General features: G+C 38.4%; 2 protein-coding genes across 4 annotated transcripts; both read left to right on the top strand.

Moving 5' to 3' along the window:
* The first annotated feature begins 17,224 nt into the window (after nucleotides 1–17,224).
* Nucleotides 17,225–36,881, top strand: LOC128221173 (uncharacterized). The gene is made up of 3 exons (XM_052929648.1): nucleotides 17,225–17,332; nucleotides 34,457–34,587; nucleotides 34,920–36,881. The coding sequence occupies exons 2-3, from the start codon at nucleotides 34,471–34,473 to the stop codon at nucleotides 36,051–36,053; spliced, it is 1,251 nt and encodes a 416-aa protein (XP_052785608.1). The 5' UTR covers nucleotides 17,225–17,332; nucleotides 34,457–34,470; the 3' UTR covers nucleotides 36,054–36,881.
* A 2,719-nt stretch (nucleotides 36,882–39,600) lies between these two features.
* On the top strand, nucleotides 39,601–47,167 carry LOC128221217 (uncharacterized). 3 transcript variants are annotated; one of them, XM_052929723.1, is made up of 4 exons: nucleotides 39,617–39,632; nucleotides 39,827–39,874; nucleotides 44,142–44,272; nucleotides 44,616–47,167. In XM_052929723.1, the coding sequence occupies exons 3-4, from the start codon at nucleotides 44,156–44,158 to the stop codon at nucleotides 45,741–45,743; spliced, it is 1,245 nt and encodes a 414-aa protein (XP_052785683.1). In that variant the 5' UTR covers nucleotides 39,617–39,632; nucleotides 39,827–39,874; nucleotides 44,142–44,155; the 3' UTR covers nucleotides 45,744–47,167. The 3 variants fall into 3 exon arrangements, with proteins under 3 accessions (XP_052785682.1, XP_052785683.1, XP_052785681.1); XM_052929722.1 differs by lacking the exon at nucleotides 39,827–39,874 and having other exon boundaries at nucleotides 39,601–39,632; XM_052929721.1 differs by lacking the exon at nucleotides 39,617–39,632 and having other exon boundaries at nucleotides 39,681–39,874.
* The last annotated feature ends 18,426 nt before the right edge of the window (nucleotides 47,168–65,593 follow it).

Genomic DNA, 65,593 nt, shown 5'->3' with positions numbered 1-65,593 from the left:
CATCAAAAAAACACGACCATCCCAACTAGCACCGCCTTGAGTGATATTCTCTCTAACGGACAATCACCCCTAGCACCGGCTTGAGTGATATTCGATCTAACGGACAATCAACCCTAGCAACGGTTTGATGATCTTCTATCTAACGCGACATCACCCCACAAATCACCTCCGTTTATGTTCGTTATTTAAGTTAAATTTCTATCTACGGATATCACCCCTTAGGCACGGCCTCTTGTTCTTGAGCGATCTTCTATCTAAACACGACCATCACCCCTTCCCTAAGAGACACCGGCTCTGGAGTCTTTTTGAGCGAATATTCCCCTATCTAACCACGACCATCACCCCTAGCACCGGGTTGGCTTTCTCTCTTCTGGTCTTTTTCTCTTCCCTTTCTTTCCTTCTTGAGCGATATTATAACTATCATCTAACAACGACCATTTCAACACTAGCCACCGGCTTCTTGAGCGAATTATAGCCTTAACACCCGACCATCACCCCTAAGCACCGGCCTTCTCTTTTGTAGGCTTCTCTTGAGCGATTTATAATACTAAACACGACCATCACCCCTAAGCACCGGCTTTTCTCTTCTTTTTTTGAGAGTATTATACTAATTCACGACAACCCATCACCAAACTATCACCGGCTTTTCTTTGAGCAGCAATATTCTATCTAACACAGCCCATACCAAGCCCCCCATTCACCCCTAGCACCGGCTCGTTCTTTTTTCTTGAGCGATTTGATATATATTCTAACACGACCATCACCACCCTAGGACCGCTTGAGTTGATATTTATCTAAACACCGCCATCACCACTAGCATCGGAAATTGAGTGATTTTCTATCCAACGCGACAATCATTCTAGCAACTCCGGCTTTCTCTTGAATAATATTTATCCAACGCGACACAAATCACCCCTACCTAGCACCGGCTTTTGATGGAGTGTATATTTTATTAACACGACAATCACCCCCCTAGGCATCGGCTTGAGTTTAGTTATATTTTATCTCAACACGGCCATCACCCCTAGCATTCGGCTTTGAGGCATATTCTATCTAACGCGACCATCACACCTAGCACAGGTTTGAGGTGATATTCTATCTTTTTAAAAAAAACAACGCGACCATCACCACCTAGCACAGGTTTAAGGGTTCTCTATTAAATGCACGGCCATCACCCCTAGCACCGGCCTTAGTGATATTTATCTAACACGACCATCACCCTAGCACGGCTTGATTGATATTCTATCTAACACGATCCATCAACCCTAGCACGGCCCTTCGTAATATACTATCTAACACGACATCACCACCTAGCACCGCCTTGAAATGATGATTCTATCTTAACACGACCATCACAACCTAGCACCGCCTTGAATGGATATTCTATCTTAACAGACAATCAACCCTTAGCAACGACTTGAGTGAATTCTATCTAACGCGGGACCATCACCCCAAACACCGGTTTTAAAGTGATATTATATCTAACGGACAATTACCTAGCACATGATGAGTGATATTCTTATCGAACGGGACCATCACCCAAAACCACCGCGTTTTAAGTGATCATTCTATGTAACGGACAATTACCCCTAGCACCGCCATGAGGATATTCTATCTAACGTGACAATTCAACCCCTCCCACACCGGCCTTGAGCATATTTCCCCCCCCATCTAACACGACAATCACCCCTAGCACGGCGTGAGCGTATTATATCTAACACAGCCATCACCCCTAACATCGGCTTGAGTGATATTCTATCTAACGGACAATCACCCCTAGCACCGCCTTGAATGATATTCTATCTAACGCGACCATCACCACCTAGCACAGGTTTGAGTGATATTATATCTAACGCGACCATAACCACCTAGCACCGCCTTGAATGATATTATATCTAACGCGACCATCACCACCTAGCACAGGTTTGAGTGATATTTCTATCTAAGCGACCATCACCACCTAGCACAGGTGTTGAACGATATATCTATCTAATCGCGACCATCACCACCTCAGCACCGCCTGAATGCATATTCTATCTAACGCGACCATCACCACCTTTTTTTTTTTAGCACCGCCTGAATATATTCTATCTAACGCGACCATAACCCACCTAGCACAGGTTGCATGATATTCTTATCTAACATGACCATCCCACCTAGCACAGGTTTGAGTGATATCTATCTAACGCGGACCATAACCACCTAGCACCGCCTTGAATGATAGTTCTAGCTAACGCGACCATCACCACCTAGCACAGGTTGTGAGTGATTATTCTATTAACGCGACATTCACCACCTAGCACCGCCTTGAATGCATTCTATCTAAACACGACCATCACACCTAGCACAGGTGTTGGAGTGATATTCTATCTAACGCGACCATCACCACCTAGCACCGCCTGAATGATATTCTATCTAAACGCGACCATCAACCACCTAGCACAGGTTTGAGTGATATTTCTATCTACGCGACCATAACACCTAGCACCGCTTGAATATTTCAATTCTAACGCTGACAATCACCACCTAGCACAGGTGTTGAATGATATCTATCTACGCGACATCACCACCTAGCACAGGTTTGAACGATATTCTATCTAACGCGAACCATCACCACCTTAGCACAGGTTTTGAATGATCTTCTATCTAACGCGACCATTCACCACCTAGCACAGGTTGAGTGATATTCTATCTAACATGGACCATCACCACCTAACACAGGTTTGAATATATTCTATCTAACGCGCCATCACCACCTAGCACAGGTTTGAATGATATTTATCTACGCGACCACACACCTAGCACAGGTTTTGAACGCTATTCTATCTAACGCGACATCACCAAATAACACTAGGTCTTGAGTGATATTCTAGCTAACGCGACCATCACCACCTAACAAGGTTGAATGCTACTACTTAACGCGACCATCACCACTAGCACAGGTTTGAATGAATTCTATCTAACGCGACCATCACCACTAGCACCGCCTTTGACTGGATATTCTATCTAACACGACCATCACCACCTAGCACAGGCTTGAGTGATATTATATCTAAACGCGACCATATCAAAACCACCTAAGCACCGCCTTGAATGATATTCTATCTAACGCGACCATCACCACCTAGCACAGGTTTGAGTGATATTCTATCCAACGCGACCATCACCACCTAGCACAGGTTTGAATGATATTCTATCTAACACGGCCATCACCCCTAGCACCGCCTTGAATGATATTCTATCTAACGCGACCATCACCACCTAGCACAGGTTTGAATGATATTCTATCTAACGCGACCATCACCACCTAGCACAGGTTTGAGTGATATTATATCATAACGCGACCAAACACCTAGCACCGCCTTGAATGATATTCATATCTAAAAGACCATCACCAACCTAAGCACCGCTGGAATTGATATTTATCAACGCGACCATCACCACCTAGCACAGGTTGAGTGATATTCTAATCTAACGCGGACCATCACACTAGCACCGCCTTGAATGTATTCTATCTAACGCGACATCACCACCTAGCACATGTTCTGAGTGATATTCTATCTAACGCGACCATCACCACCTAGCAAGGTTTGATGTGATCTTCTATCTAACGCGACATCACCACCTAGGCACAGGTTTGAGTGATAGTCTATCTAACGCGACCATCACACCTAGCACCGCCTTGAATGATATTCTATCTAACGCGACCCATCACCACATAGCACCGCCTTGAATGATTTATATCTAACGCGACCATCACCACCTAGCACAGGTTTTTGAATGAATCTATCTAACGCGACCATACCACCTAGCACCGCCTGAATGATAGTCTATCTAACGCGACCATCACCACCTACCAACAGGTGTTTGTTTGAAGTGATTATTCTATCTAACGCGACCATCACCACCTAGCCACAGGTTTGAGTGATATTCTATCTAACACGACTCATCACCACCTAGCAAAGGTTTGAGTCGATATTCTATCTAACGCGACCATCACCACCTGAGACCGCCTTGAATGATATCTATCTAACGCGACCATCACCACCTAGCACAGTTTGAGGATAATTCTATCTAACGCGACCATCACCACCTAGCACAGGTGTTTGAGTGATATTCTATCTAACACGACCATCACCACCTAGCACCGCCTTGAATGAATCTATCTTTAACGCGACATCACCACCCTAGCACAAGTGTGAGTGCATATTCTATCTAACAACGACCATCACACCTAGCACAGGTTTGATTGATATTCTATCTAACGCGACCATCACCCCCCCCCACCTAGGCACCGCCTTGAATGTATTCTATCTAACGCGACCACACCACTAGCACAGGTTGGAGTGATATTCTATCTAACGCGACCATCACCACCTAGCAACGACTTGAATGATATTCATCTAACGCGACCATCCACCACCCTAGCACCGCATGAATGATATTCTATCTAACGCGACCATCACCACCTAGCACAGGTTGAGTGATAGTCTATCTGAACATGACATCACCACCTAGCAACCGACTTGCATGATATTCTATCAACGCGGACCATCAACACCTAGCACAGTTTGAGTGATATTCTATCAAACGCGACAATCACCACCTTAACACAGGTTTGAATGTATATTCATCTAACGCGACCATCACCACTAGCACAGTTGAAATGATATTCTATCTAACGCGACAATCAACCACCTAGCACAGGTTTGAATGATATTCTATCTAACGCGACCCCACCACCTAGCACGGTTTGAATGATATTCTATCTAACGCGGACCATCACCACCTAGCACAGGTTTTGAATGATATTCTATCTAAACGCGACCATCACCACCTAGCACAGGTTTTTGGAGTGATAGTCTATTTAACGCGACCATCACACCTAGCACCAGGTTTGAGTGATATTTATATAACGCGACAATACACCACCTAGCACAGGTTTGAGTGATCTTCTATCTAAACGCGACATCACCACCCTCAGCACCGCCTTGAATGATATTCTACTAACGCGACCATCACCACCTTAGCCACAGGTTGACGTGATATTCTATTAACGCGACTCATCACCACTAGCACCGCCTGAATGATATTCTATCAACGCGAACCATCACACCTAGCACAGTTTGAGTGATATTCTATCTAACGGACCATCACCACCTAGCCACCGCCTTGAATGATATTCTATCTAACGCGACCATCACCACCTAGCACAGGTTTGAATGATATTCTATCTAACGCGACCATCACCACCTAGCACCGCCTTGAATGATATTCTATCTAACGCGACCATCACCACCTAGCACAGGTTTGAGTGATATTCTATCTAACGCGACCATCACCACCTAACACAGGTTTGAATGATATTCTTCTAACGCGAACCAGTACACCTAGCAAAGGTTGAATGATATTCTATCTAACGCGACCATCACCACCAACACAGGTTGGAGTGATAATTCTATCTAAACGCGACCATCACCACCTAGCACCGCCCTGAAGATATTCTATCTAACGCGACCATCACACTAGCACCGCCTTGAATGATATTCTATCTAACGCGACAATCACCACCTAGCACCGCCTTGAATGATATTCTACTAACCACGACCATCACCCTAGCACCGCCTTGAAGTGCTATTCTATCTAACACGACAAATCACTCCTAGCACCGGCTTCAGTAATATCTATCTAACACGACACTCCACCCCCTAGCACCGGCTTGATTGATATTCTATCTACACGAACCATCACCCCTAGCACCGGCTTAGTAAATATTCTATCAAAACACGACCATCCCACTAGCACCGCCTTGAGTGATAGTCTATTCAACGGACAATCACTCCTAGCACGGGCACGGGCTTGAGGGATATTCTATCTAACGGACAATCACCCCTAGCACCGCATTGAGTGATATTCTATCTAACGGACAATCAACCCTAGCAACGGCTGGAGTGATATTCTATCTAACGCGACCATCACCCCAAACACCGGTTTAAGTAAAAATTCTACTAACGGAATATCACCCTAGCACCGGTTTAAGTGATATTCTATCCAACGGACAATCACCCCAGGCACCGGCTTGAGCGATATTATATCTAACCGACCATCACCCACTAGCACCGGCTTGAGCGATATTCTATCTAACACAGCCATCACCCCTAGCACCGGCTTGAGCGATATATATCTAACACGACCATCATCACCTACGACCGGCTTGAGTGATAATCCATCTAAAACAGCCATCACCCCTTGCATCGGATTGAGTGATTTTCTATCTAACGCGACAATCATTTCTAGCACCGGCTTGAGTGATATTCTATCTAACACGACAATCACCACCTAGCACCGGCTTATGTGATATTCTATCTAACACGACCATCTTCCATAGCACCGGCTTCAGTAATATTCTATCTAATGCGACCATCACCACCTAGCACCGGCTTAAGTGATATTCTATCTAACACGACAATCACTCCTAGCACCGGCTTCAGTAATATTCTATCTAACACGACACTCACCACCTAGCACCGGCTTGATTGATATTCTATCTTACACGACAATCACCACCTAGCACCGGCTTATGTGATATTCTATCGAACACGACCATCATACCTAGCACCGGTTTCAGTAATATTCTATCTAACGCGACCATCACCACCTAGCACCGGCTTGATTGATATTCTATTCTAACATGACCATCACCCCTAGCACCGGCTTCAGTAATGTTCTATTAAACACGACCATCACCAACTAGCACCGCCTTGAGTGATATTCTATCTAACGGACAATCACCCCTAGCACCGGCTTGAGTGATATTCTATCTAACGGACAATCAACCCTAGCAACGGCTTGAGTGATATTCTATCTAACGCGACCATCACCCCAAACACCGGTTTAAGTAAAATTCTATCTAACGGAATATCACCCCTAGCACCGGTTTAAGTGATATTCTATCCGACGGACAATCACCCCTGGCACCGGCTTGAGCGATATTATATCTAACACGACCATCACCCACTAGCACCGGCTTGAGCGATATTCTATCTAACACAGCCATCACCCCTAGCACCGGCTTGAGCGATATTATATCTAACACGACCATCATCACCTACGACCGGCTTGAGTGATAATCCATCTAAAACAGCCATCACCCCTTGCATCGGATTGAGTGATTTTCTATCTAACGCGACAATCATTTCTAGCACCGGCTTGAATAATATTCTATCCAACGCGACAATCACCCCTAGCACCGGCTTGAGTGATATTCTATCTAACACGACAATCACCACCTAGCACAGGCTTGAGTGATATTCTATCTAACACGACCATCACCCCTAGCACCGGCTTCAGTAATATTCTATCTAACGCGACCATCACCACCTAGCACAGGCTTTAGTGATATTCTATCTAACACGACCATCACCCCTAGCACCGGCTTCAGTAATATTCTATCTAACACGACCATCACCACCTAGCACCGGCTTGAGTGATATTCTATCTAACACGACCATCACCCCTAGCACCGGCTTCAGTAATATTCTATCTAACGCGACCATCACCCCTAGCACCGGCTTGAGTGATATTCTATCTAACGCGACAATCACCCCTAGCACCTGCATGAGTGATATTCTATCTTACACGACCATCACCACCTAGCACCGGCTTGAGTGATATTCTATCGAACACGACCATCATACCTAGCACCGGCTTCAGTAATATTCTATCTAATGCGACCATCACCACTTAGCACCGGCTTGATTGATATTCTATTCTAACATGACCATCACCCCTAGCACCGGCTTCAGTAATGTTCTATCAAACACGACCATCACCAACTAGCACCGCCTTGAGTGATATTCTCTCTAACGGACAATCACCCCTAGCACCGGCTTGAGTGATATTCTATCTAACGGACAATCAACCCTAGCAACGGCTTGAGTGATATTCTATCTAACGCGACCATCACCCCAAACACCGTATTTAAGTTAAATTCTATCTAACGGAATATCACCCCTAGCACTGGCTTGAGTGATATTCTATCTAACACGACCATCACCCCTAGCACCGGCTTGAGTGATATTCTATCTAACACGACCATCACCCCTAGCACCGGCTTGAGTGATATTCTATCTAACACGACCATCACCCCTAGCACCGGCTTGAGCGATATTATATCTAACACGACCATCACCCCTAGCACCGGCTTGAGCGATATAATATCTAACACGACCATCACCCCTAGCACCGGCTTGAGCGATATTATATCTAACACGACCATCACCAACTATCACCGGCTTGAGCAATATTCTATCTAACACAGCCATCACCCCTAGCACCGGCTTGAGCGATATTATATCTAACACGACCATCACCACCTAGGACCGGCTTGAGTGATATTCTATCTAACACAGCCATCACCCCTAGCATCGGATTGAGTGATTTTCTATCCAACGCGACAATCATTTCTAGCACCGGCTTGAATAATATTCTATCCAACGCGACAATCACCCCTAGCACCGGCTTGAGTGATATTTTATCTAACACGGCAATCACCCCTAGCATCGGCTTGAGTGATATTCTATCTAACACGACCATCACCCCTAGCACCGGCTTGAGCGATATTCTATCTAACGCGACCATCACCACCTAGCACAGGTTTGAGTGATATTCTATCTAACGCGACCATCACCACCTAGCACAGGTTTAAGTGTTCTTATATCTAACACGGCCATCACCCCTAGCACCGGCCTTAGTGATATTCTATCTAACACGACCATCACCCCTAGCACCGGCTTGATTGATATTCTATCTAACACGACCATCACCCCTAGCACCGGCTTCAGTAATATTCTATCTAACACGACCATCACCACCTAGCACCGCCTTGAATGATATTCTATCTAACACGACCATCACCACCTAGCACCGCCTTGAATGATATTCTATCTAACAGACAATCAACCCTAGCAACGACTTGAGTGATATTCTATCTAACGCGACCATCACCCCAAACACCGGTTTAAGTGATATTCTATCTAACGGACAATTACCCAAAGCACCTGTTTGAGTGATATTCTATCTAACGGGACCATCACCCCAAACACCGGTTTAAGTGATATTCTATGTAACGGACAATTACCCCTAGCACCGCCATGAGTGATATTCTATCTAACGGACAATCACCCCTAGCACCGGCTTGAGCGATATTCTATCTAACACGACAATCACCCCTAGCATCGGCTTGAGCGATATTATATCTAACACAGCCATCACCCCTAACATCGGCTTGAGTGATATTCTATCTAACGGACAATCACCCCTAGCACCGGCTTGAGCGATATTCTATCTAACACGACCATCATCCCCTAGCATCGGCTTGAGCGATATTATATCTAACACAGCCATCACCCCTAGCACCGGCTTGAGCGATATTATATCTAACACAGCCATCACCCATTAGTACCGGCTTGAGCGGTATTTTATCTAACACAGCCATCACCCCTAGCACCGGCTTGAGCGATATTATATCTAATACGACCATCACCCCTAGCACCGGCTTGAGCGATATTATATCTAACACAGCCATCACCCCTAGCACCGGCTTGAGCGATATTCTACCTAACGCAGCCATCACCTCCTAGCACCGGCTTGAGCGATATTCTATCTAACACGACCATCACCCCTAGTATCGGTTTAAGTGATATTATATCTAACACAGCCATCACCCCTAGCACCGGCTTGAGCGATATTCTACCTAACGCAGCCATCACCTCCTAGCACCGGCTTGAGTGATATTCTATCTAACATTGCAATCACCTCATAGCACGGGCTTGAGTGCTATTCTACCTAACACTGCCATCACCTTCTAACACCGGCTTGAGCGATATTCTACCTAACGCTGACATCACCTGATAGCACGGGCTTGAGTGATATTCTATCTAACGCTGCAATCACCTCCTAGCGCCGGCTTAAGTGATATTCCGCCTAACACGGCCATCACCCCCTAGCACGGCCTTGAGTGATATTTTATCTAACACGACCATCAGCCCTAGCACCGGCTTGAGCGATATTTTACCTAACGCTGCAATCACCTCCTAGCGCCGGCTTAAGTGATATTCCGCCTAACACGGCCATCACCCCCTAGCACGGCCTTGAGTGATATTTTATCTAACACGACCATCAGCCCTAGCACCGGCTTGAGCGATATTTTACCTAACGCTGCAATCACCTCCTAGCGCCGGCTTAAGTGATATTCCGCCTAACACGGCCATCACCCCCTAGCACGGCCTTGAGTGATATTTTATCTAACACGACCATCAGCCCTAGCACCGGCTTGAGCGATATTCTATCTAACGCTGCAATCACTTCCTAGCGCCGGCTTAAGTGATATTCCGCCTAACACGGCCATCACCCCCTAGCACGGCCTTGAGTGATATTTTATCTAACACGACCATCAGCCCTAGCACCGGTTTGAGCGATATTTTACCTAACGCTGCAATCACCTCCTAGCGCCGGCTTAAGTGATATTCTATCTAACACAGCCATCACTCCTAGCACCGACTTGAGCGATATTCTATCTAACACGACCATCACCCCTAGCACCGGCTGCAGGATATTTCATCTAACACAGCCATCACCCCCTAGCACCGGCTGCACGATATTCCATCTAACACAGCCATCAACCCTTGCACCGCCTTGAGCGATATTATATCTAACGCGACCATCACCACCTAGCACAGGTTTGAGTGATATTCTATCTAACGCGACCATCACCACCTAACACAGGTTTGAATGATATTCTATCTAACGCGACCATCACCACCTAGCACCGGCTGCACGATATTTCATCTAACACAGCCATCACCCCCTAGCACCGGCTGCACGATATTCCATCTAACACAGCCATCAACCCTTGCACCGCCTTGAGCGATATTATATCTAACGCGACCATCACCACCTAGCACAGGTTTGAGTGATATTCTATCTAACGCGACCATCACCACCTAGCAACGGCTTGAATGATATTCTATCTAACGCGACCATCACCACCTAGCACAGGTTTGAATGATATTCTAACTAACGCGACCATCACCACCTAACACAGGTTTGAGTGATATTCTATCTAACGCGACCATCACCACCTAGCACCGCCTTGAATGATATTCTATCTAACGCGACCATCACCACCTAGCACCGCCTTGAATGATATTCTATCTAACGCGACCATCACCACCTAGCACCGCCTTGAATGATATTCTATCTAACACGACCATCACCCCTAGCACCGGCTTCAGTAATATTCTATCTAACACGACAATCACCCCTAGCACCGGCTTCAGTAATATTCTATCTAACACGACACTCACCCCCTAGCACCGGCTTGATTGATATTCTATCTAACACGACCATCACCCCTAGCACCGGCTTTAGTAATATTCTATCAAACACGACCATCACCACCTAGCACCGCCTTGAGTGATATTCTATCCAACGGACAATCACTCCTAGCACGGGCTTGAGGGATATTCTATCTAACGGACAATCACCCCTAGCACCGCATTGAGTGATATTCTATCTAACGGACAATCAACCCTAGCAACGGCTGGAGTGATATTCTATCTAACGCGACCATCACCCCAAACACCGGTTTAAGTAAAATTCTATCTAACGGAATATCACCCCTAGCACCGGTTTAAGTGATATTCTATCCAACGGACAATCACCCCAGGCACCGGCTTGAGCGATATTATATCTAACACGACCATCACCCACTAGCACCGGCTTGAGCGATATTCTATCTAACACAGCCATCACCCCTAGCACCGGCTTGAGCGATATTATATCTAACACGACCATCATCACCTACGACCGGCTTGAGTGATAATCCATCTAAAACAGCCATCACCCCTTGCATCGGATTGAGTGATTTTCTATCTAACGCGACAATCATTTCTAGCACCGGCTTGAATAATATTCTATCCAACGCGACAATCACCCCTAGCACCGGCTTGAGTGATATTCTATCTAACACGACAATCACCACCTAGCACCGGCTTATGTGATATTCTATCTAACACGACCATCTTCCATAGCACCGGCTTCAGTAATATTCTATCTAACGCGACCACCACCACCTAGCACCGGCTTAAGTGATATTCTATCTAACACGACAATCACTCCTAGCACCGGCTTCAGTAATATTCTATCTAACACGACACTCACCACCTAGCACCGGCTTGATTGATATTCTATCTAACACGACCATCACCCCTAGCACCGGCTTGAGTGATATTCTATCTAACGCGACAATCACCCCTAGCACCGGCTTGAGTGATATTCTATCCAACGCGACAATCACCCCTAGCACCTGCATGATTGATATTCTATCTTACACGACAATCACCACCTAGCACCGGCTTATGTGATATTCTATCGAACACGACCATCATACCTAGCACCGGTTTCAGTAATATTCTATCTAACGCGACCATCACCACCTAGCACCGGCTTGATTGATATTCTATTCTAACACGACCATCACCCCTAGCACCGGCTTCAGTAATATTCTATCTAACGCGACCATCACCACCTAGCACAGGCTTGAGTGATATTCTATCTAACGGACAATCACCCCTAGCACCGGCTTGAGTGATATTCTATCTAACGGACAATCACCCCTAGCACCGGCTTGAGTGATATTCTATCTAACGCGACCATCACCCCAAACACCGGTTTAAGTAAAATTCTATCTAACGGAATATCACCCCTAGCACCGGTTTAAGTGATATTCTATCCAACGGACAATCACCCCTGGCACCGGCTTGAGCGATATTATATCTAACACGACCATCACCCACTAGCACCGGCTTGAGCGATATTCTATCTAACACAGCCATCACCCCTAGCACCGGCTTGAGCGATATTATATCTAACACGACCATCATCACCTACGACCGGCTTGAGTGATAATCCATCTAAAACAGCCATCACCCCTTGCATCGGATTGAGTGATTTTCTATCTAACGCGACAATCATTTCTAGCACCGGCTTAAATAATATTCTATCCAACGCGACAATCACCCCTAGCACCGGCTTGAGTGATATTCTATCTAACACGACAATCACCACCTAGCACCGGCTTATGTGATATTCTATCTAACACGACCATCACCACCTAGCACCGGCTTCAGTAATATTCTATCTAACGCGACCATCACCACCTTGCACCGGCTTTAGTGATATTCTATCTAACACGACCATCACCCCTAGCACCGGCTTCAGTAATATTCTATCTAACGCGACCATCACCACCTAGCACCGGCTTGAGTGATATTCTATCTAACGCGACCATCACCCCTAGCACCGGCTTCAGTAATATTCTATCTAACGCGACAATCACCCCTAGCACCGGCTTGAGTGATATTCTATTCAACGCGACAATCACCCCTAGCACCTGCATGAGTGATATTCTATCTTACACGACCATCACCACCTAGCACCGGCTTATGTGATATTCTATCGAACACGACCATCATACCTAGCACCGGCTTCAGTAATATTCTATCTAATGCGACCATCACCACTTAGCACCGGCTTGATTGATATTCTATTCTAACATGACCATCACCCCTAGCACCGGCTTCAGTAATGTTCTATCAAACACGACCATCACCAACTAGCACCGCCTTGAGTGATATTCTCTCTAACGGAAAATCACCCCTAGCACCGGCTTGAGTGATATTCTATCTAACGGACAATCAACCCTAGCAACGGCTTGAGTGATATTCTATCTAACGCGACCATCACCCCAAACACCGTATTTAAGTTAAATTCTATCTAACGGAATATCACCCCTAGCACTGGCTTGAGCGATATTCTATCTAACACGACCATCACCCCTAGCACCGGCTTGAGTGATATTCTATCTAACACGACCATCACCCCTAGCACCGGCTTGAGTGATATTCTATCTAACGCGACCATCACCCCTAGCACCGGCTTGAGCGATATTATATCTAACACGACCATCACCCCTAGCACCGGCTTGAGCGATATAATATCTAACACGACCATCACCCCTAGCACCGGCTTGAGCGATATTACATCTAACACGACCATCACCAACTAGCACCGGCTTGAGCGATATTCTATCTAACACAGCCATCACCCCTAGCACCGGCTTGAGCGATATTATATCTAACACGACCATCACCACCTAGGACCGGCTTGAGTGATATTCTATCTAACACAGCCATCACCCCTAGCATCGGATTGAGTGATTTTCTATCCAACGCGACAATCATTTCTAGCACCGGCTTGAATAATATTCTATCCAACGCGACAATCACCCCTAGCACCGGCTTGAGTGATATTTTATCTAACACGACAATTACCCCTAGCATCGGCTTGAGTGATATTTTATCTAACACGGCCATCACCCCTAGCATCGGCTTGAGCGATATTCTATCTTACGCGACCATCACCACCTAGCACCGGCTTGAGCGATATTCTATCTAACGCGACCATCACCACCTAGCACAGGTTTGAGTGATATTCTATCTAACGCGACCATCACCACCTAGCACAGGTTTGAATGATATTCTATCTAACGCGACCATCACCACCTAGCACAGGTTTGAGTGATATTCTATCTAACGCGACCATCACCCCTAGCACCGGCTTCAGTAATATTCTATCTAACACGACCATCACCCCTAGCACCGGCTTGAGTGATATTCTATCTAACACGACCATCACCCCTAGCACCGGCTTCAGTAATATTCTATCTAACACGACCATCACCACCTAGCACCGCCTTGAATGATATTCTATCTAACACGACCATCACCACCTAGCACCGCCTTGAATGATATTCTATCTAACGGACAATCAACCCTAGCAACGACTTGAGTGATATTCTATCTAACGCGACCATCACCCCAAACACCGGTTTAAGTGATATTCTATCTAACGGACAATTACCCCTAGCACCTGCTTGAGTGATATTCTATCTAACGGGACCATCACCCCAAACACCGGTTTAAGTGATATTCTATGTAACGGACAATTACCCCTAGCACCGCCATAAGTGATATTCTATCTAACGGACAATCACCCCTAGCACCGGCTTGAGCGATATTCTATCTAACACGACAATCACCCCTAGCATCGGCTTGAGCGATATTATATCTAACACAGCCATCACCCCTAACATCGGCTTGAGTGATATTCTATCTAACGGACAATCACCCCTAGCACCGGCTTGAGCGATATTCTATCTAACACGACCATCATCCCCTAGCATCGGCTTGAGCGATATTATATCTAACACAGCCATCACCCCTAGCACCGGCTTGAGCGATATTATATCTTACACAGCCATCACCCGTTAGTACCGGCTTGAGCGGTATTTTATCTAACACAGCCATCACCCCTAGCACCGGCTTGAGCGATATTATATCTAATACGACCATCACCCCTAGCACCGGCTTGAGCGATATTATATCTAACACAGCCATCACCCCTAGCACCGGCTTGAGCGATATTCTACCTAACGCAGCCATCACCTCCTAGCACCGGCTTGAGTGATATTCTATCTAACATTGCAATCACCTCATAGCACGGGCTTGAGTGCTATTCTACCTAACACTGCCATCACCTTCTAACACCGGCTTGAGCGATATTCTATCTAACGCTGACATCACCTCATAGCACGGGCTTGAGTGATATTCTACCTAACATTGCCATCACCTCCTAGCACGGGCTTGAGTGATATTCTACCTAACATTGCCATCACCTCCTAGCACGGGCTTGAGTGATATTCTATCTAACGCTGCAATCACCTCCTAGCGCCGGCTTAAGTGATATTCCGCCTAACACGGCCATCACCCCCTAGCACGGCCTTGAGTGATATTTTATCTAACACGACCATCAGCCCTAGCACCGGCTTGAGCGATATTTTACCTAACGCTGCAATCACCTCCTAGCGCCGGCTTAAGTGATATTCCGCCTAACACGGCCATCACCCCCTAGCACGGCCTTGAGTGATATTTTATCTAACACGACCATCAGCCCTAGCACCGGCTTGAGCGATATTCTATCTAACGCTGCAATCACTTCCTAGCGCCGGCTTAAGTGATATTCCGCCTAACACGGCCATCACCCCCTAGCACGGCCTTGAGTGATATTTTATCTAACACGACCATCAGCCCTAGCACCGGTTTGAGCGATATTTTACCTAACGCTGCAATCACCTCCTAGCGCCGGCTTAAGTGATATTCTATCTAACACGACCATCACCCCTAACACCGGCTGCACGATATTTCATCTAACACAGCCATCACCCCCTAGCACCGGCTGCACGATATTCCATCTAACACAGCCATCAACCCTTGCACCGCCTTGAGCGATATTATATCTAACACGACCATCATCCATAGCATCGGTTGCACGATATTCCATCTAACACAGCCATCTCCCCCTAGCACCGGCTGCACGATATTCCATCTAACACAGCCATCACCCCTTGCACCGCCTTGAGTAATATTCTATCTAACGCTGCCATCAACCCCTAGCACTGGCTTAAGCGATATTCTATCTAACGCTGCCATCACCCCCTAGCACCGGTTTGAGTGATATTCTATCTAAAAAGACCATCACCACCTAACACCGGCTTGGATAATGTTCTATCTAACAAGGCCATCCTCCCTAGCAAGGAATATTTTATCGAAAACTGATGTCACTCTTAGCACCGACTTGAACGATATTCTAACTCGGCCATCACCCGCTAGCACCTGCTTGAACGTTATTCTATCTAATGCAGGCTTCACCACTTAACAACGGCTTAAACAATATTATATCGAACACTGCCGTCACTCCTTACATCGGCTTGATCAAAAATGTGTACCTACAATGTCATAAATTGTATGCATATAACAAGATTTATCGTGTGTGTTCATTTTATATTGACCGTTTGTTTCGCATACTTTAGCTGTTGTTGCTGATCAATTGCGTTTCAAATAGTATTATACATTTATCTCCAACGATCCGGACATTTAAATACATTGTGGCCCAGCATTATGGTATGACCAAGATTGTCTTAGGACGAGTTTTGTTCCGCTCTCCTTTTGCGTATTTCATGACTAACAATGGCCTTGAACAAATTCTACATATGCATGACTGTTAAGCTGGGTTATAAGAGGCCTTGACTGAGTTCTCTTGTTTACCTGGAAGCAGGTCGGTTGTTTACCAGGATGCAGGAATTTAAGTGGCAGCGTTGCTGCAGGATCGTGCACTATTGAAGAAAGTGTTTGTAAAGGATATTGCTGCTAATGTAAGATTGTTTTTCAATGCATTGAATAATCTTATATATTAAATATTTGAATCTGATTCGCTACTGTAGTTATGCGAATGCTTGAATATGTACAGCAGGCAAGAATATAGTACAAGATAAAAATGCTTGAATATGTACAGTAGGCAAGAATGCTTAAATATGAACAGTTGGCACTTATAATCACGTGTTTCTAATGTTCATTGTAATTGGCATCCAACAAGAAGACATGTTATTTACATATAAGCTATATGTAACAGGGCAAATGACGTCACCAGGGCATGCACAAGCTTTGGGCAACGTCAGGGTGAAAACAAAAAGCTGAGCAATATTCTATTAAAATCATAACAGTCTTCGTTTGTGTGTGTGTGTGTGTTTGTATTTTATACTTGTTTTGCTTTATAATTAAAAAATAATTATTTTAATTAAAATACTATTTTTAATATGGCAGGTATTAATGTACTCTGGATAGCAAGAAGCGCTTGATTCACCTGGTTACTTATTTCATATGTAATAATATATATATAAAATAGAATTGCCCTTACAAAATTTCGAGTTTCCTCACATGACCCATTACTCGAAACGGGAAGACATCATAACAAGAACAGATAGGATATGTACCTTTTGTAATATGAATGCCATCGAAAATGAATATCATTTTCTTTTAGTATGTCCAAAATATCATAATCTACGAAAACAATTATTTAAACCATACTTTTGTCATTGGCAAACAAAACAAAAATGTATTACCCTTTTGTCCTCAGACAGCTGAAAAACTATGCACAGTGTTAGTAAATATTTATATCATGCATCTTTGTGGGGATCGAGAACCTAATTATGTTGAGAATTTGATAATATGATATTTCAAGTTATTCCTTTAAGGATAACTTTCGTTATTGGTATCTTTGTAATGCATTTAATTAATGGTGCTCTATAACCATATTGCGAGCAATTGCATGACGTAACATATTATACTGATCTGATTGGCCGCAGTGCGCGCCCTCTACAAAGCACATGGTTATACAGGCCTCTTTGCTCCGACCATCGTATGAAAGGTCAGCCTTTTGCAGCTCTATTATTTTTTGTTTTATTTTTATTTGTTTTGAATTTCATCTTTAACAATCTGGCAAAAACATAATTTAGTTTTATAGTGGCACTTTTATCTTATAGTCAGCGATAATAAATACTTTTTTACGAGTCATCATGCAATTGAATTTTAGTACAGAAAGTGTATTTTTTTCGCGTACTGGTAGTAGCTCTTTTGCTTCAAATTTTAGACTTTAACAAAATGAACTTATTTATTCCTTCATTGTTTTAAGTGTATTAAATGTTTATCTTTGTTTCTGTTTTAATGTGCCAATTATGCTACGTAGCGTTTAATGAAAACAAAATAATGTCCGTCAATCATTAAAATATCCCCTCAAGGGTCATCGACTGACGCTTTCTTTAATTACGCGGCTATCATTTTAGTTACCCATCCAGATATAACGCAAGATATACTTGAAATGGCAGAGACATTCGGCTTGGGGCTTCTCAAAAATCGATTATGAATCAGTCATCAGCAAATTTAGCGAGAACCTTGCCCAAAAATGCAATTAGTTTAATTTTAGACAGTGCACACGATATCATTGCAACTACGTGCTTGATTTGTAACTCAGTTTAACAGCTAGTGTCGAGTGACTCTTATGTAGAAACACCAATGACTGTGTTATATTAGTCCAGCATATTCACTCGTTAATACAAGAATAAAATATGTAATTATGATACGATGAAACCATATTGTTATGTCAGTGATCTGCGTACTAAAGCATATAGTGTTAACTCGTATTTTACAATAATAATGAAAAATTACCTTTTAATATATAGTTCAGTTTGTTAATATATATCCGTCATTTAATGTTATCCAAGAAAGAGTTTATTTGCAATATAGCACAACACTTTAAACTCTTCTTTGGTTAAGTAATAACATACCACACTATAAATAATATTGAATATCTAGTATCATTCTTGTTGTAAACAATTATGTAAACAACCCGGCACCGTTTCAATATCAACGTACATACGCAAAGTACAGTTATTTATTATTATTCATGTATATATATGTCTGTATTGAACTTAAAGTTATAATCGATATGCACATTCCAGTTTAATCCAGCTTGACATCTGATACGCTTTCTCATTGTTTTTGTCAAAACACGAACTACCTAATAAAACTTGTAAAAAGCGATTTGCACGATCTTTTTAAATTTCAAAATCAGAACAGTTGGGGTAAACTGAGGGTGTTAACAGGTGGTTCATTAAAAAAGGATTCAACATTTTTCAAAGGTTTAGACAAACCCACACATGTTAATGTTCCTAAAACTTTAAAAGTTGGTATTGACATGATTTTTCTTTTTTTTTAGAGAATAGCACTGTTGTACTTTTCATATTAATCACAAATGTAAGCTGTTTGAAAATTGTCGATATGATAAATGTTCTGCTCCTAAAATACTTGTCATGGTATCTAAATAATTATGTAGATGGACTAATAATGTCTTCATCAAATTACGAGTGTCTTTAAATCGTTATTCATCTATGATAATGCAACACTACATATCTGATACTTAGTTTATTTATGACTAGTTTATTACTTGTTTTCTACCTATTCATTCCTTTATTAATTTATCTATCTTAAATCGTTGTCAAAAAGCTGTGCGTATTGTTGACCAAATTGTCTTGTTTCAACAGTTTTTTCTAATTATTTCTTTTATACAAATCTCGAGTGACTTCAAAGAAACGTATTTTAGTAGAAGAACTTATTGGGTAGACAGTACTTTGTCGATATTATGTATCCATAAGTATATGTTCGTTACTATATTATTTATCGTTTTAACGAGTTGTACAGGATCCTTGGCCGATATCTGAAGAAGGAAGTGGTTCAAAATATTCGCAGTATACGAAATAAACTAAAATACATTAATGCATTAATGAACAAAAAGGAGATTAATATACATGTATCATGTTTTACTGAAACCCAGCTTTCAAATGAAGTTTTAGACTAAACTGAAAAACACCTTCTCTGGTGGGATAACATTTCGGGACATATTTGAAACTAGCCTATAAAGAGCCCTTGAAATTTCCTCACGATTAGTAATAGTCGGTACTTTGAATGAAATGTCTTAACTAGATATAATAAAATCACTTTGACAATTACGACAAAATATCTCAAATTATTTATTATTTACCGATAAAGATAAGCCCCTAATGAATATTTGGCATAATTTAACAATTGACAAAATTAAATGAAGTGGGGTTACCTCCGTTCGAATTATGGTCTGCTGAAACTGTTAGCAATTCCAAAATAACAGAACCAGATATAACCGATAAACTCAGTAATCTAGATGTAAAAAAGCAGCTGAACGAGATTGAAATAAGCCACTTTATACTAAGAAATACTCCGAATTCAAGACAAATCAACGGCATCCAACTACAGATCAAGATCATTAATATGCTGTTTTAGAACGGACAGTACTCAAGTATATTTGTAACCATTTAGTAAGAAACAAACCTATTTTTAAAATCAATCGGAATTTCTTCCTGGGCATTTTACCATGTACCAACTTATAGACATATATCATCAACTACGTAGAACATTATATTGCGTGTTGCAAATTACTTACTGTGACGCCAGCTTCATATATTTATACTATAGCCATGATTGAATTATTTTACTTTAAAGTGCCTTGTATTGAAACACTTTTGTGCAAGAAACAAACACAATAATAATCATGCAAAAAAACAGATTTGAAATCAATAAAATACTAGTTGTTTTAACTACATATATACAATGGTAATTATTAAGGCCGAAACGCTTCAAGACTTGTATTGTCACTATATACGCTATGCAAGGTTTGTCATGCTATGCTATGTCAACAACCAATGTACGCTATATTTGTATAAGTAATAAATCATATTGCTGCAAATCTATCGCGTCGCCATGAAAACGCCAACCAAATTAAAACTTATAACTTTTCTGACGCTACATTAGCAGTGCCTTAGCTCTTTGCAATATATGATGAAGTTGGGTATAAAGCAGAAATGCTAAATTCAGTATGCAATGCTATGTTTGCATGCCGGAAAGCTTCAAGACTTGAATTGTCATTATATACGCTATGCTAGGTTTGTCATGCTATGCTATGCAACAACAACCACTATTCGCTATATTTGTATATGTAATAAATCATATTGCTGCAAATCTATCGCGTCGCCATGAAAACGCCAACCAAATTATTGGCAGGTGACACATTTACTAAATAAATTCTAAAGCTACTTTGGCCCGGCTTTAGCTCTTTGCAATATATGATGAAGATGGGTGTAAAACAGAAATGCGAAATTCAGTACGCTATGCTATGTTTGCTGTGCTATGCTATGCAACAACAACCACTATTCGCTATATTTGTATATGTAATAAATCATATTGCTGCAAATCTATCGCGTCGCCATGAAAACGCCAACCAAATTATTGGCAGGTGACACATTTACTAAATAAATTCTAAAGCTACTTTGGCCCGGCTTTAGCTCTTTGCAATATATGATGAAGATGGGTGTAAAACAGAAATGCGAAATTCAGTACGCTATGCTATGTTTGCTATGCTATGCTATGCAACAACAACCACTATTCGCTATATTTGTATATGTAATAAATCATATTGCTGCAAATCTATCGCGTCGCCATGAAAACGCCAACCAAATTATTGGCAGGTGACACATTTACTAAATAAATTCTAAAGCTACTTTGGCCCGGCTTTAGCTCTTTGCAATATATGATGAAGATGGGTGTAAAACAGAAATGCGATATTCAGTACGCTATGCTATGTTTGCTATGCTATGCTATGCAACAACAACCACTATTCGCTATATTTGTATATGTAATAAATCATATTGCTGCAAATCTATCGCGTCGCCATGAAAACGCCAACCAAATTATTGGCAGGTGACACATTTACTAAAAAATTCTAAGGCTACTTTGGCCCGGCATTAGCTCTTTGCAATATGTGATGAAGATGGGTGTAAAACAGAAATGCGAAATTCAGTACGCTATGCTATGTTTGCCATGCTATGTATTGCAACAACACCCATTGAACGCTATATTTGTATATGTTATAAAATAATATTACTGCGTATATATCGCTTTACCATGAAAACACCAACCACATTATTGGCAGGTGAAACATTTAGTAAAACTTTCCTGAGGCTACATTGGTCCGGCCCTTGCTCACGAATTGCAATGTATGATAACGATTGGCACATAATAGAAATGCGAAATTCAGCCTTAAATCTTACAAAATGCTTCATAACGTAAATTAGATTCATATATGCTATCATATATTCATATATGTTTGCCAATTGCTATGCTCGTCTTGGAAAAGCCGTCATATAGTCATTTTATTATGTGCATAACACATTGATTGGCGCATTTGATAACAAAAGTTCTTTTTTTGTAACATTTCGTGTTGCCAAGCCAAAAAAAAAAAAAATAAAAAAAAAAAAATAAAAAAATAAAAAAAAAAAAATCCAAAATATTTGACCATCTCATTTAGGTTTATTATTTTCTGCGTGTTTTTTTGGGGGGGCAGATCGGCTTCCGCTACCTAAGCCTCTCATTGGCGATTGGCATTTCTCAAATGACATTTAATGGACAATTTGTGGTATTTATATAGATTGGTCGGATCTGATCATAGATATACCGTGACAGAACCGTTGATATGTTACCGACATTTCGTCCGAGCCTTGCCCATTATTTCCCAAACATAAGATAAAGATAATAAAAATGAAATAAATATTGAAAGGGCTATGCTTTTCTTGAATGTAATGATGGGTAATAGAATATCCACTACGTGCTCCCCCTTGTTGCTGCCTGCCTCTGATCTTAAGTATACCAATAAATATAGTATACTTCTCTATTGACTAAGTCTTTGCTCTTCACGATGATTTGTTTCATATGATTTATTTCATATGTTTTGCATTTTGGCTATAGATGAAATGTCATTTAATGCTGAATAAATGTTATGTTATGTATTTGAAGTTATTTCAAACGAAATAGAAAAAAAAAATATATTTTGTACCTAGATATGTGCGAGATAACGAAGGTTGTTCATGGTAATTGTTCATGAAATCGGTAATGAATTAGAAATAAGTTATAGAAAAATACCTTAAAGGAATTCTACCAGTATTTCCTATATAACATAACACAAAGCAGCTTAACATGAGAAATGTAGGTTCAAATAGACGACTTCTTTGTATGTATAATCGGTTTAATTTGTAAAATATCTTTCTACAATTTATTGTAAGAACGTATTTTATGATCATTTTTACTCAAACGGTTTTCACTGATTTTACGATAGTCTTTTTAGTATATAAATACATTGTTGTATCTTTTTGAAATTGATTCATTGACATACACCGTCGTGAATAGTTCAAGAACTTTTCACCAAAAGAACAGAACAGAACAGACAGTTTATCGAGCTATACAAGTGTACATCGTCGTAATACATAAACATGTTAGTAATATATAAGATAATATTATATGATAGAATTCAATGAAGGATTAAACATTAGTAATGTAAATTGAATACAATATGATTGTTATGTTGGCATTGAGGGAAATTATCATTACTACTTTTCTTAGTTGTATTAGTATTAAATGAGTTGCGTTTAACAAATGCTTCTTAAGTATATTTACAAAACATTCATGACCTCCTTTTTATCACATGATGTCAATAATTCATAGAATTTGAATACAGATTGATTAACATCGTAAAATCGTGTTTTTTAAGTTATCATAACTGACGATATCATCGACAAAAACATATGAGGTGATATTCATCCTCTATGTCCCTACTATAATAACATAAACAATAACGTTCGTTACCAGGTACAACAGTACGTGCATATCGTCCTGTTTGTATTCTTAATGGGTGTGCAGAAACTCTCAATTTAACAAAGTATGAACGTAAATTCTTAGGAACTAAATCCTAGATATGTTTCCAAATCAAAGGAAGTTTTAAAAATTATACATATCAAAAACAGAAGTATAACTAATATTTCCATGCCATTCTTGTTTAAAAGTATCTATAATTGTTCTACATTTGAATTCGTTAATAAATTCATTACCATATTAAAACAATATTTGGGTTATTAAATATATATGCAAAACCATAATCATTCAACAGTTTTTTAACCATAGAAACACAGTTAATACATTTATTACAGTAATCAATGGATTGTTTATTCACAGTCTTCATTATACTGTTTTTACTCTTGTAAATTTGAATCCAATATTTTATAATTTTAACGAATCTATTAATATATAAAGGATATCTACCTAGTTCTCCATATACTGTAGCATTATATTTGTTTATTTCAACCTGAAACAATCGCTTACAAACATTTTAATGCATACCTTCTATTTTTTTTACTTAATTAACCCCCAAATTTCACAGGCATAATTCACTATTGAGTCAACAAAACAATCAAATAATTGACTTTTTTATGTTTAAGGTCATATTTCTTGCATTTAATAATACAGTATTCAAAGCCTTAAGGGTTTTTCCAAATGCTCTTGATTGCATGTAAAACATGCAGTGTTATTTATCACAGTACCTAAGGTAAAGTTAAAATTATCTACAACATCGATATTATGGAAATTGTATGTCCAATGCTCGCTATGACGATCTACTCCGAAAACGAAAAACCATTATTTTTGTCTCTGATGTATTAACTTTTAACCCCATGCATTGTAATATAAGTCAAAATTGTTTAAATGGTTTTGGTATTCTTCAGATTATTTCCCTAAAATGGCCATATCATACAAACAGCAACATAATCAATACCATACCATTAATACTTTAATCGGAATTGATGTTCTCTAGAATATATAGTTCTAAGTCCTCTACAAACAAGGGAAAAGGAATCGGGTACATAACCTCTCCTTGGCGCAACGGCATAACAAAAGTATTCAGAGTAAGATGTACATGTACGATTTAACACAATATTTAACATTTTCATACATATCCCTCACTTTTCAAAGTAATTTACCTTATATACTAGATTTATACAGTTTAAGCCACAATGCCATGATAAATATTACCAAAGAACTTAAGAATGTCGGCATAAATAACATATAATATTTTATTTTCGTTTATATAGTTTACACAATAGACATTAAACTATTAATTGCGCCATTTTTGAGCAACGTTTATAGCTATTCGAAATCCGAATTGTTCATCCGATGTAGTAGCATTAGATTCACAAAATGACTCGATGCGCTTATTTAAAATTGTTGTTTTTGTTTCACTTTTTGTTCCACTTTTACTTTTGTATGTGTCCATGTACTCAACATTACGTCGGCGAGAATAACTCTAGTTCTAGTTTTGTATTTGTTTCACTTCTAGTTCTAGTTTTGTAATTGTCCATTTACTCAACATGACGTCGGCGAGAATAACTTTACCTTTCTAGTTCTTGTTTTGTAATTGTCCATGTACTCAACATGACGTCGGCGAGAATAACTTTACCTTTCTAGTTCTTGTTTTGTAATTGTCCATGTACTCAACATGACGTCGGCGAGAATAACTTTTTATCACATGCTTACCCTTGTTTTCCGTGTAATATACCTATTACGAATATTTTTATCTTACACATGTGTAAGATAACCTATCAGACATTTCTATTGGCTAGACTAATCACACGCAACCTAGATATCCCTCCGCATTGTTTGTAAACAAAATGGTTTAAATGCCAACAAATACTTACCGTAATATAATGAAGCTGTAAGACTTTCGGGAGAGAAATGGCTAACGAATCATAGTGCCAGAAAGCATCTTGTACACAAACTTTCTGATAACAATGTTCCGCCAACCAGATAATGCAGATTACTAGTCACAGAAATATCCAGTCAGTCAACAAATACAGCCACAATAGTGACAAACACCACAAGAACATTTCAAACATCTCCATCTTGACCAACACAAGCAATATGCAATCAATGCCATTTGCTTGCCAATTTAATCAGCTGTCGGTTACCGAAAACACAAATACGAATTCCGCAGCACAGACATCTCCTTACACATCCCATGGCGGCTAGAACATCATGTTCTTTGGAAACATTCCTGGTGGAAATTAACTTTTTCAACAGCAACATCCTTGCAGTACAGAGTAAGGCTTCGCCGTTATCATCTGCATGTTGTGAAACACCATGTACACCAAGAAAACGCTGCAAAATCATCGTAGAAAGCGACAGCGAATAACTTTTAAATTCGTGCACACAGAAAACTTGACATACCGATGTAGGTCACATAAACCGCGTAAATGCATGTACTCTGAGTGTGACGTCATCAAATTGTGTACTTATTGGGTTTTTTGATTAAATTCGTTCGTTATTCATGTTGTTGGATATTTTACTACACACTTTTGTATGTGTGACTTGTTAAGCGCTTTATCAGCTTTTAAAACTTGATAACTGCTAGTTACTTTTGTCATTTTAATTTGGAACTATTTATATGGCGCATCGTTGACATTCTACTCTGAGTACTTTGGCTGTCAAACAATCGCTTCAGAAAGTGGAACTAAATTGGTAATAAAAACACCGTTTTAAGCATGTGATAAAAAAGATCTGACACTCGTTGTCATTTAATTCAAGAATTTTATTAAACTCGTCCATGAAAGTTGTTAGTAAGCTCGCCAGAGGCTCGCTTACTAACAAATTTCATGAACTCGTTTAATAAAATCTTGTATTAAATGACAACTCGTGTCAGATCCTATATACCTTTCTAGTTCTTGTTTTGTAATTGTCCATGTACTCAACATGACGTCGGCGAGAATAACTTTACCTTTCTAGTTCTAGTTTTGTAATTGTCCATTTACTCAACATGACGTCGGCGAGAATAACTTTACCTTTCTAGTTCTTGTTTTGTAATTGTCTATGTATTCAACTTCACGCCGGCGACAGTAGCTCAAGAACTATTGACTCTCAGTTCAGAGTCCATTAATTGTCCACATATTAAACATTTGCCTGCGTGAGGGATTTTCTCAAAAATTATTAACTTCTAGTTCTAGTTTTGTACTTCTGAAATTATCCATTCATTTAACATTACGCCGGCGTGAATAACTCAAGACCTATTTACTTCGATTTCTAGTTTGTTCTGTCATTGCAACGTAATGTTTAATACATGGGCCATGGAAAAAAAAGATTCAGTAAGTATTTCTTCCAAATGAATAAAAAAAAAGTTTACGTAAAGAACTGACAACAATTTTGCAATACGTGCCACATATTTAACTGCCTACAACGTTGCAATACGTGTCATGTATAGAACTAAATACAACGTTACAATACGTGTCATGTATAGAACTAATAACAACGTTACAATACGTGTCATGTATAGAACTAACAACAGCGTTACAATACGTGTCATGTATAGAACTTACAACTACGTTACAATACGTGTCATGTACAGAACTAACAACAGCGTTACAATACTTGTCATGTATAGAACTAAATACAACGTTACAATACGTGTCATGTATAGAACTAACAACAACGATACAATATATGTCATGTACAGAACTAACAACAGCGTTACAATACGTGTCATGTATAGAACTTACAACTACGTTACAATACGTGTCATGTACAGAACTAACAACAGCGTTACAATACTTGTCATGTATAGAACTTACAACTACGTTACAATACTTGTCATGTATAGAACTTACAACTACGTTACAATACGTGTCATGTACAGAACTAACAACAACGTTACAATACTTGTCATGTATAGAACTTACAACTACGTTACAGTACGTGTCATGTACAGAACTAACAACAACGTTACAATACATGTCATGTACAGAACTAACAACAGCGTTACAATACTTGTCATGTATAGAACTAACAACAACGATACAATATATGTCATGTACAGAACTAACAACAGCGTTACAATACGTGTCATGTATAGAACTTACAACTACGTTACAATACGTGTCATGTACAGAACTAACAACAGCGTTACAATACTTGTCATGTATAGAACTAAATACAACGTTACAATACGTGTCATGTATAGAACTAACAACAACGATACAATATATGTCATGTACAGAACTAACAACAGCGTTACAATACGTGTCATGTATAGAACTTACAACTACGTTACAATACGTGTCATGTACAGAACTAACAACAGCGTTACAATACGTGTCATGTATAGAACTTACAACTACGTTACAATACTTGTCATGTATAGAACTTACAACTACGTTACAATACGTGTCATGTACAGAACTAACAACAACGTTACAAGACTTGTCATGTATAGAACTTACAACTACGTTACAATACGTGTCATGTACATAACTAACAACAACGTTACAATACGTGTCATGTATAGAATTTACAACTACAATACAATACGTGTCATGTACATAACTAACAACATCGTTACAATACTTGTCATGTATAGAACTTACAACAACGTTACAATACTTGTCATGTACAGAACTAACAACAACGTTACAATACTTGTCATGTATAGAACTAGCAACAACGTTACAATACGTGTCATGTACAGAACTAACAACAGTGTTACAATACTTGTCATGTACAGAACTAACAACAGCGTTACAATACTTGTCATACATACAACTAACAACATCGTTACAATACGTGTCATGTGTAGAACTAACAACAACGTTAAAATACGTATCATGTACAGAACAAACAACAGCGTTACAATACGTGTCATGTATAGAACTAACAACAACGTTACAATACGTGTCATGTGTAGAACTTACAACTACGTTACAATACTTGTCATGTACAGAACTAACAACAGCGTTCCAATACGTGTCATGTATAGAACTTACAACTACGTTACAATACGTGTCATGTACAGAACTAGCAACAACGTTACAATACGTGTCATGTATAGAACATACAACTACGTAAGAATACGTGTCATGTACAGAACTAACAACTACGTTACAATGCGTGTCATGTATAGAAGTAACAACAACGTTACAATACGTGTCATGTTTAGAACTAACAACAATGTTACAATACTTGTCATGTATAGAACTAACAACAACGTTACAATACGTGTCATGTACAGAACTAACAACAACGTTACAATACGTGTCATGTACAGAACTAACAACAACGTTACAATACGTGTCATGTATAGAACTAACAACAACGTTACAATACGTGTCATGCATACAACTAACAACATCGTTACAATACGTGTCATGTATTGAACTAACAACAACATTACAATACGTGTCATGTACAGAACTAACAACAGCGTTACAATACGTGTCATGTATTGAACTAACAACAACGTTACAATACGTGTCATGTATTGAACAAGCAACAACGTTACAATACGTGTTATGTATTGAACTAACAACAACGTTACAATACGTGTCATGTATTGAACAAACAACAACGTTACAATACGTCTCATGTATTGAACAAACAACAACGTTACAATACGTGTTCAATACAACAACGTTACAATACGTGTCATGTATTGAACAAACAACAACGTTACAATACGTGTCATGTATTGAACTAACAACAACGTTGCAATACGTGTCATGTATAAAACTAACAACAACGTTACAATACGTGTCGTGTACAGAACTAAATACCACGCTACAATACGTGTCATGTATAAAACTAACAACAACTTTACAATACGTGTCGTGTACGGAACTAACTACAACGATACAATACGTGTCATGTATAGAACTAGCAACAACGTTACAATACGTGTCGTGTATAAAACTAACAACAACGTTACAATACGTGCCGTGTATAAAACTAACAACAACGTTACAATACGTGTCGTGTGCAGAACTAGCTACAACGATACAATATGTGTCATGTATAGAACTAACAACAACGTTACAATACTTGTCATGCATACAACTAACAACATCGTTACAATACGTGTCATGTATAGAACTAACAACAACGTTACAATACGTGTCATGTACAGAACTAGCAACAACGTTACAATACGTGTCATGTACAGAACTAGCAACAACGTTACAATACTTGTCATGTACAGAACTAGCAACAACGTTACAATACTTGTCATGTACAGAACTAGCAACAACGTTACAATACGTGTCATGTACAGAACTAACAACAACGTTACAATACTTGTCATGTACAGAACTAACAACAACGTTACAATACGTGTCATGTACAGAACTAACAACAACGTTACAATACTTGTCATGTACAGAACTAGCAACAACGTTACAATACGTGTCATGTACAGAACTAACAACAACGTTACAATATGTGTCATGTATAGAACTAACAACAACGTTACAATACGTGTCATGTATAAAACTGAATACAACGTTACAATACTTGTCATGTATAGAACTAACAACAACGTTACAATACGTGTCATGTATAGAACTAACAACAACGTTACAATACGTGTCATGTATAGAACTAACAACAACGTTACAATACGTGTCATGTATAGAACTAACAACAACAAGCAGATCACCAATACACGCTTCATAATTTTACGCTATGTTACGCTATGAAATGAAGTAAAGACACGATATGATTTTAATGAGATTGCTGGATTCTTAGACTTAAATTATAGATATTGTACCTTTCAAATAAATATAATATTATATTAAACATCTACCTGATATCAAAGATGTTTAAACAAGATCTTTATCCAGCTGATTTTACTCTAATAGGATTTTAAAATTAATGTCAGGAACTCACTGTCAATCAAAGCGCTGATAGCGCTGCATGAACAGGGTTTTATACGGGTTTTCACCATTATGATTCACGATCATGTGTGTATTAATAAGGTGCTGATATGTAGCACAGTGAATCTAAGAGTCGTGTAAAACAACCACAGGGGCCGCCCCTGGTTTATTGAAGCATGATGGTAAATGAAAAATAAATATTTTAATGACCATTAAAATTAATCTCGCTGTGTAAGAAGGCAAACAAGGATGGAAAATGTAACCAATCCAAGCAGAACTTCATCATATGGTGTTACATATGAGTTTATATATATATATACTAATCAAACTTTACTTAATTAAAATGATGAAAATTTAAATAATTGATTTCAAACAATTGTAGATGAAACACCTAAAAAAGTTATTAAATCCTCGATATTTTCTCATATTTACATCAAACCAGCAAAAATAGAAATCGATTCATTTCAATAAAATTCCGTTTTCAAAAATAAATACACAAACATCCGTCTAAAAAGTGTTAATATATATATATACGTATATAATAAAGTTAGCATAAAATTTCAAAACTTTTTTCCTCCATTGTCTATATGGTCAGCAACTCTCTTCTATTTCTATATCGTCAGGTAACTCGTCAGCACTTAAGTACGTGCCTGTCATGCGTGCGTTTGTTATTCCCACGTGGGCTATCGCGTGATGTTTATAGCAGGGAAACTGTGCGATCATTGAGATCAATGAGACCATTGTTGCTTTCTAGGTCAGTCCAGGTTTTAAGATGAGAATACACTTGAAATTCCTAAGCGAGGGTGGGTCTATATGTCCAGGTTACCATATGTAGCAGTTTGATAGTTCAAACAACAAACACAGTGTTCTTCAATATCTCTATAGTCAACATTATCGAATGAAGATATAATATCGGAGCGTCCTGAAAATATAAATATAAACAATCATAAGATAATAAATTATAACATGTTTATAAGTTAACATCGTAAACAGTCTAATATCTTTTATGATTTAATCGTGTGCAGTGGCAGATTAAATTAAATGGCTCAAACATATAAAATACACATATAATACAAGCCATAACAACAAGAACAACACAGTACATCATAAAACAAAACATTGACATGGAACTTACTGATTTATGGAATCAAACACTCCTACTCCCTCATACTCCCATCCCATGTTGACTTCTGTTATCCATGCATTTTATCATCTGTAACCAAACCCACATATATTAGTATATGGAAAGAGACTAAAAGAATATCACGGACCTGCCATTCTCGTTTTAAATACAAAATCTGCTGAAGTCGTGAAAATACATGACAAAACTAAATAAATGGAGCTGGATGAAATAATGATCATTCCAATCCCCAAGACAAACACAAAAGAATACAAATGCAAATCAATACTAACCATCAGAACATCAGATTCCAAGTAAAACAATCAAGGTTTCTAAAACGAAGTAAAACAAACATCTCTGTAGACTTCAACTGTGCACGACAATCAATCAAGCTTGAGATTTTCCGCTTCTTCTTTACTAAGGCAAGGGAGAAAAATCTGATTAACTTACTGCATTATCTTATTACAGGATTATCTCTCTTCGACTGTAAATTCACTTGGCTTCATCATTGTGTCACGTGATTGAATGATGCGCTTTGAGTGGATAGTAATTATTTGTTTGTTGCTCCTTCTTATTTGAGGTCTTTGTTAAACTGTGTTCAGGGAAAATACAGGCTAAGATCTTCTGATGACATTCAATTTATTGTTCCAAGAACCAGAACCAGAATTGCTGACAGATCACTTGTTGTGGTTGGGCCAAAATGGTGGAATGCTCTTCCTAGAGACATAAAACACATTAAAAGTGAACCTACTTTTAGAAAGGAACTGAAAACTTATTTGTTTGGACTTTTTTATAATTAGGAGCCGACCAGATATTATGTGTAAATGACTGTATATAGCCTTGTGTGAAATAGCGCATGAACTGTGTGAAGCGCAATCGAATATTGAACAATACTTTTTGCGCTATACAAATGTATTTGTATTTGTATTTGTTTACGTTTCGATGTTCATTCATTTTTGGGCGCAGGGATACTACTTTAATGTTATCTTTATCTAAGTTCAACAGATTAAATTATTTAAATAGATATTGCGTTATGATTGCTTCTTGCTTTGTCAAATCTACCTCGGTTATTGGAAACATAGCTTGCAATTTATAAAGTCTGCACTTTCTCAAACTATATTTTTGGTGGTAAATCGGCAGGCGACATTTGTTACTATTAATAGGAATTTTATGTTGTGAGTGTCGAGTTTGTGGCTACCCTGAACAGGGTTGAAAACAACCCTGTTCAAAAACAGGGTCATTAATAGGAGGGCGATATCTGAGGCTACATCGTTATTAATTCAAAATAAAGGCTTATATGTGTTTTATTTATACACACATCGAATGTCTGTTTTTGTTTTGAAAATGAATTAAACATGATAATGCAATTATTTGTGTTAAGTATATATATTCATCTAGATTAATATTACAGATCACGTGCTTATGGTGGGGACTCGGAACATCGATCGAAATGAAATGGCATCCTTAAAAATACATTTTGAGGTCAAAATCAGTGCTTATTTCGATACAAACCTATCAATCTAATTTCAGCTTGAGTCCTTAGTGGGTTGTTTCATTGTGTTAAGGATCTCTGTTTTAGCTTTAATAATCTTAAATCTCAATAGACATAACACAATGCAACTAGTAGATTCATTTCATTGCCTCCTTTTTGTGTTCAATATACACTGACATGTCGTAATATAACGAAATGACGACACTAAGATTGACTGAGAGCAAATGATAAACCTTATCGCCCGAGAAAGGGTGATTTAGGTTGGATACCAATTTAAAGCTGGACTCTCACAGATAAACCACTTTTACAACTTTTTTTTTGTCTTGGAAAGAGCAAATTTTTGCGTAAATATCTGAAAACCAATGATAAAAGATTGCTTACAAAAGATCAGGTCGCAATTTCATATTTCCGTTCGAAAATTAATGTTTTATTGCTTAAACCGTTACTAACGGTTTAAGAAAAATGCATGAAACATTAAAATTTGAATTTAAATATATAAATCTGCGATCTGATTTTTGTCAGCCGTCTTATTTAACTGGTTTCCATGGATTTTCGCAAAAATTGGCTCGTTCCAAGACAAAAAATAAAAAAGTTCAATCTGTGAGAGTGCAGCTTTAAATGTCTTAAACACGTGGACAATAAAACTTCTTCCTGATTAATTTTCTGCATAAAGATTACATTTTCGACACATTTGCCATAAGCTGAAAAGTATGTCTTCCAATAAATATTCCAGTTCAGTCCAACGCGATGAGGCCCTATCTGCTCAGCCTCCTAGTGGTTATGGTCGCCATGAGGCCCGTCCAAGGTTCCCGACTGAAAAAGCTGGAGGAGGAAATGAAATTCGTAAAAGGCATCCTCTTCAAGGTATCACAGCCGTGAAAATGTTATGGACCATTGTATCTTCTTGGACCAAGTAGTGACATTTAAATTGCAGTAAGCTGACTATCAGATCATGCAAAATTTGTCGCATTTATGATTTTCTATATATTCATATAATATGAATTGAAAAAAGTCATATTTTCGACAATTTTTGTTTTGTTTCTATAGCGCTTACGTGAATTTCAAAGCTTATTCATTTCAGGATTTCAATTTATGGTTTATGCATTTTTGTTTGTGCTGTAATGTGTTGTATAGAACGTTACATTTCATGCGACATAAAGTCGTTGGTCGTTCAAGTACCTTTATTATTGTTACAGGAGCTGGGATCCATTCGAGATGAGGTGAAAGAACTCACCGCGAGGGTGGAACTTCTGGAAAACTCCACGACCGCACAGGGATTGGACAGCTCAAGTCAAGATATAGGGCCTTCTGTCGACACGTTTGATGGTAAAGGCAAAGCACAAACTTTAACTACCGAGAATAACGACGCACGCGTTGACGCAGAGATAAAATATATCCGCAAGGCTTACTCTCAGGACAAAGAGGCTTTACAAATCCTGAAGGTAAGTGTCCAAGGTAGCATAATGGACCTTGAACACAGAGTAAACGCTCAAATTGAACAACTGACGTCACAATCTCAGCAACATATTGAATTTATTCAAGGAAATATATCGCTGGCTAAATCCACATTGTCAGATCTCATCAACACTACAGCTGTAAGCGTCCGTACTGTGTATAATGACATGAACATGACAGTGACTGAATTCATCGCGAATGCAAGTGGACTGATTTCTTTAAAACTTAGTGATACAGTTCAAGATTTGGAACAAAATCTCACTACCATGTATCGGCATAATGACAACGTACTTCAAAGGTTCATGTTTACCGCTGATCAAAACGTGACGGAAGTTCTACTTTTAGCAGAACGCATTGGCAATATGATCGTGACTAACTATACATACATGCCGAGACATATAGGAAGTTTACAATCAGAAGTTGAGGAAATTCAGAATTATATAGCTGATCTTGAAAGGAAGCTTTCTTGTAATGATATTAAGTTGATTGATATATTTAACGGTAGCTTCTATCTATGCGAACGTGGCATCCGTCTAGCAGACGCGTCCCCATATCTCTCCAATGGCGTACAGGGGCGGCTTGAGGTCCGTCATAATGGAGAGTGGGGGACGGTTTGTAATGACGCTTTTCAAGGTTATAGATCTTCTGGTGTAGGTGAAACTTACATAACAAACAACGTTAACGTGGTGTGTAGAATGTTCGGGTTCCGGGAATGTCACTATGTGGACGATGTGGGTGGAGGCAGTGGTACTATCTGGATGGACGATGTGAAGTGTGGTGGCGGGGAGCCTAGCTTCCTGGAATGCCCTCACCGTGGGTGGGGGAGTCATAACTGTGGTCATGGCGAGGATATAGGGTTCCGTATGTGGAACTGAGGAAATAATTACGCAAGAACATTGTTCTTTAAATGTAACCTAAACAACAAACTTTGATACAAGTATTATTTCCTTTCATATTCATTCATACGTTATTTTATTGAGCTTTGAATTGTACATTACTGTTAAATGTTAAATTCTTAGGATGGACGTCGAAAATATGTTTTACATTACCTATTGTGATTCACATTTTGCTACATATATACACATATTGATACATTTCGCCGATTGTTCACAACTTTTTGGAGTTAAGAACGTGATTAACGATACTGTTAAAGGTGAAATACCTCATAATGTGCTCATATATTTAAAAATAACAAGTACAGCTGAACAACTTGTCTCAAATCTTGTTAGAAATACTGCATACCACAAGTGTATGCATTACACTTCAAGAGGAGTAAAGATTTGGAAGTTAACAATACTGACGTTAACAACGTTCTTGACTCTAACAGATTGTTCCATGGTAACATTTTCGCCCGATTGCGTTAACACGGTTTTGGTTTATGTGTACTTTTCTGCCGGATAGCCCTGATGCCGTCATAAACACCATATGTGATATTGAATGTCAAAATGCGAACGAAAGAGCTTCTTTACCGAGGTGGGTGAAACTATATAAAAATAACGAGGAGTAAGGAGTGAAATAAAGGAGAATGAAAACTATATTGAAAGGCAATGTAACAGTTTACCGTTATTTCATAGTTGCTTAGATAACAGTATATAAAACTATTTCGAAATTCCAATGACGTCATGTTGTAAAACAGCATAAAATTACATATTTTATTTTATAAAAGAATCAGAAAATAAAAAAAATATATTAACGACTATATGTGACCTTTTCGATTTTGTTTTTGTTTTTTGTTGTTGTTGTTTTTTCGAGTGTCAGATCTCACATTTTTTATAGTTCTTACTGTTTTTAAATACACTCGGCAAAGCTGAAAGGCGACAACGCGTTTAAATATCGATATTTCAAAACAAATATGTATCAATCACATGTTCAACATTTTAGAAAAGTAACTCTTACCTACGCTAGCAAATGTAGGTGAAATACTTTTTTAAATCATATACAGCGTCAAAAACAAGTTTGATATGGTTAGAGGTCTGGGCCTTAAATGCACACACTATACGTTATTTCAATTCAAAAACAGCAAGCCGAATTTGAAGATTTAACCATGGTTAGGTTGTTATTTGGGGATGACATTTTATTTAACATAAATCTTATCATGTATATATTTAACCAAACAGCCAAACCTGAAATATGACGTCAGTCATTGCGTGACGTTCGTTTGATGAGTGCAATTCATGTTCAGTGGTAGTACTTCAACAGTAACATAATAAAACTGCTGATTCGGGCCCTATTGGTAGTTAAATTAAATGAAACTTCGTTAGGAATGGGCTATTGTGTGGTTCAAGAACTTGAATAATGCAGCTCCCTATTGGTCAGTGCAGCTAAAATATGGAATCCCGTGAAAACCCGCCATTTCAGTATGTACTACGACCAACCATTGTCAGACAAGGTGCTGCTCTACGGCGTTTCATTCTGGATTCAATCTGAAAGTCAAATGATCTAGCGAAGAAACCATTTAATAGTACCAAGAAAGCATTTTGTATGAACATGGCTATTAAAATGCAAAAGTATGAAGCCCTGTTACTGTGTTATTGTTGTTGTCAAATCTTTACACCATGACCTTAATTTCGTCACTAGTTCGATTAACGTGCCTTTTGAAATGGTCTTCGTTTGAACATTTACACAGAGAGGGCTAGTTTCTGCTTTTTCTGTGTAACTCATGTGCTTTATGCACATTATAATTAACGATACACTGACGTCAATGTGCAGGTGCGAAAAGAATAAGTTACAGTTGACCGGTAAGCTCACTTGCAAATGTCCTCTTTACCGTTAAATTAAAGGACCAAACTAGCATATTATCTGCCATATCTGTGACCTATCAGTAGTGCCTCAACTATCACATAAAACGCTCCATCTGTGACCTATCAGTAGTGCCTCAACTATCACATAAAACGCTCCATCTGTGACCTATCAGTAGTGCCTCAACTATCACATAAAACGCTCCATCTGTGACATACCAGTAGTCCCCCAACTTTTACATAAACCCTCCATCTGATATCAGCCGGAAGTTTCCCAACTTTCACATAACGCTTCATCTGTGACCTACTGGTATGCCCAAAAGGGCCCAGACATTCACATAAAACGCTCCATTTGTGACCTACCCGTAGTCCCCCAACGTTCACATAAACGTTCCATCTGCGATCTGCCGGAAGTCTCCCAACTTTCACATAAACGCTCTATCTGCGATCTGCCGGTAGTCCCCCAACTTTCACATAAACGCTCCATCGGTGACCTACTGGTATGTCCTAGAGGGCACAGACTTTCACATAAACGCTCCATCTGTGACCTACCAGTAGTCCCCTAACTATCACAAAAAAACGCTCCATATGTGACCTACCAGCAGGCCCCCATCTAGCACATAAACCCTCCATCTGTGACCTACCAGTAGTCCCCCCGACTATCACATAAAACGCTCCATATGTGACCTACCAGTAGTCCCCCAACTATCACATAAAACGATCCATCTGTGACCTACCAGTAGTCCCCCAACTATCACATAAAACGCTCCATCTGTGACCTACCAGTAGTCCCCCAACTATCACATAAAACGATCCATCTGTGACCTACCAGTAGTTCCCTCAACTATCACAAAAAACGCTCTATCTGTGATCTGCCAGTAGTCCCCCAACTATCACAAAAACCCTCCATCTGTAGCCTACCAGTAGTCCGCCAACTATCACATAAAACGCTCTATCTGTGACCTACCAGAAGTCCCGCAACTATCAAATAAAACATTCCATCTGTGACCTACCAGTACTCCCCATCTTTTACATAAACCCTCCATCTAAGGCCTACCAGTAGTCCCCTAACTAGCACATAAACCATCAATCTCTGACCTAACGGTAGTCCCCTAAATATCACATAAAACGCTCCATCTGTGATCTACCAGTAGTCCCCCAACTATCGTACAAAACGCTTCATCTGTTATCTACCGGTAGCCCTCAACTATCACATAAACCCTCCATCTGTGACCCACCCCAACTAGCATACAAAGCGGTCCATCTTTGACCTTCCAGTAGTCTGTACGATGATGTCGCAACAGTATGATTACGAAAACGATATAAAACGACAGTACGATGATGATAATTCGATATACTATCGTGCTTTCAACATCGAATTGTCGGCGTTTTCTTATCGTAGTTTTGTAATTTCGCGTTTATCATCCTACTATCGAGTTTCAGATCAACACATTCACAGGCGATGACCCTAACGGCATTCCGTATTTTTCCGCTCAGCTTGGCGGTTTCATGTCAACAGTTGGCTCAACCTTAGTGCTCTTGAACGAGTTCTACTTCTTCAGAAGTTTAGCTGGGTTTTAAGAGGCCTTGACTGAGTTCGCTTGTTTACCAGGAAGCAGGTCGGTTGTTTACCAGGATGCAAGTATTTAACTGGCAGAGCTGCTGCATGATCATGCACTTATGAGAAAAGTGGTTATAAAGGATATTGCTGCTAAAGTAAGATTGTTTTACAATGTATTTATTACATGTCGTATACGCTTTATTTTAGAATCTTCTGGTTCACTACTATAGATATAAGAATTTTTGAATATGTACAGTAGACATGAATTCGCTTGTTAGTTTAAGGTTATTTTTAGTTGCTTTCCAACAAGAACAGGACGCGTTGTCTACCTATAAGTTTTGTATATCAGGGCAAATGACGTCATCATGACATGCACAAACTTTGGGCCACGTCAGGGGTAAGATTAAATAAAAATGTTGAGCAATATTCTATTTACATCAGACGAGTCTTTTACGTGTTATTTTTTTGTATTAAATTCTTGTTTTGCTTTTTAATAAGAATACAATAATGATAATTAAAATGCTATTTTCAATATGGCCGGTATTGATGTACTCTGGATAGCAAGAAGCGCTTGATTCACCTGGTTACTTATTTCATATGTAATTAAAAAATAAAATGTTTTCTTTTGTACCCAGATATGTGCGAGATACCAAGGGCTGTTCATTCTTATTGTTCATGAAATCGGCAATGAAACAAAAAAAATAGTAAAAGAAAACATCAAGAAGTGGCCGGATAAAGGAAGTCGACCAGTATTTCCCATAAAACGAAATAAAAAAGCAGTTTAACATTCAAATAGTCGTCGGCATCTTCTTTTGTATCATTGGTTCAATTTTGTAAAATATCTTTCTACAATTTATTGTAAGAATGCATGTTATGATCATTTTACTCAAAGTTACTCACTGATTTAACGATAGTCATTTTAGTATTTAAATACATTGTTGTAACGTTTTGAAATTGGTTCATTGACATGCACCGGCGTGAATAGCTCAAGAACTTTTCGCCAACAAATCAGAACAGAACAGGCAGTTAATTCGACTTATACACGTGTACATCGTCGTAATACACATAGTTATATGTATACAAACATGTCACGTATCTAGACTTAAATAGATAATATTATATTACAGAAATTAATGAAGAAAAAAGTAGTAAATTGAATACAAGATGATTGTTATGTTTACATTGGCAGTGAAGGAAATTAGCATAGCTACTATACTAAGTGGTATTATTATCCAATGAGTTGCGTTTAACAAATGCTTCATTAATACATTTACAAGCATTCATAACTTCCTGTTTATCACATGATGTCAATAATTAATGGAATTTGAATACAGATGGATTAACATACATAGTAAAATCGTTTTATATAAGTTACCATAACTGACGATAACGACAACAAATACATTTGAGGTGATATTCATCCTCTATGTCCCTTCTTTATTTATTTTGGTATTACATCATATTAATTACTTATACATATTTCCACCTCAACTTTGATTCCTTAAATGAACTGCCTTTCGGCAATTGCGGTTATCATCCGATGAACGCAACATCTTCGGATATGTTCGGATCGCAATTCATCGCATAACAATACACATGAAAAATTTTCATCTTGTTATTGCTGGTATTGTTTCAGCAAGTCCTGTAAAATAAAAATAAACCTTTTAAAAGTGTTATTATATGATATGTTAAATGTATTGTTGTCATACGTGTTTCAATTTTACATTTAAAAATGATTTCAAGAGGGGTTTTTTTATCCGCGTTATTGTGACGTCATTTGATAAAATGTTTCCGGTTACAGTTGGGTTGTTCCATTTACAGAAAGTGTAATAAAAGATTACTGAAAGGTTTCCTAAAATGAAATGAAGTATTGTTTTAACAATTCTTGAATAAAATAATGAACTATTGGTGTATAAGTAATGAACTCCACACACTTTGACCAGCATAATTGCGTTCATACCCCGATAATGACATCAACTCCGCAATTCATTCCTTAAATAAACAATAACGTTCGTTACAAGGTACAACATTACGTGCATATCGTCCTGTTTGTATTCTTAATAGGTGTGCAAAAACTCTCAATTTAACAAAGTATAAACGTAAATTCCTTGGAATTAAAATCTAAATATGTTTCGTAATCAAAGGAAGTTTTTAAAAATTCTGTACATATCCAAAACAAAATTATAACTATTATTTCCATGACATTCTTGTTTCTATTATTCTACATTTAAATTCGTTTATAAATTTATTAACATGTACAATTTTTGGGTTAGTAAATACAACCCTTGTTTCACTCATCAATGATGTTGTTACTCTTCTAAATTTTAAACCAATATTTAATAATTTTAACACATTAATAGAGAGTATCTTCCTAGTTCTCCATACACTTTTATATTTTGTTATTTCAACCTGTAACAATCGCTTACAAAATTTTAAAATACTTACTTTCTATTTCTTTTCACTTACTAAAACCTCAAATTTCACAATCATAATTCAATATTGAGCCAACAATATAATCAATTAATTGACATTTTTTTTAGGTTTTAGGTCATATTTCTTGCATTTATATAATAAAGTATTCATAGCTTTAAGGAAATGCTCTTGATTCAATGTCAAACTTCTCGTGTAATTTCTCACAGTACCTTATTAGTTAAAAGTATCAACAACATCGATATTATGACCATTGTATATCCAATGCTCGTTTTCTATCCCGTTTACGGAAAACTACTATTGTTTTCTTTGATATATTTACTTTTAAACCCCCATGCATTGCAATATAAGTAAAAATTGTTTCGGACTTCTTCGGGCAATTTCCCTAAAATGACCATATTATCTGCAATTAGCAACACAAACAATACAATATCATCAATTATAATTAAACCGGAATTGATGCCATTTTGCATATATATGTCTAAGTCATCTACAAACAGTGAAAAAGAATCGGGGACATAACTTCCCCTTAGCACAGGACAACTGCATAACTAAAGTATTTAGGGTTAGATGTACATGATTTCACACAAGATTTAACATATATATCTTTCATTATTCTAGGTAATTCACCTTTTATACCAGATTTATACAGTTTAAGCCTCAAAGCATTAACATCAATACTATCAAAGCACTTAAGCATGGCGACATAAATAACATATAGTTTTTTATTTTCATTAATATATTTTTGCACAATAGACATTACACTATAAATGGCGTCAAATGTTCAGTAACCTTTTCGAAATCCGAATTGTTCATCGGAAATAGTAGCATATTAACAAAATGACTCAATGGGCTCACAAAGTTGTTGTTATTGTTTCACTTCTAGTTATTGTATTGTATTTGTCCATGTACTCAACATTACGTCGGCGAGAATAACTCAAGAACTTTACACTTCTAGTTCTTGTTTTGTAATTGTCATGTATTTAACTTCACGCCGGCGAGAGAAGCTCAAGAACTATTCATTTTCAGTTTAAATTTGTTCTGTAATTGTTCATGTATTGAATATTTGCCGGTGTTATTGATTTACTCAAGAACTATTCACCTTCAAGTTTATTGTAATGTAGTGTAATTGTCCATGCATTCAACATTACGCCGGCGTGAATAACTCAAGAACTATTTACTTCGAGTTCTAGTTTGTGCTGTCATTGTAACGTTACAAAACGTGTCACGTATAGATCTAACAACAATGTTACAATACGTGTCACGTATAGAACTAACACCAACGTTACAATACGTGTCATGTATAGAGCTAGCAACAACGTTACAATACGTGTCATGTATAGAACTAACAGCGACGGTACAATACGTGTCACGTATAGATCTAACAACAGTGTTACAATACGTGTCACGTATAGATCTAACACCTACGACACAATACGTGTCATGTATAGATCTAACAGCAACTGTACAATACGTGACTCGTATAGATCTAACAACAATGTTACAATACTTGTCATGTATAGATCTAACAGCATCAACGTTACAAAACGTGACATGTATAGAACTAGCATCAACGTTACAATACGTGTCATGTATAGAACTAACAACAACGTTACAATACATGTCATGTATAGAACTAACAACAACGTTACAATACTTGTCATGTATAGAACTAACAACATCGTTACAATACCTGTCATGTATAGAACTAACAACATCGTTACAATACGTGTCATGTATAGATCTAACAACATCGTTACAATACGTGTCATGTATAGAACTAACAACATCGTTTCAATACGTGTCATGTATAGAACTAACAACAACGTTACAATACGTGTCATGTATAGAACTAACAACAGCGTTACAATACGTGTCATGTATAGAACTAACAACAGCGTTACAATACGTGTCATGTATAGGACTAACAACAGCGTTACAATACGTGTCATGTATAGAACTAACAACTACGTTACAATACGTGTCATGTATAGAACTAACAACAATGTAACTAGTTGATTCATTTTATGACCTCCTATTTGTGTTCAATATACACTTACATTTCGGAATATAACGAAATGACGACACTAATATCGATTCAGAGTAATGTGTACTCCCCCCCCCCCCCACGCGTGGACAATACATATTTTTCGTAATTAATTTTCTGCATAAGAATTACGTTTTCGACACAGTTGCCATAAGATGAAAAGTATGTCTTCAAATATGTATTCCAGTTCAGTCCAACGCGATGAGGCCCTATCTGCTCAGCCTCCTAGTGATTATGGTCGTCATGAGGCCCGTCCAAGGTTCCCGACTGAAAAGGCTGGAGGAGGAAATGAAATTCGTAAAAGGCATCCTCTTCAAGGTATCAGAGCCTTGAAAATATTATGGACCATTGTATCTTCTTGGACCAAGTAGTGGCATTTAAATTGCCGTTAGCTTACTATCATATCACACAAGAATTGTTGCGTTTATGACTTTCTATATATTTATATAATACAAATTGAAGAAAGTCATAAATGCGACAATTTTTGTTTTGTTTTTATAGCGCTTACGTAAATTTCAAGCTTATTCATTTCAGGATTTTAATTTATGGTTTATGCTTTTTTGTTTGTGCTGTAATGTGTTGTTTTCGATGTTACATTCCATGCGCTTTAAAGTGATTGATCGTTCAAGCTGTAGATGAAGTACCTTTATTATTGTTACAGGAGCTGGGATCCATTCGAGATGAAGTGAAAGAACTCACCACGAGGGTGGAACTTCTGGAAAATACCACGAGCGCTATGGGATTGGAAAGTTCCAGCCAAGATATGGAGATTTCTGCTGACACGTTTGATGGTAAAGGCAACACACAAACTATAACTGCCGAGAATTACGACGCAAGTGTTGACGCAGAGATAAAATATATCCGCAAGGCTTACTCTCAGGACAAAGAGGCTTTACAAAACCTGAAGGAAAGTGTCAAGGACAGCATACTGGACCTTGAACACAGGGTGAACGCTCATGTTGAACACCTCAACACACAATCTCAGCAACATATTGAATTAATTCAAGGAAATATATCGCTGGCTAAAACAACATTGTCCGATTTCATCAACACTACAGCTGTTAGCGTCAGTACTGTGTATGATAAGATGAACATGACAGTGACTGAATTCATCGCAAATGCAAGTGCACTGATTTCTTTGAAACTGAGTGATACAGTTCAAGATTTAGAACACAATCTCACTACCATATATCGGCATAATGACAACGTACTTCAAACGTTCATGTTTACCGCTGATCAAAACGTGACAGAAGTTCTTCATGCAGCAGAACACATTGGCAATATGATCGTGACTAACTATACGGACTTGCCGAGAAATTTACAATTAGAAAATCAAGATATTCGGAATAAGATTGCTGATGTTGAAAGGATGTTCTTTTGTAATGAAATTAATTTGATTGGAACGAACGGTTACGACAACTTCTATCCATGCGAACGTGTCATCCGTCTAGCCAACGCGTCCCCATATCTCTCCAATGGCGTACAGGGGCGGCTTGAGGTCCGCCATAATGGAAAGTGGGGGACGGTTTGTAATGACGCTTTTCAAGGTTATGGATCTGCTGGTGTAGGTGAACCTTACATAACAAACAACGTTAACGTGGTGTGTAGAATGTTCAGGTTCCGGGAATGTGAATATGTGAAATATGTGGGTGGAGGCAGTGGTACTATCTGGATGGACGACGTGGAGTGTGGGGGCGGGGAGAGTAGTATTCTGGAATGTCCTCACCGTGGGTGGGGGAGTCATAACTGTGATCATGACGAGGGTATAGGGTTCCGTATGTGGAACTGAGGAAACAAACACGAATGAACATGTTTTATGAAAATAAACTCAACAATATGCTTCTTTCATGTATTATTTTGTTTAAAGCTTGATAACACTTTAATTCAAACGTTATTTCATATAACTTACTATTCATTGATAATTGCTATCGTCGAAAATATGCTTTACATTACTTATTCTGATTTTCATTTTGCTACATATATACCATATAGAAACATTGGGCCGAATTTTCAGACTTTGTAAAAGTTAACAACTAGTGCCCGCTACCCCGACCCCCTCTTGATTCTCACGTCCTATTTTTAAATTTCTTACAGATTTAAGTTCGCAACCGCACTAACTTTCAATTTCTTACAGATTTAAGTTCACAACCGCACTACGTTCAAATTTCTTACAGATTTAAGTTCACAACCGCACAAAGTTCCAGTTTCCAACAGATTTATGTTCACAACCGCACTAAGTTCCTTTTTCTTACAGATTTAAGTTCACAACCGCACTAAGTTCCAATTTCTTACAGATTTAAGTTCACAACCGCACTACGTTCAAATTTCTGACAGATTTAAGTTCACAACCGTACGCCATTTATCTATTGCTACCAGGTTTCAGATCTCAAGAAAGGTAACTCTCCAGCGTGCTTCATTTCAATAATCTTTGCCAGATATCGTGTTGCTGTAAGGTAACATATTTTGCCAGATATCGTCTTGCTTCAAGGTAATATATTTTGCGAGATATCGTGTTGCTTCATGGTAACATATTTTGCCAGATATCGTCTTGCTTCAAGGTAATATATTTTGCCAGATATCGTCTTGCTTCAAGGTAATATATTTTTCCAGATATCGTGTTGCTTCAAGGTAACATATTTTGCGAGATATCGTCTTGCTTCAAGAAAACATATTTTGCGATATATCGTGTTGCTTCATGGTAACATTTTTTGCCAGATATCGTCTTGCTTCAAGGTAACATATTTTGCCAGATATCAAGAATGCTTGAATATGTACAGTAAGCAAGAATGCTTGAATATGTATGTTACAAGGCCAGAATGCTTGAATATGTACAGCAGGCAAGAATGCTTGAATATGTACAGCAGACAAGAATGTTTGAATATGTACAGTAAGCAAGAATGCTTGATTATGTATGGTACAAGGCCAGAATGCTTGAATATGTACAGTAGGCAAGAATGCTTGAATATGTATAGTACAATGCAAGAATGCTTGAATATGAATAGTAGGCAAGAATGCTTAAATATGTACAGTTGGCACATAAAATCACGTGTTTCTAATGTTCTTTGTAATTGCCATCCAACAAAAACGACAGGTTATTTAGATATAAGCTATATGAAACAGGGCAAATGACGTCACCAGGGCATGTACAAACCTTGGGCAACGTTAAGGGGAAAACAAAAAACTGTGCAATTTTCTAATAAAATCTTAACAGTCTTTGTTGTGAATGTTTGTATTTTGTACTTGTTTTGTTTTATAATTAAAAAATAATGATTTTAATCAAATACTATTTTCAATGTGGCCGGTATTGATGTACTCTGGATAGCAAGAAGCGATTGATTCACCTGGTTACTTATTTGAAGTTATTTCAAACGAAATTAAAAAATAAAATGTTTTCTTTCGTACCTAGATATGTGCGAGATACCGAAGGTTGTTCGTGCTCATTATTCATGAAATCGGTAATGAATTAGAAATAAGTTATAGAAAAATACCATAAAGTGGTCGGATAAAGGAAATCGACCAGTATTTCCTATAAAACGAAATACTTAACATGAGAAAAAAAAGTTCAAATAGACGACTTCTTTGTATGTATAATAGGCTTAATTTTGTAAAATATATTTCTACAATTTATTGTAAATGGAATACAATATGATTGTTATATTGACATTGAGGAAATTTATCATTGCTACTATTCTTAGTTGTACGAGCGTCTTCCGTAAATTTCGTGGACTGCCATGATTAATATTAATAAAAAGATGATAATGAAGAAAGGTCTGCAAATACGCAGGATATAATGTTATTTATATATTTCAATAATAAAATATTCATATTATCGACATGTATTTAAATACATGCCACCTAGGCAACAGGTGTCAGGAGTTACGGAGCACTTTGAATAATTTGCAAAGTTTTGTTACATTCATCGCCGTAAACCCGCAATATCTCTTTTGAAAATAAGGGTATTGCCTTAAAATTTGACATGACATCAATTCAAACTATCATGACGATTACCGCCAAATTTCAATGTCATATCCGGTATATTGATATTGAAGTGTAGCAAACACGTAGCGCTGTAGTCTCTACGCTTAGCATTACGAATGACGAGATCAATTCATACAGAGCAATTTGCGGCTATTAAGCGCTGCGTTAATGTTATCTACACGCCTACACAGACGCTTGCAATTTTAAAAAAGACAGAAAAATCATTCAATGTGTCCAGATCACTCGTTTTCAAATGGCACAGGCGTTTTCATTGAAATGGAACAGATAATTCACACTCCATATAGTCCAGATTTTGCTCCAATGGACATTGCTGTCTTTCCTCGCTTGAAAAGTGAGCTAAAGGGAAAACAATATGAAGACATCAATGACATTCAGACTCTGGTTCGGTCATGTATTAAAAAATGTTCCAGTGACTAGAACAGAGATATTTATGACACTTGGATAAAGCGACATCGGAAATGTATAGCACATAACGGTGAGTATTTTGAATGATATCGTACAAAGTGCTCCGTACAGTTTGCTTATATGCTATGTTCCATGTACTATACATACGGATGACCCTCGTATTAGTATTTAATGAGTTGCGTTTAACAAATGCTTCTTTAATATATTTACAAACATTCATGACTTCCTTTTTTATCACATATTGTCAAAAAATCATGGAATTTGAATACAGATTGATTAACATCGTTAAATCGTGTTATTTAAGTTATCATAACTGACGATAACATCGAAAAATACATACGAGGTTTAAATCATCCTCTATGTCCCTACTATAATAACATAAACAATAACGTTCGTTTGCAACATAAGACTTAAAAGAATAAAAAAGTGTGACAAAAATCCAGTTGTACTGACATTACATATTAGATTAGACATATCACTAGTGCTGTAGATAATTTGACAAATTAAAACCTTTCTCATTTGAATATTGAATTTAAATCACATTGATAACGAAAGTGTGAATTTTACATACATTTTTACATACTACATACACCATTTTCGACAATAGTAATATTTAAAGAAATTATTTAACAAATTTGATTTGATTATGCACGGGAGATAATTGCTATGGTCTTATCACTCGACCTGTATATCGAGTTATGTAACATCCGCCGCACTATACCTTTAACAATGTATTGACATAGTTACAATATAATTTCTTAACATAATTGACTGCAGTTATCTAATAAAGTGGAACAAATTTGTATATAAATGTGTATTGTCCAAACAATTTTGGTTACTGATAGCGAACATTACGTATTGTGCGATTTTTTGGGGAGATAATCAATATGGTCATATCGCCTGACCTATATATCGTGTTGTTGAACGTTTAATCTATGGTATAGAACTAGGCACCGCTATACCAATATGATGGAATATAATATATTTCTTTAATTGATTAACTGTGATATCCTAATGAAATAGATTAAACTGCTATATTTATGTGCATTATCCAAACAAATGTATATAGCGTTACTGAACTATTTCATATGAAGAATAAATTGAAAACTTAAGGGACATAATCTTGTCAAAAAGCGAAATACAAGATTAGCCACCCGGTAAATCTAAAGATGTATGTTTACTTATGTATTTCCTCTATCCCAGATCTTGCCATCAATGACAAGATATGAGGAGGAACAATTAGATAACAGCAGTTTCGCTTGTAAAATAAACATCTAGATATACATATATTTGAGCTGTAAAAATTATATTATATAGGATGTATCACACATTTACATGGCTGAAATTGAAGAAATATCACATATTCATATGACTTACATATATTGATCAACATGTCAATTGGAACAATGATATAATAAGAGAAAACATACACTGTAGTTCTATAAGTCTAGCTTTAACATAAGTTTAGACACACATGAAAATCAATAACATACTAATCAGCTCCATATAAAATATCTGAGCGCATCACGAATGCTTTTGAAATTATATATACTCAGTTTTCTAATTAACAATTGATTTTCAGTATTCATTAATTCTATAAATTTACAGATATTTGGAGATCTCCAGTAACAAATTGGGATATATTGTGTTCTTAATTGAGAGTACATTCTACATTGTAATACAAAATGGAATTCATCTTCTAACACATTGCAGAATGTGCATTTGCGTTCATTTATAGGTACACTGGCAGGTCTTGCCCATCTTCCTGTTTCAATACATAATCTATGCGAGGAGCATCGCAGTTTTGTCATACTACTACATAATTTTCTAAAAAAAAAAGCTCTGGATGAATCATTTAGTCTACCAGTCCAATTTTGAATAAATTGATCTTTAATTCTTTGTTTAACTAAACTAAGAAATGCATTTGCATTTCCGACATTTTGAAAAAAAAACATGCATCGTTAAGGCCAAGGTTACATAATAAATCTCTTACCAACGAACACCAGTTTTTCTTATTAGGGAATTGATCTAAATCATTTTTCAACATTAGATATACCTTTGCTACATATTTGTTTTCATTTGTACATACAGTTTTTGTCCAATATTTTACAATGTTGTAAAAACGTAATGACTGAAGTGAAAGTCTGCCCAGTTCACCGTATATGAAATCATTTTGTGTTGATTTTTTAACTCCAAGTAGCTGTTTACAAAATGACAAATGAGTTCTTTCTATAGCATTACCGTGTATAAAACCACATACTTCGCTGCTATAATTCAAGATTGGTAATACTAATTTATCAAATAGTTCTAATCTATGTTGCACAGAGATATTTGTAAATTTATATAAGTACTTGTTCATTTTAAATATAGCCTTTTGCGCTTGACCCGAAAGTGTGTTTTGTGCTTCAGAAAAAGAACCTCCAGTAGTGAATACAATACCTAGGTATGTAAATTTGTTTACAACTTCAACAGGACAGTTATTATAATAAAACATAGTATCAACATTCAAACGGCCACCTTTGCAAAAAATCATAATTTTAGTTTTATCAGTGTTAACAACTAATTTCCACTTATTACAATATTCACATAACATATCTAGACTATTCTGTAATTCATTTTCAGTGTTTGCAAATAAAACAATATCATCCGCGTATAAAATAAGAAATATTGACATCTATACCTTGCATACCACTATGTATATACATGTCTTAAATATCATTTAGAAACATAGCAAATAAAAATGGTGATAAGCATTCACCCTGACGTACCCCTAAAATATAATATAAACATATAAATGCATATGCGAAACCATAATCATTTAACAGTTTTTTTTTTAAATCTTAGAAACCCAGTAAATACAACCCTTGTTTCAGTGGTCAATGGTTGTTTATACACAGGTTTTATTATAATGTTGTTACTCTTGTGAATTGTAAACGAATATTTAATAATTTTAACAGATCTTTTAATATTTAAAGGGTATCTACTTAGTTCTCCATATACTATACCATTATATTTGCTTATTTCACTCACTAAAACTTTAAATCCCATGCATTGCAATATAAGTAAAGATAGTTTAAATGGTTTTGGTTATCACTTCAGATTATTTCCTTAAAATGGCCATATCATCTGCAAATAGCAACATAATCAATACAATATCATCAATTTTACACCGAAATCAAACAAGATGCTCTCTTTTATATATAATTCTAAGTCCTCTACAAACATGGAATAAAGAATCGGGGACATAACCTCCGCTTGACGCAGGCAACGGCATAACTAAAGTATTCAGAGTAAGATGGAGATGATTTAACACAAGACCTAACATTTTATACATATCTTTCACTATTCTAAGTAATTTAACTTATATACCAGATGATTACAGTTAAAGCCACAAAGCATTACGACAAATACTATCAAGACACTTCAGCATGTCGACATAAATAACATATAATCTTTTCTTTTCATTAATATATTTTTGCACAATATCCATTAAACAATAAATTGCGTCAAACGTTGAGCAACCTTTTCGAAATCCAAATTGTTGATCCGAAACAAGTAGCATTAGATTCACAAAATGACTCTATGTGCTTATTTAGAATTGGTGTAATTGTTTCACTTCTAGTTTTAGTTTTGTATTTGTCTATGTACTCCAAATTACGTCGGCGAGAATAACTCAATTACTTTACACTTCTAGTTCTTGTTTTGTAATTGTCATGTATTTAACTTCACGCCGGCGAGGGAAGCTCAAGAACTATTCATTTTCAGTTCAAATTTGTTCTGTAATTGTCCATGTATTAAACATTTTCTGGTGTTATTGATTTACTCAAGAACTATTCACTTATTGTTCTAGTTCTGTAATTCTGTAATTGTCCGTGCATTCAACATTACCCCGGTGTGAATAATTCAGGAACAATTCACTTCTAGTTCTAGCTCTGTAGTTCTGTAATTGTCCATGATTTCAACATTACGCCGGTGTGAATAATTCAAGAACTATTTACTTCGAGTGGTAGTTTTACATATTGATCGGATTTAGGTAGAGTCCTAAGTGGGTCGTTTCATGGTCGTTGGGTTAATTTTGGACGTAACTTTTTGCAACTAGTAGATTCATTTCATTGCCTCCTATTTGTGTTCAATATACACTAACATGTCGTAATATAACGAAATGACGGCACTAAGATTGATTGAGAGTAATGATAAACTAATAAAGATAGTGTTTAAAAGTGATGAGTAATAATGTACACAAACATCAAAGTGCGATCTGATTCCAATGATATGTAACACCTTGACTGAATATATACAATGTTGGGTTAAAACTTTAGTGCGTTCCAAAACAGCATAATTGCTGAGTTGAATACTGATTTTAATGTCTTGAACAATGGACTTTGAAATTCCTTGTTAATTACTCATTTATCTGCATAAGAATAACTCGTCATATTTGCAATGAGCTGAGAAGTTGGTCTTCAAATATATATTCCAGTTCAGTCCAACGCGATGAGGCCCTATCTGCTCAGCCTCCTAATGGTTATGGTCGTCATGAGGCCCGTCCAAGGTTCACGACTGAAAAAGCTGGAGGAGGAAATGAAATTCGTAAAAGGCATCCTCTTCAAGGTAGCACAGCCGTGAAAATGTTATGGACCATTGTATCTTCTTGGACCAAGTAGTGGCATTTAAATTGCAGTAAGCTAATTATCTTGTATGAATATATAGAAAATTATGAATGCGACAATTTTTGTTTTGTTTTATAGCGCTCTTGTTAATCGTAAAGCTTATTCATTTCAGAATTTTAATTTATGGTTTATGTATTTTTGTTTGTGCTGTAATGTGTTGTATTGAACGTTACTTTTCATGCGACTTAAAAAGATTGAGCGTTCAAGCTGAAGATTAAATACCTTCATTATTGTAACAGGAGCTGGGATCCATTCGAGATGAGGTGAAAGAACTCACCGCGAGGGTTGAACTTCTGGAAAACTCCACGACCGCTCGGGGGTTGGACAGCTGAAGCCAAGATATGGAGCCTTCTGCCGACACGTTTGGTGGTAAAGGCAAAACACAGACTAAAACTGCCGAGAATAACGACGCGCGAGTTGACACAGAGATAAAGTATATCCGCAAGGCCTACTATCAGGACAAAGAGGCTCTACAAACCCTGAAGGAAAATGTCCAGGGCAACATACAGGACCTTGAACACAGGATAAACGCTCAAGTTGAACACCTGACCACTAAATCGCAGCAAAATATTGAATTTATATGGCTGGCTATATCCACATTGTCAGATTTCATCAACACTACAGCTGTAAGCGTTAGAACTGTACGTGATGACATGAACTCGACAGTGACTGAATTCATCGCGAATGCAAGTGGAGTGATTTCTTTGAAACTGAGTGATACAGTTCAAGATTTAGAACACAATCTCACTACCATATATCGGCATAATAACAACGTATTACAAACGTTCATGTTTACCGCTGATCAAAACGTGACGGAAGTTCTTAATGCAGCAAAGCACATTGACAATATGATCGTGAAAATTACAGTCAGAAGTTGAGGACATTAAGAACAAAATATATGCTGTTGAAAGGAGTTTTTCTTGTAACGCAAAGATATTGAAAGGTACATTTATATTTAACGACAACTACTACCCATGCGCACGTGGCATCCGTCTAGCCAACGTGTCCTCATATCCCTTAAATGGCGTACAGGGGCGGCTTGAGGTCCGTCATAATGGAGAGTGGGGGACGGTTTGTAAAGACGATTTTCAGAGTATTGGAGATAGAGGTGTAAGTGAAACTTACATAACAATCAACGTTAACGTGGTGTGTAGAATGTTCAGGTTCCGGGAATGTAAGTACATGCATTATCTGGGTAGTGGCAGTGGTACTATCTGGATGGACGATGTGGAGTGTGGGGGTGGGGAGAGTAGTTTTCTGGAATGTTATCTCGGGTGGGGGATTGGAAACCGTGATCATTACGAGGATATATGGTTCCTTTTGTAGAACTGAGGAAACATTTACGAGGGTCTATGTTCTTTAAAAATAGAATCAACAATATACTTAAGTTATTATATACGTATTTCATATTCTTACTATTAGTTGATAATTGCTATTTGAGGAAATATTTTTTTACATTACTTAATCTGATTTTCATTTTGCTATATACCATATAAATACATTGGGCCGATTGTGCAGACTCAGTTAAAGTTAACCACGTGATTAACGATATCGTTGTCAACTTTTATATGTGAATATTTCATCATGTGCTTATATTTTATATATTACAAGTACAGCTGAAAAACTTGTTAGAAATATTACAAATCACAAGTGTCTTAATAAAACTTCCAGCGGAGTAAAGATTGGAAGTTTACAACAACGACGTTAACAATCATTACTCGAACAATACTCTGAACAATTGGTCAAATATTAGCATAGGGTATTTTAAATAAACCACAGTATAGATAAAACTTTTAAGGAATGAATTGCGGGATTGATGTCATTATCGGTGTATGAACGCAAATGGGCTTGTCAAAGTGTGTGGGGTCCTAAGGACTACACGCGTACTTTGACCAGCCCAATTGCGTTCATATCCCCAACATATAACTTATATTTATGTTTACACCAAAAGTTCATTATTTCATTCAAGAATTGTTGAAAAGATACCTCATTTTATTCAAGAAAACCTTTCAGTAATCCTTTCTTACCCAATCTGTAATAGAACGACTGAACTGTTACCGGAAATATTTTATCAAATGGTGTCACAATAACGCGGGAAAAGATCAACCACTTATAATCACTTTTAAACGTAAAATTGAACACTTATAGCTGTAAAAAATTTGACATACCATAAATAAACACTTTCTAAAATGTTGATTTATATTTCACGGGACCCGCTGACACAATACAAACAATAACAAGATCAACAACTTTCATTTATATTGTTATGTGATGAATTGCAATCCGAACATATCCGAAGATGTTGCGTTCAACGGATGATAACCGCGATTGCCAAAAGGCAGTTCATATAAGGAATGGAAGTCGAGTTGTAAATATATTCTGATGATATAGTTTAAAAACAAACGTTCCTTTATTATATGTATTTCTCTAATGAGATGTACACACAATTACCTTACATGTCATGTACATTTTTTAATCATTTGTATACTTGTTAATAAAAAGTGCCCGCTACCCCTACCCCTCTTGACTATCACATCATACGTTAAAATATATTAAAGTTCTCAACCGCACTACGTTCAAAGTTCTTATATACTTAAGTTCACATTTTCATTGTTGTCAGGTATTGGATTCTTACTGTTTTAAATACACTCGGCTAAATTGGAAAGCTACAACTCGATTAAATGTCGATATTTCAAAAGAAACATTTTAGAAAAAGTAAACTCTTTCCTTCGCTAACATGTAGGTGAAATACTATTTATAAATTACATACAGTTTTAAAACAAAAACATATTTGATGGTCTGGGTCTGGGGTTTAAATGTGCATACTATAATTTATGACTTGGTATTTCCATACAAAAACATGGCTGGGTTGTTATTTGGGAATGATATTTTATTTGACATACATCAGATAATGTTAGTATTAAACCAAACCGTCGAATCGGAAATATGACGTCAGTCATTGCGTGACGTGCGTTTGATGAGTGGTATTGATTAAATGGCAACATAATGAAACTACTGATTCGGACCCTGTTGGTAGTTAATGAATAAAATGTAGTGGACAGCTTTGTAAGAAATTGGCTTTTGTCTGGATCAAGAACTTGAAGGATGCAACTTCCCATTGGTCAGTGCCAATAAGAACGTGCCATCCCGCCATTACAGTATGTACACCGACCAACCAATGTCAGACGAGACACAGGCGATGGCTCTACGGCGTTCATTCAAGATTAGCGTAGAAACCATAAGAATCAAGAAAGCATTTTGTATGAACATGGCTATTATATTGCAAAGAATTGTGCACCGTCACTGTTTTATTGATGTTGTCAAATTATTAAACCGTGACCTTACTTTCGTCACAAGTTTTATTAGCGTCTTTTGAAGTGTACTTCGTTTGAACATTTACACAGAGAGGGCTACTTTGTGACTTTTCATGTCTTACTCATGTGCTTTATACATATTATAATTAACGATACCTTTTTGATGTCTGTTTGCAGTTGAGAAAGAATAAATTCTAGTTGACCATAAGATGCCCAATATAAGACATACTGTTAAGGGACCAACTAGCACAGTTACCGATTCATCTGTGACCTACCGGTAGGCCATCCAGCTATCACATACAACTTTCCATATGTGACCTACCGATAGGCCATCCAGCTATCACATAAAACGCTCCATCTGTGACCTACCGGTTGCCCCCCCCCCCCATCCCAAACTATCACATAAAACTCTCCATCTGTGACCTAGCGGAAGCACACCCAACTATCACATAAAACGCTCCATCTGTGACCTGCCGGTAGGTCCCCCAACTATCACATAAAACTCTCCATCTGTGACCTGCCGGTAGGTCCCCCAACTATCACATAAAACGCTCCATCTGTGACCTGCCGGTAGGTCCCCCAACTATCACATAAAACTCTCCATCTGTGACCTGCCGGTAGGTCCCCCAACTATCACATAAAACTCTCCATATGTGACCTGCCGGTAGGTCCCCCAACTATCACATAAAACGCTCCAACTGTGATCTGCCGGTAGCCCCCCAACTATCACATAAAACGCTCCATCTGTGACCTACCTGTAGCCCCCCCCCCCCAACTTTCACATGAAACACTCCATCTGTGACCAACGGGTAGGCCCCCAACTTTCACATCAAATGCTCTACCTGTGACCTACCGGTAGGTCCCCCAACTTCCACATAAAACGCTCCATCTGTGATCTGCCGGTAGGCCCCCAACTATCACATAAAACGCTCCATCTGTGATCTGCCGGTAGACCCCCCAACTTTCAAATAAAACGCTCCATCTGTGACCTAAAAGTAGGCCCCCCACTTTCACTTTAAACGCTCCGCCTGTGACCTACCGGTAGCCCCCCAACTTTCACATAAAATTCTCCATCTGTGATCTGCCGGTAGGCTCCCAACTTTCACATAAAACACTTCATCTGTGATCTGCCGGTAGGCCCCGATACGACTATCATATGAACGCTCCATCTTTGACCTACAAGTAGGCCCCAAACTATGACATAAAACGCCCCATCTGTGACCTGCCGGTAGGTCCCCCAACTATCACATAAAACGCTCCATCTTTGACCTGCCGGTAGGTCCCCCAGCTATCACATAAAACGCTCGAACTGTGAACTGCCGGTAGTCCCCCAACTATCACATAAAACGCTCCATCTGTGACCTACCTGTAGCCCCCCCCCCCCCACTTTCACATGAAACACTCCATCTGTGACCAACGGGTAGGCCCCCAACTTCCACATAAAACGCTCCATCTGTGACCTACCGGTAGGTCCCCCAACTTCCACATAAAACGCTCCATCTGTGATCTGCCGGTAGGCCCCCAACTATCACATAAAACGCTCCATCTGTGATCTGCCGGTAGGCCCCCAACTATCACATAAAACGCTCCATCTGTGATCTGCCGGTAGGCCCCCAACTTCCACATAAAACGCTCCATCTGTGATCTGCCGGTAGGCCCCCAACTTCCACATAAAACGCTCCATCTGTGATCTGCCGGTAGGCCCCCAACTTCCACATAAAACGCTCCATCTGTGATCTGCCGGTAGAGCCCCCAACTTCCACATAAAACGCTCCATCTGTGATCTGCCGGTAGGCCCCCAACTATCACATAAAACGCTCCATCTGTGATCTGCCGGTAGGCCCCCAACTATCACATCAAATGCTCTATCTGTGACCTACCGGTAGGTCCCCCAACTTCCACATAAAACGCTCCATCTGTGACCTACCGGTAGGTCCCCCAACTTCCACATAAAACGCTCCATCTGTGATCTGCCGGTAGAGCCCCCAACTTCCACATAAAACGCTCCATCTGTGATCTGCCGGTAGGCCCCCAACTATCACATAAAACGCTCCATCTGTGATCTGCCGGTAGGTCCCCCAACTTCCACATAAAACGCTCCATCTGTGATCTGCCGGTAGAGCCCCCAACTTCCACATAAAACGCTCCATCTGTGATCTACCGGTAGAGCCCCCAACTTCCACATAAAACGCTCCATCTGTGATCTGCCGGTAGAGCCCCCAACTTTCAAATAAAACGCTCCATCTGTGACCTAAAAGTAGGCCCCCCACTTTCACATTAAACGCTCCGCCTGTGACCTACCGGTAGCCCCCCCCCCCAAAAAAACTTTCACATAAAATTGTCCATCTGTGATCTGCCGGTAGGCTCCCAACTTTCACATAAACCACTTCATCTGTGATCTGCCGGTAGGCCCCGATAAGACTATCATATGAACGCTCCATCTTTGACCTACAGGTAGGCCCCAAACTATGACATAAAACGCCCCATCTGTGATCTGCCGGTATGCACCCACTGCGATACGATTATCATATAAACGCTCCATCTTTGACCTATCGATAAGCCCCCAATTATTACATAAAACGTCCCATCTCTATTCTGCTGCCGGTAGGCCCCGTCTATCACATAACACGTTCCATCCGTGATCTGCCGGTAGCCTCGTACTATCACACAAAAGGTTCCATCTGTAATCTGCTGTCGGTAGGCCCCCAACTACCACATGAAAGGCTATTGCGCCCCGAACTATCAAATAGAACGCATCTTGGTTGATGCTTGGCCCGAAACAATCACATAAAATGCCTTAGCTGCGATATGCATATTAGACCTAAACTGTCACAACACTCCACATCCGTGAACTATAACGCATGTCTCATGTAATTTACCGGTTGGCCCGCACATAGCAAAATGTTCAAACGTCCTGACCGTTGAGCTTGCTCGAGCCTTATCACACTTACATGACGCAAATTGTTATCTTACATTAACCAAATTCATTCATTCAACATCGATTTGCTGAACATAAGAAGGCAACAACGGCCCGATAGTTGCTGCCAGCCGACCAATTCCAACCGGCGGCATACCTAAACTGCGTAATATGCTCAAAATTCGTGCACGAGTATTATGTATTGCAATATGGAATAAACCGATGAAGCTTTTATTAATACGATTGGTATTTATTCTTACAACGACGTCAATTACAACGATATTTTGGGCGCCATTTTAACAATAAGAAAAATATATACTTCAATGTCCTTTCTCTAAACATTCTTTAATAATTGTACAGTGCGCAAACAAAAACGTTCAGCACACAGGAAAATGCGAACAGTTATTTTGTTACAAACAATAATGTCATGCCATGAACTATTTTTATGAATTATTTGACTAATTGGTTAAGATTATTGGTACAGCCTCCTCGTTTATGGTGTTCTTTCAGCTTCTGCGTAACTAGGGTAACACCTCTTGTAGATTTGAACCTGAAACAACAACATTTAAAGTGTTAGTAAATATATCTACTACAGTAAAAAAGCATGCGCCAGTGCATTATATTAATGTGGAACATTTTAACTTGCGGGTAACATTATGTAGATAACTTTGGGAGTCAGAACAAAGTGATAAATATATACAGCATCACTTATTTCCAGTACTTATTTCCAGTACTTATTTCCAGTACTTACTTCCATTACTTACTTCCATTACTTATTTCCATTACTTATTTCCAGTACTTATTTCCATTACTTATTTCTTATTTCCATTATTTATTTCCATCACTTATTTCCATTACTTATTTCCATCACTTATTTCCATTACTTATTTCCATTACTTATTTCCATTACTTATTTCCATTACTTATTTCCAGTGTTTGTTCTTACTTTTCTTTGTTAATAGAAACGATTTGGAATCTACAGGTATCCCTGTTTGATATCATGATATATTAACAATACAGAAATTATTATACACTTCCCATAAACTAAACACTGTAGAAGTACGCAATACTAACGAGCTAAGATGTGTATACGGTCAGAAATCAATGCGCCCAGCCCTTTGATAAAGAAAATCACCCCTTGTGTAGCCTTTATATATTCATAAAAGTATATTGTAATATATTGTTTCCGTTGTAACTGAACAAGAGCGCCCCAGCGATAACACCAACGCTAGTCTGGGTTTTCTTCTCAGTCGAACAAGGGGCATAACTCAATAATTATTAAGACAAGAGTTATGGACCTTACTTTACATGTGCGTATTGTCTCTGGTAACATGTGAACCAAGTTTCATTCGAATTCATTGACAGGTTTCTAAGTTACGGAAAAGGTTAACGAGTTTGCTTTACGACACCGACGACGCCAACGATGACGACACCAACGACACCAAGATCACAATTACCCAATATTTCTTTCTTCGAAAAACAGACGAGCTTTTAATAATCAACCAATCACAAGCTTTTATGGTTTGAAAATAGTGCGCACCTCATCCACACTTCCGGTGTAGTAATCTAGCTCACTGCCGGCTCCGATAACTAATCCGCTTCTCCGCATCAAAATATTTCCTGATGTGAAAAAACGCCATGAAATATCAATTAAAACAATTAAAGGTACGGACATTTTTAGAAATGTTTTCAAAGCATGTGACACACATATAAATACACATAAAACACATAAATATATATCTTTGTTTGTCATCTAAGTTTATATATTTTGCAGACATGCACTGCTAGTTACAAAATGAATCACGAATAATCAGATATTTGTAAATAAACGATTGACTGACCCCTGAGAGCAGCCTGGACCTTTACGCCGTTCACAACTCCCGTCAAATATGAGCCGTCATATATGTAGATTATCTCGTTCACCGCATCCTATAAATGACAAGTGAATTGATCTAAAACTTATATCTGATGCGAAAACAGTCTCGTTCATCGCTCCCTCTTAATGACAACTGAACAAGTATGATCAATCTTAGATGAAAACAGTCTTTGATGTGAACAGTCTCGTGCATCGCTCAATACACTCGGCAATTGAATAGTTGTGATGAATCTATGATGTGAACAGTCTCGTGTATCGCTCAATACACTCGGCAATTGAACAGTTGTGATGAATCTTTGATGTGAACAGTCTCGTGTATCGCTCAATACACTCGGCAATTGAATAGTTGTGATGAATCTTTGATGTGAACAGTCTCGAGCATCGCTCAATACACTCGGCAATTGAATAGTTGTGATGGATCTTTGATGTGAACAGTCTCGTGTATCGCTCAATACCCTCGGCAATTGAATAGTTGTGATGAATCTATGATGTGAACAGTCTCGTGTATCGCTCAATACACTCGGCAATTGAACAGTTGTGATGAATCTTTGATGTGAACAGTCTCGAGCATCGCTCAATACACTCGGCAATTGAACAGTTGTGATGGATCTTTGATGTGAACAGTCTCGAGCATCGCTCAATACACTCGGCAATTGAACAGTTGTGATGAATCTTTGATGTGAACAGTCTCGAGCATCGCTCAATACACTCGGCAATTGAACAGTTGTGATGAATCTTTGATGTGAACAGTCTCGAGCATCGCTCAATACACTCGGCAATTGAACAGTTGTGAATGGATCTTTGATGTGAACAGTCTCGTGTATCGCTCAATACACTCGGCAATTGAATAGTTGTGGTGAATCTATGATGTGAACAGTCTCGTGTATCGCTCAATACACTCGGCAATTGAATAATTGTGATGAATCTTTGATGTGAACAGTCTCGAGCATCGCTCAATACACTCGGCAATTGAACAGTTGTGATGGATCTTTGATGTGAACAGTCTCGTGTATCGCTCAATACACTCGGCAATTGAACAGTTGTGATGATCTTTGATGTGAACAGTCTCGTGTATCGCTCAATATACTCGTCAAGTTAACAGTTGTGATCAGTTTTAAATGTAATCACTTTTATTTACTGTTCTATAAATGCAATTTAACACAAGAGTTCCGTTATAAATGTAAATGTTTCGTTCAACGCTTTCTATTTATGAATACAAAATATACGTGTATGTGTTCCGACGAACATGTAAATGACAATACCTCTTATGCAATTATATACCAAATATGGATAAAAGACATAGATGAAATGATCAAGCTACTTCAAAGTTCAACGAAATCACATGAAACATAGTAAATAAAATGTATCCATACCGGTGTGTACGGGACGCGGATGGTCCTCATTGTAGTGGGCGTCGAGCCGTCAGCAAGGTCCGTCTCGGTGAAGAAGACCACGTTATTACCGTTGAATCTCTCCAGCAGAATGGCAAGACTGAACCTCTGCCCGACAGCGTCGACACAGTTCGTGAAAAGGGCCTGCAAGACGCTGCCTGAAATATAAGGGAACAGTCGGTACAGCAGAATGGCAAGACTGAACCTCTGCCCGACAGCGTCGACACAGTTCGTGAAAAGGGCATGCAAGACGCTGCCTGAAATATAAGGGAACAGTCGGTACAGCAGAATGGCAAGACTAAACCTCTGCCCGACAGCGTCGACACAGTTCGTGAAAAGGGCCTGCAAGACGCTGCCTGAAATATAAGGGAACAGTCGATACAGCAGAATGGCGAGACAGTAACCTCTGCCCGACAGCGTCGACACAGTTCGTGAAAAGGGCCTGTAGGACGCTGCCTGAAATATAAGGGAACAGTCGGTACAGTAGATAGACAAGGCTGAACCTCTGCCCAACAGCGTCGACACAGTTCGTGAAAAGGGCCTGCAGGACGCTGCCTGAAATATAAGGGAACAGTCGGTACAGTAGAATGGCAAGACTGAACATCTGCCCAACAGCATCGACACAGTTCGTGAAAAGGGCCTGCAGGACGCTGCCTGAAATATAAGGGAACAGTCGGTACAGTATAATGGCAAGACTGAACCTCTGCCCGACAGCGTCGACACAGTTCGTGAAAAGGGCCTGCAAGACGCTGCCTGAAATACATTGTATATGTGAAAAGTCAGTACAGTTCGTGAAATATCGTTATAGATGTTAAAGTGGGACGATGCCTAAAAGGTTATGGCAAATTCGGTACCGTTCGTGAAAATGGCTTAATGTCAGCTGCCTAAGAAGCCTTAAATGTCGTTGTAGTTTATAAAATATGGTCTGCAAAGCAGTGCCTGGATACGAAAGTATGAGTGAAGTGTGAGTGAAACATCGGCTATTTTCAAACCTTGAATGTAGTTTGTGCTTCTCATTGATCTCCCTTCCAGAATATGTTCATTTTAAATCATGTATATGGCAATTTGTTACTTAGAACAAAAGTTTGTTAAAACATACGACAAAAACATAGATTTGCTATAGTAAGTAAGCAAGGAGTAAATAAATCAAGAATTTTTAGCAAGTTGCTGAGCGTAAATATGTGTTTCATATGTGTGTAGCTACTGCCACGTAAATCACTTGAACAGTCCAAGCTGTGTTGCCATCATCAAATGGCTAAGCTGACGTCGCCGTCTATAAGAAGAAAACATATATAAATAACTTACCTTGACTTGAAGGCGTGGCTTTGATACGAATGACGAGTCTCTCGCCGAAGTCATCATTCGCGAATCGGTACAGGTTTATATAACCGGCGCCATTATATAAAGCCTCGCCATTTGCAAACTCGACATTGTCATGGGCGAAATTCCCACTACTGTTACTGTCGAATGTCAAGTTTCCAGTAGGGTTGCAATCTGAAATCAAAATGTTATGGAGGTTTATATAACCGTTGTCAGCATAATTATAAAGACTACCAATAAAAACAATGATATTGGCATGAGTAAATTAACCATTTCGGTAACTGTCCAGCGTAAATATATCATTTCGGTAACTATCCAGTGAAAATCTATCATTTCGGTAACTGTCATGCGTAAATCTATCATTTCGGTAACTATCCAGCGTTTATCTACTCTTGCGGTAATTGTCCAGCGTAAATTTACCATTGCGGTAATTGTCCAGCGTTTATCTACTCTTGTGGTAATTGTCTGGCGTAAATTTACCAATGCGGTAATTGTCCAGCGTAAATTTACCATTGCGGTAATTGTCCAGCGTAAATTTACCATTGCGGTAATTGTCCAGCGTAAATCTACCATTGCGGTAACTGTCAAGCGTTGATTTACCATTGCGGTAACTGTCCAGCGTAAATTTTCCAATGGTTTTGCGATAGGAAGATTTGTTTGTTTACTTTGTTTACGAAAGAATCTCATTTGTACTGGTTATAAACGAAATGGCAAGGAAGATGATTTATTTCGAGGTTCATATTGATAAGAGTAACATGGCAAACGATGTACTGATAACAACGTATCTGACACAATGTCAATCTGGCGGCTGTGTACCTGACAGACCAATGGTTGAATGCTGTATACATATTACCACGTACCTGACAGACTGTCGGTTAGAAGGTTGTGTACATATTACCACGTAACTGACAGACTGTCGGTAAGAAGGTTGTGTACATATTACCACGTACCTGGCAGACTGTCGGTTTGAGTGTGGTGTACATATTACCACGTACCTGACAGACTGTCGGTTAGAAGGTAGCGTACATACTACCACGTACCTGACAGACTGTCGGTTAGAAGGTTGTGTACATATTACCACGTACCTGACAGACTGTCGGTTAGAAGGTTGTGTAAATCTTACCACGTACCTGACAGAATGTCGGTTAGAAGGTTGTTTTCTGTCGGTTAGAAGGTTGCGTACATATTACCACGTACCTGACAGACTGTCGGTTAGAAGGTTGCGTACATATTACCACGTATCTGACAGACTGTCGGTTAGAAGGTTGCGTACATATTACCACGTCCCTGCCAGACTGTCGGTTAAAAGGTCGCACACATATTACCATGAACCTGACCGACTGTCGGTGAGAATGATGTGTACATATTACCACGTACCTGCCAGACTGTCGGTTAGAAAATTGTGTTCATATTACCACGTACCTGGCAGACTGTCGGTTGGAAGGTTGCTAAATATTACCACGTACCTGACAGACTGTCGGTTAGAAGGTTGTCAGCATACTACCACGTACCTGACAGACTGTCGGTTTGACGGTTGTGTACATATTACCACGTACCTACCAGACTGTCGATTTGAAGGTTGTGTAGATATTACCACGTACCTACCAGACTGTCGATTTGAAGGTTGTGTACATATAACCACGTACCTACCAGACTGTCGATTTGAAGGTTGTGTAGATATTACCACGTACCTGCGAGACTGGCGGTTTGAAGGTTGTGAAGATTTAACCACTTACCTGCTAGACTATCG

Source organism: Mya arenaria, chromosome 16, assembly GCF_026914265.1.
Source record: "Mya arenaria isolate MELC-2E11 chromosome 16, ASM2691426v1".
In the NCBI taxonomy this organism is placed as follows: domain Eukaryota; kingdom Metazoa; phylum Mollusca; class Bivalvia; order Myida; family Myidae; genus Mya; species Mya arenaria.
This window is presented reverse-complemented; position numbering and strand designations above follow the sequence as displayed.

Bases quoted from the DNA above. Each gene is read 5' to 3' on its own strand.
- LOC128221173 (XM_052929648.1), top strand. From the start codon at position 34,471: ATGAGGCCCTATCTGCTCAGCCTCCTAGTGGTTATGGTCGCCATGAGG. The intron at 34,588-34,919 runs GTATCACAGCCG...TTATTGTTACAG, and splicing joins TAAAAGGCATCCTCTTCAAG to GAGCTGGGATCCATTCGAGA.
- LOC128221217 (XM_052929722.1), top strand. From the start codon at position 44,156: ATGAGGCCCTATCTGCTCAGCCTCCTAGTGATTATGGTCGTCATGAGG. The intron at 44,273-44,615 runs GTATCAGAGCCT...TTATTGTTACAG, and splicing joins TAAAAGGCATCCTCTTCAAG to GAGCTGGGATCCATTCGAGA.